The sequence below is a fragment of the Trachypithecus francoisi genome, unplaced genomic scaffold (assembly GCF_009764315.1).
Source record: "Trachypithecus francoisi isolate TF-2019V2 unplaced genomic scaffold, Tfra_2.0 Lachesis_group16, whole genome shotgun sequence".
NCBI lineage: Eukaryota > Metazoa > Chordata > Mammalia > Primates > Cercopithecidae > Trachypithecus > Trachypithecus francoisi.
Genome location: NW_022681461.1, coordinates 35,841,836 through 35,913,924, shown reverse-complemented (window position 1 = coordinate 35,913,924; position 72,089 = coordinate 35,841,836). Strand labels below are relative to the sequence as shown.

General features: G+C 38.4%; 1 protein-coding gene across 6 annotated transcripts; it reads right to left on the bottom strand.

Annotated features, from left to right (window-relative positions):
* Positions 1-14,616: 14,616 nt before the first annotated feature.
* Positions 14,617-63,761, bottom strand: IL33 (interleukin 33). 6 transcript variants are annotated; one of them, XM_033237297.1, is made up of 8 exons: positions 63,708-63,761; positions 32,050-32,151; positions 21,982-22,107; positions 21,318-21,443; positions 19,625-19,750; positions 19,009-19,059; positions 18,061-18,152; positions 14,617-16,630 (listed from the first exon to the last, which is right to left on the bottom strand). In XM_033237297.1, exons 2-8 carry the CDS (start codon positions 32,138-32,140, stop codon positions 16,430-16,432), a joined length of 813 nt encoding a protein of 270 aa, XP_033093188.1. In that variant the 5' UTR covers positions 32,141-32,151; positions 63,708-63,761; the 3' UTR covers positions 14,617-16,429. The 6 variants fall into 6 exon arrangements, with proteins under 6 accessions (XP_033093188.1, XP_033093190.1, XP_033093186.1 ...); XM_033237299.1 differs by having other exon boundaries at positions 19,625-19,732; XM_033237295.1 differs by lacking the exon at positions 63,708-63,761 and adding an exon at positions 63,076-63,158.
* Positions 63,762-72,089: the final 8,328 nt, after the last annotated feature.

Here is a 72,089-nt window from a genome sequence, read left to right as displayed (position 1 = left end):
TATGGAGCGTTTGCATATGCATCTCAAGGCACAGCATTTTCCTTTAAACTTATTCATGTTACAGGGATTTTTGTTCATATGTCTTATTGCTGATTTCCTCCCTACAATGATCCTATTGTCCAGCCACTCCCTTATCTTTAAGATGGGAAACATAATTATCAATAAATACTGAGGGAACTCAGAGACCAGGGCTGGGGTGGGTCCTCTGTAAGCTGAGCGCCGGTCCCCTGGGCCCCGCTTTTCTTTCTCTATACTTTGTTTCTGTGTCTTATTTCTTTTCTCAAGTCTCTCGTTCCACCTAATGAAAAAAACCCGCAAGTGTGGAGGGGCAGGCCACCCCTTCACTGGTTGAGAGAGTTCTTCTTTTTTTTTAATTTAATTTTTTTTTTTTTTTTGAGACAGAGTCTCTGTCTCCCAGGCTGGAGTGCAGTGGTGTAATCTTAGCTCACTGCAAGCTCCGCCTCCCGGGTTCACGCCATTCTGCCGCCTCAGCCTCCTGAGTAGCTGGGACTACAGGCGCCCGCCACCACGCCCGGCTAGTTTTTTGTATTTTTTGGTAGAGATGGGGTTTCACCGTGTTAGCCAGGATGGTCTCGATCTCCTGACCTCATGATCCGCCCGTCTCAGCCTCCCAAAGTGCTGGGATTACAGGCTTGAGCCACCGCGCCCGGCCTTTAGAGCAGTTTTAGGCGTATAGAAAAATTGAGTGGAAAGTAGAGAGAATTCCCACGTATACTGCTTCCCACCTCCCGACAGCTTCCTTTATAATTAGCATCTTGCATTGGTGTGTTACATTTGTTGTAATTGATGAATCAATATTGGTACATTGTTGCTAACTAAAGTCTGTAGTTATCAATAATGATAATAAAGAAACTATTGTGCTTGTTTATGTATCTACCATACTAGGCTTTTTATTATTTTAGTGTGTTCTTTCTATTTGTTTTTTTAAGGGTAACTGTGAAACAGTCTCAGGCAGATTTTTCCAGGTATTCCAGAAAAAGACATCATTATCATAGAAGGTGACAGTTCTATGTGTGTTATTGCCCCTGAAGAACTTCCAGTGGGAAAAGATGTGGAGGTGGAAGACAGTAATATTGATGATCCTGACTCTGTGTAGGCCTAGGCTAAGATGTGTGTGTCTTAGTTTTTAACAAAAAAGTTTAAAAAGTAAAAAAATTAAAAAATGTAAAAAATAGAAAAAAGCTTATAGATAAGGATATAAATAAAATATTTTTATACAGCTGTACAATGTTTGTGTATGTACATAAAAAAAGTTATGTACATAATTGCATGTACTATGGTTTTATATGCCTGGCAATGCAGTAGGTTTGTTTATACCAGGATCATCACAAACATGAGGAATGTGTTGTGCTAGGATGTTATGATTATGTCATAAGTAGGTAATAGGAATTTTTCAGCTCCATTATAATCCTCTGTGATACAGTGATATATGTGGTCCATCGTTGACTGAAATGTCATTGTGTGGTACATGACTGTAGTTGGGATCAGAGTATGTAGCCTTTCAGACTAGCTTCTTTCACTTAGCAAGGTAGGGATCCTCCATATTTTTTTTTGTGACGTAATAGCTCATTCCTTTTACTGCTGAATAGTATTTCACTGTCTGGATTGCCCATTCATCTATTGAAGGGCATTTTGGTTGCTTTTAATTTGGGGCAATTATGAATAAACCTGCTATAAATGTTCACGTGCAGGTTTTTATGTGGATTTAAGTTTTTAACTCAAGTATTTGACTAGAATTTAACTAAGTATTTGAGTAATTATTTGGGAGCAAAACTGCTGGATTATATGGTAAGACTATGTTTCCTTTTGTAAGAAACTGTCAAATTGTCTTCCAAAGTGGCTGTATCATTTTGCTCCCACCAGCAATGAATAAGAATTCCTGCTGCACCACATCCTTGCCAGCATTTGGTATTATTAGTGTTTTGGATTTTGGCCATTTGAATAGGTATGTAGTTGTATCTCATTTTAATCATGTTTTCTTTTTAACCATTATATTCTACCACCTCTCACTATAAGCAGCAGTTCATCTTCCTGTTATTCTAGGCAAAACCAAATTCCAATCCCACTGCGGAATTTAGCATTGTACCAGACTTCAAGCTGGTTAATAACAAACAAACAAAGAGACCCTATAAAAACCATTGTACTTTCAGTCCTCTCTAAAAATGTCAAAAGGTTTCACTCACAGGCTAGTACATAAATTCCACACTGCATGGCATCAGTCTGACTGCCATTCTACTTTACTTTTTAGTCAGGTTTATTGAATGATAATTTTAATACAGTAAAACTCATCATTTTAAAGTATATAGTTTGATGAGTTTTAGCAATATACAGATGTATAACCACCACCACAATCAAGATATAGGACATTTCCATCACTGCAAAAGGTTGTCCTTTTGTAATCCATCCCTGCCCTAGGCAGCCACTACTGTCTATATAGTGTTTGGCTTTTTAGAATGCTATATAAATAGAATCATAGAGTGTGCACTCTTTTTAAATAATTTTGTTTCATACTAGTTTTTCTAGGGGTTCCAGTTTCACTTCTCAGTAGATTTTACATATTTCTCATATGCCTCTGTGCTTATTAGTTCATCTAGTTCTGAAAGGTTATTCAGTGTGATCTTGATCCACCTACCATCTTCATAACAAGATTTGTTGACAAGTCCTGGATTTTCTGCAAGAGCTTCATTAATTTCAGTAACTTCTTCTAATATAGCAGAGTAAAGTTCAGTAGCAGCTTTCACACTTTCCAAAGCACTGAACTAGTCTTGTTTGTTCAATTTTGTCCCAATTTCAGGCAGACTACCGTAAACATCTCCCACAAAGCTTCCTGTGCAAAATTGCTGATTCCCACTGTTCCAATACCATTTTCTCTTATCCATTCATTATTATTATTATTATTATTCATTTATTTATTTATTTATTTTTGGTGAATTTATGCAACAAGGGCTGAACCTGGCCATGGCAGCGTCAGTAGTGCCTGCCCTCAGCCCTCAAGGTGGCCATGGGTTCCTAGGCCCTGTGCAAGGTGCAGGCCATGTCCCACACTCGGCTGCTCAGTGTCAGGTGCCAATTTTTTTCCTGTGTTTTCTTAGGGAAGTTTTATAGTTTTAGCTCTTATATTTAGGTCTGTGTCTTTTTAAATTAATTTTTGTGTATAACGTGAAATAAAGACAGATGTTCATTTTTTCCTTTGCTTCTTTACCTTTTCTTCTTTCCTCTCCTTCCCTTCCCTCTCTCCATGCTTTTGTCCTGCTTCCCTCCCTATCTCCCTCCCTCTTCTTTCTTACAGATGTCCTTACGGATTCTTACAGATGTCTTCTTTCGTACATATTTTTTTCCTGCATTTTCTTAGGGAGATTTTATAGTTTTAGTTCTTATATTTAGGTCTGTGTCTTTTAAAATTAATTTTTGTAATATTTTATAGTTTTTGTGGTATAGGCCTTGAAATATTTTGTTAAGTATATTCCTATATATTTTTTGTTTTGATTCTATTGTATATATTTTTTCACATGTTAGTTTATAATTATTTTTGATAGTATATAAGAAATGTATACTGAACACATTTTTGTATATTGGCCCTATGTCTTGTGACCTTACTAAATTTACTTGTAAGTTCTAATCGCTTTTTTTCGTTGCTTCTTTAGAATTTTCAATATATAGGATCATGTCATCTGCAAACAAAGATAGTTTTGCTTTTTCCTGATCTATTGCCTTTTATTTCTTCTTCTTGCCTGATTGTGCTGGTTAGTATCTCCAGTACAATATTAAGGTAGACGTGGTGAGAACAGACATCCTTGCTGATTGCTATAGAAGGAAAGCGTTCAGCCTTTCAGAATTGAAGATGAGGTTAAATTTATGTTTTGTGTAGATGATTTTTATCATGTTGAGGAAGTTCCCTTTTCTCTCTAGTTTGCTAATAGTTTCTAATCCCAAATGGATATTGAATTTTGCAAATCTTTTTCTGTATCTATTAAGATATCATTTTGGTTTTGAATTTGTTGATATGATAAATTTGATTGTGATTGATTTTCAGATGTGGAACCAACCCTGCATACCTGGAATAAATCACATTTAATGATGTATTATGTTTTATATATTACTGGTTTCAATTTATCAATATTTTGTTAAATATTTTTGAGTTGGTATTCAGGAAGGATATTGGTTGTTCTGTTTTAGTTTCTTGAAACATATTTGGTTTTGCTATTGGGGATAATGCTGTCATCATAAAATGAGTTGGTGTTTCCCTCCTTTCTATTTTTCTGGAAAAGTTTGTGTAAAATTGGTATAATTTCTTCCTTAATTGTTGGCTAGAATTCACCTGTGAACTGATTTAGGCCTGGAGTTCACTTTGTGGCAAAGTTTTAACTATGATTTCAATTTCTTTCATAAACATGGCTATTCAAGTTATCTATTTCTTCTTCAGTGAGTGTAGTAATGATTTCAAGGAATTTGTCCATTTCATCTAAGCTTTCAAGTACATTAACAAAAATATTTTAAAAGTATTCTATTATTATTCGATGGGATTGATGGTGATGCCTCTTCTTTCATTCCTGATATTGATAATTTACATCTTTTTGTTGTTGTTGGTCAGTCTAGTGGCAGGTTTGTCAGTTTTTCTGAGCTATCCAAAGAACCAGGGTTTCTTTATTTTTTGTTTGTTTGTTTGTTTTCTATTTCACTGATTTCTCCCATTTATTATATCTTTTCTTCTTGCTTTGGGCTTAATTTGCTTTTCTTTTGCTAGTTTTTAAGGTGGAGGTTTATAGCATTGACTTGAGACTTTGCTAAAATAAGCATTTAATATTGTAAATTTCCCTTTAAGCATTACTGTAGCTGTGCCCCACTCATTTTGTCATATTATATTTATTTTCATTTAAATAAAATATTTACTAATTTTTGTTAGAAAATTAGTTATGGAAAAGTATTGTTTGATTTCCAAATACTTGGGGATTTTCCAAATATCTTTCTCTTATTGACTTCTAATTTAATTCCAACGTGGTCAGATAATTTTTTTTTTTTTGGACAGAAACTTACTCTGTTGCCCAGGCTGGAGTGCAGTGGCATGATGTCGGCTCACTGCAACCCCTGCCTCCCAGGATCAAGAGATTCTTGTGCCTCAGCCTCCCGAGTAGCTACGACTACAGTCGTGGGGACCACCATGCCCAGCTATTTTTTCTGTATTTTAGTAGAGTTGGAGTTTAGCCATGTTGGCCAGGTTGGTCTTGTACTCCTGGCCTCAAGCGATCCACCCACTTCAGCCTCCCGAAGTGCTGGGATTACAGGTGTGAGCCACCGCCCCTGGCCTGAGAACATACTTAATATGATTTTAGTTGTTTTGTGTTTCTTGGTGAATGTTCTAGGTGCCTTGAAAATAATGGATATTGTTAGGTAGAATTTTCTGTATATGTCCTACTAGGTCAATTTAGTTGATAGTGTTGTCAGTCTTCTCTCTCCCTAATGATTTTTTTTTAGTATAATTATTCTGTCAAATACTGAAAGAACAGCCTTATAAAGTTTCTCAAACTGTTATTGTGACCATTGCATATTCTTTCCTAAACATGCCTTCCCTGGCTCAGTAGTACTTGGGCAGGGCCTGTAGAAGAGCAGGCACCAGCCAAGTAATCAAATATTTGTGTCCTTTGGCTGGTTCCCCAAATTTAGCCATATTTTATGATTTTATGGGAAATGTTCACTTTTGGTTTCCAAGAAATAAAGGGAAGGGAATTTTTTTTCTCTTTACAAACTTGGTGTTCCTCAAAAAGATGACTTTTTGGCCAGATGCAGTGGCTTACACCTGTAATCCCAGGAATTTGGGAGGGCAAGTGGGGAGGATCACTTGAGGCCAGAAGTTCAAGACTAGCCTGGGCAACATAGTGAGACCTCATTTCTACAAAAAATAAGAAAAAAATTAATCAGGCGTGGTGGCACATACCTGTAGTGACAGCAACTCAGGAGGTTGAGGCAGAAGGATCATTTAATAAGGTGGGAGGTTGAGGCAGCAGTGAGCCACGATTGCCTCTCTGCACTCCAGCCTAGGCAACAGAGCGAGACCCTGTTTCAAAAAAAAAAAGTAACATGACTTTTCTGTCACCTCCTAGTGCTCTTTTATACAGAAGGGGAAGGATGTGTCAAAGGAGAGATTGCTGCCTCAAACAGCTGAATTTCAAATATTGGATACTTTATTGTTTCCAGCAATAGGGTCTTAGTGATAGTTCCAGGGAAAAATAGGAAAAATTCTATTAAATAAGTTGTAGTTGCATAAAACTGAATTACTAAATCAGTTTATCCTGTTCTCCTTAAAATGCTTTACCATAATTACTTAAGATTTCTCACTGAGTAGACACTGTTTAGGCCAAACTGGCAGTGTCCCAGCTAAGGCTCATTCCAAAATTCCAAACTATTTGTGTAATGTCATAGAATAAAATAATTCTTTTCACAGAAGCAAAGGCCAGTATTACACAATATCATATTATCAACACCAACAAATAGAAACATACTTAGCTCTCTTGGCTGTGTTTAACTTAAAAAATACTCTGTTTGAGGACTCATACAGCTGCAACGTTCTGACCTAAGGGAACATCTGGCCAGTTCCTCTGAGCCTAAGGAACAGGAAACTTAGCCATTTTTGTTTGTTTTCCTTAAGTGTGACTCTTTGATAAGTAGGCCTCTTTTGAGGGGAAAGGAAAAGGCTGGTGGGTTTTAAATTATAAATGAATGCAGAGGAGGAGAAATAGGATTAACATTGGTTGACCTAATATACGCTAGGCTTTGTGATAAGTGCTTATGGCCATGTCCTTATCCCATCTTCTCAAGATCTCTGTTTAAGTGAAATATTAGCCCCATTTTATAGGCAAAGAGACTGAGGTTCGGAGTGGAATGAAGTCCCATAGCTGGAAGAATTTGAAATTAGAACCAGGATCTCTCTAGTACCAAAGTTCATACTCTTTGTTGTCCATCATGCTTCTACTAATATGGAGGCCCAACACAAAAGTAACCCACAATCCATGGCTGATTTATTGATTAGTTCTGTGGTTTCTGGAATGGTCCTGCTCAAATGTGACTGGCAGTTGAGTCCATAAAAATGCCACATTTCTCTTTAGGTTCAGTGTGTTAGGGAAGCTTTGATCATGTCATGTAACTTAAGCAGAACCTGAGTATTTTTGTCTTAGATAAATTTGACATTGTACAATACTGACATCTCTTTGGACTCCAGCTTTTGCAAATATTAGGCTCAATGTCAGGATTGAACAGTGAGCAGCAGCTTAGGGCCTCAGCCTAGGCAAGAAGGGAGGACTAGGAAAGTCCAAAGATTGACAAAGAGCAAGCTTACAGGCAGGCAGGCAACTCCAGGTGTCAGAATTCAGGATAAAACAAATCCTTTTGGGTCTCAGATATTATAGACCCAAAAGGTTGTGCTATGAGAGAGAAGATCATGCAAAGAAGTAACCTAAAGTCCAGGTGATCAGTGACCATGCATCATATCTAAATGATGCTGTCCCATAGGCAATTGGAAGCACCATTGACTTGCAACTCAGGAAAGATATCTGGTCTGGAGAGTTATCAGTAAATAAAAGGGCAGCTAAAACCCTGGGAGCTGATGATCTTGGGCAGGGGAGTGTGGAAGGCAATGTGGAATGAGTAATGAAGAGGGTTGGAGTCTAAGAGTCCTTGATGTCTGTTAATTACTCCTTCCTCAACCGGCAGCAGGCTTCCAGCTGTTCTGAACACTTCCTATCCACTCTTTTAGTTAAGGGAAGGGAGGACCTTGAGATGGCTGAACACACAACAGCCAACACCGGTCAGATGAGATTGGCAGTGGTTTATTAGTCACATGTACACACAGGGTGGGGAAAGAGCACCCCCACATGCCATCAGGGGCCACATAGAGCAAAGTGAACCAGCAGAGGCTTTGGGAGGCTAAATTGAGTTCAGAGGTTTGTCTGTTCATGGACCTGGACATTCTAATTATTGAATTGAGGCTGTATTTGCAACTTAATATGACAACAGGACTGTCTACTACTTAAGAATGAATGGAAAACTGTAAGAGGGAGGAGTTGAATAAAGGGATGGTGGAAGATAACTAATGTTTTGATTACCAACTGTGCTTCAAGATTTTCAAATGTACCAATTATATTTCCAACTGTATTTCCATTTAATAATCCCATTGTCAGTTCACCCTCAACCTGTCCCAACAAACTCATTATCTTCCTTCATACTTATTTGTTTCCCACCTCCTCACTTCTGTTTCTGACAGTGTCATTTTCTCAAGCGATACTCCTGCCTCAGCCTCCCGAAATTCTGGGATAATAGGTGTGAGCCACCATGCCTGGCTGCTAAAAATTTTTATGGAATTCTGTAGAATTCTTGTGTCTATGTTGATGAAAAACATTGGTCTGTAGTTTTCTTGTATTGTTTGTTTTTGATATCAGTGTATTTTGCCTCATAGAAAAATTCAATAAAACTTCCTCCTCTTCAGTTTTCCTGAAAGAATTTGTGTAGATTTCATATTATTTCTTCCTTAAATGTTTGGAAGAATTCACTAATGAAGGGTGAAGTTTTCTTATGAGACTTTGAACTTTACATTTAATTTCCTTAATGGATAGAGGGCTATTAATGTTTCCTGTTTCTTCTTGAGTGAATCTTGGTAGTCTGTGCCTCTCAAGGAATTTGTCTGTTTTCATTAGGGTTGTCAAATTTATTGATGTAGTGATGCCTATAATATTTCCATCTTATTCTTTTTAATATATTTAGAATCTCTACTCATGTCAACTCTGTTATTATTGATAATGGTAATTTGTGTCCTCTTTCTTTTTTTTTTCCTGATCAGTCTGGACAAAGGTTTACCAATTTTATTGATTTTTCTTCAATATACAGCTTTTGATTTCTCTATTTTTTCTGACCTATTTAATATTAATACATTATTATATAAATTTTTAGTTATCCAATTCCTGTATCTTGGAACATCTGCACTTTTGTCCAATGATCTTTTGAAGGACTATCAGTCTTTCATTTTTACTATTAAATTTTCTTATATTTATAATGTTATATTCGATGCATATTGTTATGGTCTGAATGGTTGTGTCCCCCCGTGTGTTGAAATCCTAACCCACGAGGTGATGGTATTGGGAGGTGAGACTTTTGGGAAGTTATTAGGTCATGAAGGTGGAGCTCTCATGAGTAGGATTTGTGCCTTATAAAGGAGACCCCAGAGAGTTAGGTGGCCTCACTCTGGCCGTGTGAGGTTATAACCAAAAGACGCTGTCTAGGGAAAAGGCCCTCACGAGACAATGAATCTGCCAGTGCCTTGATCTTGGTTTTCCCAGCCTCCAGAACTGTGAGAAATAAGTTGCTGTTGTTTTTAAGATACTCAGTTAGTTTTGTTATCGTGGCCTGAATGAGCTAAGACATATATGACAGAATTTATGTAACCTATTTGTAGGTTGAGAAGTATAAATAAATACCTATTTGTTTCATAGATTTGTTTTGTAGATTAATACCTGGCAGATTTCATCTTCTAATTTCTGCCTCCTACTTTATCTCTCAGAAAATAAGTTCTCTTAAAGTTATGGAGTCATTTGATTGTCTTTCTGTGTTCTAATTGTACCTAAGAAAAGTCGTTATCCTTATCAGTCAGGTTGGTTTGTTTTTCTAAGCTAACTTTCACTAAGTGCTTGCTGTGTTGCAGGAAATTCTTATCAGTGGCCTAAGGAGCAGGTGTTAACATCATGTCTTCTATGGGTAAATTTTGCTTTAAGGCATATTCAGCAGAAAGCCCAACACTAGTTTAAGCAGACATGGGTTTATTTTTCTCTCTCAACATAAAGTTTGCAGTTAGTACTAGAATATTGATGTGGCAGCTCTCCAATGTCACCTGTGACCTGGTATCTTACATTAGGTTCCCCAGGAGCAGATCCTGAGTTAAGGATTATGATAATGTGACTTACTAAGGAAGTATTCCTGAGAAATATTGATAAGGCAGTCAGGGCAGGACAGGGCAAGACAGGGCAGGAATGAACAGGAATCTAAGAATGTGATCTCATGCTAAAGTGCAGCACAGGGCAGATTCAGCATGAGCCCCATAGGAGAATTTTTGAGTGAAATTTAAGACAGAGGTATTCCACCCAAGAACTGGGAAGCTGGGCTTTCAAAAGCTTTGTGAGGCTGGTGGGAGTGATGCACACTCGTAGACATTTTCATCTCTCTGTGCAAGGGGGCAAAGCAGCATCACTACAACAAAGGCAATCCTTGTAAGAGCTGCAAGTGCTGGATATTAAAAGAACATGGAAGATGGTGGTGGTATGGGTGTGTGGCACATATGGTAATGGTATCAAATAATCCAATATAAAGAAATTCAAGGGGATTTGGGCAGAGCACCAATATCATCTACTACACCAGGATTCCTTTATCTTTCCCTCTATCTTTCCCTTTATCTTGCCTTTTTTTTTTTCCCTAATTTTTTTGAGATATACTCTTGCTTTGTCACCCAGGCTAGAGTGCAGTGGCATTATCTCAGCTCACTGCATCCTCTGCCTCCCAGGTTGAATCGATTCTCCTGCCTCAGCCTCCCAAGTAGCCGGGATTACAGGAGTGCACCACCACACCCAGCTAAGTTTTGTATTTTTAGTAGAGATGGGGTTTCTCCGTGTTGGCCAGGCTGGTCTCAAACTCCTGACCTCAAGTGATCTGCCTGCCTTGGCCTCCCAAAGTGCTGGGATTATAGGCGTGAGCCTGGTCCAGCCCCTCCTGCCACTTCTTCTAATGTGGAGGCCTTTGTCTTCATGCTCATCACCTTGTGGTCAGAAGTTGGCTGCTCTGCATTCAGCATCCTATCTATGGCTCAGGCAGGAAGAGAAGAAGGAGTAAAAGACTGAAAAAGGGCATGCCAGTCAAATATGTCTTTTTAAAAGAAGTTTTTCTTAAACTATTATCCTGCTTATATTTTATTGTCCAGAACTATGCCAAATGGTTACCCCATCTAGCTGCATAGGAATCTGGGAAAGAGTGTATTTTTAGTTATGTGCACTGTTATCTGATAAAAAAAAAAAAGAGGGTCTATTGGTAAAGCAGTAAGGGTGGTGGTTGTGGATATTAGGTAGACAATTACAATATTTGGTGCTCCCTATTTACAGAGGAGAAATAGATATTGAGAGAGGTTACTTACCTTGCCAAAGTTGCACAGCCTATAAGCAGCAAACCAACCCTGTTCTTAATCCACTGGACACTGATTCACATAATCTCTTTGTGGGAGCATCCTCTGTGCTAGGGACTGTAATTAAGCCTCGATGAATGTTTCATCTTTGTATTAGGGTTCTCCAAAGGGACAAAACCAGTAGGAGATATATATATATATATATATATATATGTGGACATATACACGCACACATACACACAATGTATATATACACTCTATATCTATCTATCTATCTATCTATCTATCTATCTATCTATCTATCTATCTGAGTTTATTAAGGATAATTGGCTCACACAATTACAAGGTAAAGTCCCAAAATAGGCCCTCTACAAGTTGGGGAAAAAAGAGAAGCTGGTAGAGTGGTTTAGTCCAAGACCGAAAGTCTCAAATCCAGGGAGGCTGAAAGTGTGGCCCTCAGTCTGAGGCCGAAGGCCCAAGAGCCCCTAGGAGGCCACTAGTGCAAATCTCAGAGTCCAAAAACTGAAGAACCTAGAGTCTGATGTCCAAGGATAAGAGGAGAGGAAGCAAGTACCTGGCAAGGGAAGAGAGAATGAGAAGACTAAGTAAGCAAGTTTATCACCCTTCTTCCACCTGGTTTGTTCTAGTTGTGCTGGTGACTGATTGAAAGTCAATCTTGGCAGGATGCTGTGGCTCAGCCTGTAATCCCAGCATTTGGAAGGCTGAGGCAGGCGAATTGCTTGAGCCCAGGAGTTTGAGACCAGCCTGGACAACATAGTGAAACCATGGCTCTACAAAAAAATACAAATATTAGGTGGATGTGGTGGCACACGCCTGTAGTCCCAGCTACCCAGGAGGCTGAGGTGGGAGGATTGCTTGAGCTGGGAGGCCGAGGTTGCAGTGAGCTGAGATTGCTCTACTGTACTCCAGCCTAGGTGACAGAGTGAGACCCTGTCTCAAAAATAAACAAACAAACAAAAATGTCAGTCTCCTTTGGCAGCACCTTCACAGACACACCCGGAAACAATACTTTACCAGCCATGTAGGCATCCCTCAATCCAGTGAAGTTGACACCTAATATTAACCATCACAGTCATCCTGGCACTTCAGCAGGAAATAATTCATCAATTTTCTCTCTACCAACTTGCATTCACTTTCATCTCTTGATGTATTTCCTCAGATTCCTAAGTCCCCATACCAAATCCTGACCTCTAAAGGGGTTAAAACAACTGAATTTACCCCTTTTACCTAAGACCTGCATGAGGAACCTGCTTAACAAGACCTTGAGAATGGATATAATAGATCGGGGTGGGTTTTAGGGTATGGGGCTAACGCCTGTAATCCCAGCACTTTGGGAGGCCAAGGCAAGCGGATCCCAAGATCAGGAGTTCAAGACCAGCCTGGCCAATATGGTGAAACCCTGTCTCTACTTAAAAAATACAAAAATTAGGCCGGGCGCGGTGGCTCAAGCCTGTAATCCCAGCACTTTGGGAGGCCGAGACGGGCGGATCACGAGGTCAGGAGATCGAGACCATCCTGGCTAACACGGTGAAACCCCGTCTCTACTAAAAAATACAAAAAACTAGCCGGGCGAGGTGGCGGGCGCCTGTAGTCCCAGCTACTTGGGAGGCTGAGGCAGGAGAATGGCTGGAACCCGGGAGGTGGAGCTTGCAGTGAGCTGAGATCCAGCCACTGCACTCCAGCCTGGGCGACAGAGGGAGACTCTGTCTCAAAAAAAAAAAAAAAAAATACAAAAATTAGCTGGGCGTGGTGGTGGGCACCTGTAGTCCCAGCTACTCGGGAGGCTGAGGCAGGAGAATCGCTTGAACCCAGGAGGCGGAGGTTGCAGTGAGCTGAGATCATGCCACTGTACTCCAGCCTGGGTGACAGAGTGAGACTCTGTTTAAAAAGAATAATAATACTACATATTTTATATGTTTTAATTTCCATGTGAACAAGGAGCATGGCTTAGGTTTCTTTAGTGCTGTCATGGTGCCTAGCAAAGTCCAGTACATACGGCGCCTATTTGATGTATAACTGCTAGAAGATGAGATTTCAGGGCTGTACAGGCTTATACTTGAAGGGAGAAGGAGTTTTGGGACAAGCCTACTGCTCCAACTCCCACTGGAGTACCACATCTGAAGATTTCTTTTTAAGTTACTTAATTTTTAAAAAAATTTTATTATAGGTTTGAGGGTACTTGTGAAGATTTGTTACATAGGTAAAGTCATGTCATGGGAGTTTGTTGTGCAGATTATTTCATCACCCAGGAATTAAGCCCAGTACCCAATAGTTATTTTTTCTGTTCATCTCCCTCCTCCCACCCTCCACCCTCAAGTAGACCCCAGTCTACTTGTCTTTATAAGTTCATAATGACCTCCAGCTCCATCCATAATCCCACAAAAGACATGATCTTGTTCTTCTTTATGACTGCATAGTATTCTGGTATGTATATGTACCACACTTTCTTTATCCAGTCCATCACTGATGGACATTTAGGTTAATTCTGTGTCTTTGCTGTTGTGAATAGTGCTGCAATGAACATTTGTGTACATGTATTTTCATGGTAGAATGATTTATATTCCTATTCTTCTGGGTATATACCCAGCAATGGGATTGCAGCTGAAGATTTCTATCCATCATGAAATTTTTCAGCATGAGGCACAAAGATTGAAATTATTTTTTGGCTTATTTTGTTCTGCAAAGTGGGGATTATGAATAAATTGTTTTAGTCTTAAATTAAGCTGCTGTTTTCTAATTAGATTGGCAATTTTCTTTCCAAATTCCACCTAAATCTCAACTCTTACCTATTATTTCCCAATTCTAAGTCATTTTACTCATTCAGATAAAATTTTCTTGACAATATTTCAAGATATTCAGTAAATACATAAAAACCTAAAGAACACAAATAAAATGAGGAAAAAGTAAGTTTTGACACAATTATCCTTTCTGATACAATTAAATGAACAAATTATTTCCAGTAATGTGTATTTGGACCATCAAAACACATACAGGTAAGTGACAAAAATGCCACCCCACATTTGAATATTTTGATCAAATTGTACTGACTATAATGATGGTGGAATTTTTTTTTCTTAAAAAAAGGAAAATTAAACGCAGAAAATAAGTGTGCTGAGTTGAAAGTTATCTACATAAGGAGTCAGAATAATAAGATCAAGGTTCTGGTGCAGGACCTGTTGGCTGTTTGATCCTGAGTAAAAGTCACTGAACACCTTTGTGTCACCCACCAGTATGGGCACTGACAGTACACAGGTGAAAAAGACACAATCTCTTCTCTTGAAAATGTTACTTAGTTTTGAATCACCAAAATTATCAGGTAATGACCTACTCCGGATATCAACATTGGTAGGTTGGAATATGCTTACTTTCACTTAAGAATTTCAGAATATTGAGTCATCGTATGATAAAATCATTATAGTCTCACATACTCTTGGAAAATATATTTTATTCTATAATATAAACAATGTAGTAGATACATTTGGTTATTTAATAATCATTTTAAGTTTATCGTACAGATGCACACGTCAATAATTAGTGTTTTTCAGAAGGGATGATATACATTCTGCTTTTATTTTTATCTCTTGGTAACAATTATTGACAAAACAATGAAACAAAGATATATTGTTTTACAATTGTAATACACTGGTATAGTAATTCTCAGCCTCTTTTATCTTATATTCTACCAGCACTTACATCTAATAGGTTTCAATAAAGTAGAAATTTAAAAGTACATACTTTCAGAAAAGGTCATATTTCATATTCTGTTACTATGTTTGTCATTTATCATAAGCATTAAGTTTAAGAAAAATTGCAAAAGAAATTGCTAAGACTTTTAAAACTATTCCTTTAGTAGTTAAAAAATGTTATATCGTTGAGTATAAATTTTATTGCCCTAGTGACAGTAAAAAACAAAGATGTTTAGCAAAAAATATTGCCATTAATAGGTTTATCTAAAATTCTACAATAGAAAAAGCAGAATAAAGGTGTTGGCATCCAGAGGTCAGGTGATATAGAAATGAAATTCAGGGGGTGCAAAAGATATATCAAGGACATGGTAGTTAAAAGAAATGAAAAGAGACAGATGTCAAATGAATATTCCACAGTAAGCAGGGTTTTCAGGAAGCTGGACAACAAAAAGACTTGAGCACATGGGAAGCAAGGATTAAAAGCAACTTCACCCAGTGTGACTGCGAGTATATCAAAAGACATAGGTCCGTGGAAGCCAGGGTCAGAAGGGATGGTAGGCCACGAACATGAGGGACAGTCAGTTACTGAAATGTTAATGTTAATTCGGTGTCTCATCTAGGCTCTGGTAGGTTAGAGGACTTCTGGCCTTACCATGGTAGTTGGATTATATGGTACCCGAATGCTCTAAAACATGTTGTGGCTTAGTACTTAAAAAAAAAAAAAAAAAGTTTTAGCATGTTACATATTCCCAATAAATGAAATTTTATGTCTGAACTAAAATTTACTTCACTTCCTGATGTAAGAATGCCTTGCTTAAAGTAAACTCAATATATAAAAACCAGAATTTTAAAAATTAAACAATTAGAAATGAAGTCATTCACTTTATAAGTACTGGATTTATTTGTCTTAATTTTTCAATTATCTTTACTTTTTCACACATTTATGTTACCTGGCTTGCCATGTGGGCCTTTGAAGTTTCGTATCCCCTGACAGTAAGGGACAGCTGCTCTGAGTGGTGCCTAAGACATCTACAAACAAACCTGGTGTTTTATTCCAGTTGAAAAAATGATAACTCTGTGAAGCATCTGCTCTTGTTTTTACTAGCAGCTCTAGTGTTTGAGCCTATTGTTTGGAGCGGGGGAAAATTATTTCTCTAAGTAGCTCTTTAAAATGGATCCTTGTCTACAGAGAGACAAGCTATGGCTCTGTCTCTCCTCAGTGGCCTTAGCTCTAAATGTGAAGTTCTTTCTGGACTGAAACTAGAGAAAAGTGAAGGTCAGACTGTATCTCTTTAGAATGTTGACAGTTTCTTTACCAATACCCTGTTTAATATACTGATACTTGCTTTGAATATGCAGTTATACAGAGGGAAATAAAAAAAAGAACTGAAACATTAGAAAAAATATTTTTATGTATAATAAGGAAAACATTCCACAGCATGCTAAGCGCTCTTCATTTCCCTTAGATGTCACCATCTCTTTCTTTATCTTTCATTCCTTCTCCAGTGGTAGCATTTGGGTACTCAACCCAAGACCCACAAGTTTCCATCAACTAAATTTCAGAGAGCTTAAACAAGATATTCTCACTACACAAATTCTCAGAAGAGTCTACTTTAATCAGAGCAAGATGATTATCCTTTACACCTATAAACACTCCAGGATCAGTCTTGCATTCAAATGAAACACAGTTGAAGGGCTTATTATGAAGGACAAAGAAGGCCTGGTCTGGCAGTGGTTTTTCACACTTATGGAGCTGAGGAAACAAGAGAGAAAGCAATCCATATGTGAATGGGAAGTTCAGAGTCAACGTTACCTGCCTGTATTGGAAACTAAAGGGGAATACTTATGTATGACTTGATATTTCTAACAAGCTTGCTTAGTGAGTAGCGGAGGGGAGACGGGGAGAAGTGAGTACAGGGCCAGAGGGATGGAGGGTGGATTTGATTTGATTCACTGATAGTCAATATAGTTAGAGAGGCAGTATGGATTGGGGTGATTGGATCTGGATGCAGCAGTTCTGGATTTGTGCCCTTTTTTTGACATGTACTATCTCTGAGACCTTGGACATGTTGCTTTATCTCTCAAGCCTCATTTTTTTAGTCTAACTAGTTTTCTAGATCAGTCAATCCTCAAAATACCTACAGAATATGAATAAATATAAATGATTATTATTTTGGGGCACTGAGTTTTGGGATGGTTTGTTGCATAGCAACAGTTGACCAATACAACAACTCCATTGTAGAGTTACTGTGAGTATTAAATAAGATAATATTTGTAAAACATTTAGCACAGTGCTTGCTATATAATAGAGCTCAGTCTAAGTAGCTCTATTATTGAGTAGTTATACATTCCAAACACTAGATTATATATGTTTAGGAATGTTTTATTAGGAAGATACTGGTTACTATCCACTGTTTATGTTAATAAGGCCTTACATGGCTGTGTTAGTTAGCTTTATAATTTTGTGTATTTATATAATTTATCTTCTATATTATGCTCTTCTGTTTTCTTCCATGCCTCTACCTTTCACTTGTTTGTCAAAATAGTTACAATTACACATCATGACCAATATAATAATACCATTTACCAACTAAAGAAGAATATGCAATGAATCCTATGTTCAGAATGTAGATGTTAGGTTATTTATAAATCTTGGCACATGGAAACACTTATGACCCTCCCTTAAGCAGGCTCAGAATGGAAAATTATTTTTTCATATTTGTTTAAGAAAACGATATTATACAAAGAAATGTTTCTTAGAGGAACATAGTAGTTCCTAAAGCCAAATAGCAAGGATTTGAGATCATTCTATATAACAGTGCTTCTCAAACTTTAAGGCACATATGAATTTCCTGGAGATTTGTTAAAATATGCTGATTCCGATTTATTTCTGGGAGGCTTGGAATCTTGTATCTCTAACAAGCTCTCAGGTGATGCTGTGCTGCTGGCAGAGAGCAGACTTTCAGTAGCAAAGTCATACATGCCACTTTCCTGCCTTCCTTACTCTAGAAGAAAGTCATTTGTAGTAAGTGATTGTGCTTTATATACAATAGCACAAAAAAAATCCTTCTGCAAAATACCCCAACACCCAAATCTACACAAGTTGGTGGCGTCATGCATGACAGTTATGTAATCATATATATATGTATAAGTTTTTTCTTTTTTTTTTTCTTTGTTTTTTACCTCCACAGAGTGCTCCTTGTTGTTGGCTTGCAACCAGAAGTCTTTTGTAGGACTCAGGGTTACCATTAACATCTTACCATCAACACCATCACCTTACAATTAAGAAAGTATAAATGATAAAGTTAAGAACTGTAACTCATCTTTATTTAAATGAATTCAGCACCCAGGAAAAGACTCTAAGACATTACATTAAAATAATTACTTCATTCACTAACAGGTAACTTAGAAGTATTTGTACTCAAATTCAAGAGGGACTGATAAGTAGAGGGTGCTTATAAACCAGAGAGAAATTAGTTTTCTTATATGCTTTTTTAACTGGAGAGTTGTGACCCTAATGGGTACTTCTCTGGGCATCAGATTTCCTGTCTGCATGTAAAGCCACTCATAGTGTCCCCCAATATTCATGCCTCTTTTGGGATGGTAATACAACATTCCCCAGCTTGCCTTCTTAGGGCTAAGTGTAGTAATACAACTGAGTTCTGACCAATGTGAGATGAGAGGAAGTGTTATATGCAACTTCTAGGTTGTACCCTTAAAGGGAAATAGAATGCATGCATCTGTTTTTCTCTGTCCTGTTGACCGGGCATTGTCATGCTCCCAAGTACTCTTGAACCACGTAGATGTTGGCAGAACCACAAGATGGAAGGAGATGGGTTCCCTGGACAACTTGTTGAGCCATTCCAGCCCTGGCTGAGACAGAAAGTTTTATCTAGCATAAGCCACTCTTGTTTTGGATCTCTATTAAGTGTAGCCAAAACTTTATCCCAACGATTAAGCTGTAAAATGGATGAGAATGCATCCTCTGAGAATCTAAGGTTTTACCATGAGCTTGGGTTGGAGATAACCTTCTGAGACTATCTTTTTTCCTATGGGGCAAAAAGGATTTTATTTATCTTTACCCCATACTTAAGAATTCAAGCATTATAGCTACCCAGCCCTCCAAATTACCTGATTCACTTGAGGGGTGTTGAGACTCATAGTAACTCAGTAACACCTTATCTGAAAGAGAATACAGAAAATCCCTCTGGTGAGACACATTTTCTTAAGTTTTCAGTTCCAACACATATATAACATCAGAAAATATCCTCCCGTTTTATTATATATCAATAAAAGCAAAACTTTTGTGGTTTTGAGAAAGGTCTCAAAAATGCATGAATATGCTCTGATGAATTTTCCAATATAGTTGTTATTAAATTATTTAAAATATTTTTCATAGCATTGACAAAGAGGTTGTACTTTGGTGATACTAATAAGGCTAGAAAGATCTACTGGATAATTTAGAGATAGCAAATACCTGTGGTCCCTCTTTCCATCTTTCACAACAGATACTACATTTCAATGTCAGCATTCTTCTCTGATGAACCTGACAAAACTTCTGAATCCATCTTAACATAGAAGTGGATTCAGGCATCCACTGCCAATGCATTAGAGTTAGCATACAGCATGACTTGTTTGCCATGTCTAAGTTAATCCATTGTTTAAAGTTTGGTAGATTTGGTTTTATTAAAACATTTTACTTTTATTAGTCATTATTACATCATTATAGAAAAAGAAAATAATCTACCTTTCTTTTTATCTTTTTTCAAGTCTTCAACATATATCTCATAACTTTCATCCTCCAAAGCAAAAGTAATGGATTGATCATTGTATGTGCTTAGAGAAGCAAGAGATTCTGTAATAGGTGAAATTCCTGTTGTTAAGAATTCAAAAACTTGTCAGGTACAATTCTTTTGGCAACCTTTTTAAAAAATGCTCTCTCAAAAAACATTTTTGCAATTTGAGTTGCATTTTGTATGTCACCGTTGGCCAGATGAAAGCCTTTGGCACAAGTTTTACATAGCTCAAAGGCTGAGATGTGACCCTTGAATGGGATTAAAGGTGCTAGTGTCCTGCACAAAGGCCCTGGGAGGCCATGTGAGTGTGCTTATGGGAGAGTTTGGTGGGGAAAAAGAAAATGGAAACCAACAGACATTGCTTGAGGAAACCTTCACTTCATGACACCACATGGTCTGGGGACTGTGGTAAAGAAGGAACTGTATTTTGATAGACATGGATAAATAAATGTTCATCTATAAAGTATGGAGTTACCCAGAAGTTTCTGACAGTCCTGGAGAATGTGGGTATGAGCTCTGTTCTCTCCTCTGGCTAAATAAAGGGGACACTTAGTGCAGTGCTCTTAACTTTTAAAAAGTGTCAAAATACACATAGAAAATGATAATATTTTTATAGGCTGCTGAGGTAAACTGGAGCAGATTTAGGGACTACCTATATGGGACCTGGAAAAAAATAGTATACAAAATATTAAGGAGAATGTTAAATACTGAATTTGTACATGAACTTCTAAAGTAAATGATTTAGAAATATTGAATGAGAAACTTCAGTGTTTCTAAACTTCAGTGGGAATTTAGGACATTTATAGCAGGAATAATGCTTGAAATGGCAACTGCAATTCCAGGAAAAGTTTTTTTTTGTTTTTTTTTTCTGAGACAGCTGCTCTTGTTGCCCAGGCAAGAGTGCCCTGGCATGATCTCGGCTCACTGCAACCTCTGTCAGGGTTCAAGCGATTCTTGTGCCTCAGCCTCACAAGTAGCTGGGATTATGGGTGCACACCACCACAACTGACTAATTTTTCTAGTTTTAGTAAAGACAGGGTTTCGCCATGTTGGCCAGGCTGGTGTTGAACTCCTAACCTCAGGTGATCCGTCAACCTCTCAGCTTCCCAAAGTGCTGGGATTACAGGTATAAGCCACCACGCCTGGCCAAGTTTTTTTTTTTTTTAATGATGATCTCTTCACTTCCTGATAGTCATCATCAACTTGGAACCTTGTACAAGGATGTGATAAAATTTAAAACCATTGTAACTACTACTTAAAATGTATAAAGTGTTAGAATTACGTTTAAAAATACAATAGCTTTTTTCTTTAATGGTCAAAATGTTGAAATTTGGGGGGGAAATGTGTTTTTTCCCCAAAAGATAACATATTTTCACCAAAACTAATGACCATGGGATTCCAATCCATAGCAAGTATTTCAAAATAATGATGGTGTGCTAACTAGAGAATGCCTGTGCATTATTAGAACAGCTACCTTGTGCCACTTTGGATACTATTAGATGAGTACATCAGCTACAAATGGGCAGAAGTTTCTGGTACACATTAAAGACACAGACTTGGGACTGCTACCTGGAGTAGCACTTTCCACGGTCCTGTGTCACAGCTCCCTCCTCACTCCCACATCACTCCTGTAACCAGTCATACCTGTGATACTTGAATCATGAAGTGCTCTAGTATATTTCGGGACCCCTGATATATCAAAGGCAAAGCACTCCACAGTAGACTGCTGTTGACAGGCAGCGAGTACCAGATGTCCTTTGTGCTTTCTACCTGCAGACCAGATGGGATTAGGGATGGACCATCAATCCCCACTCTGCACAAACACCCCTTTGAGAATTCCCAGTGAAGGTTTCTTGCTGAGAGTAGTGCTTGACTCCAGGGCTTTGGCCACTCCATGGACCAAAGGGATTGATAGCTCCTGGCACACTTATACCCCAGTAGAAGCACATTCATTAGAGATCAGGAGGAAGAAAACTAGTCACCCACAATCTCAGCACCCAAAAGTTAAGCACTATTAACACTTAAACCTACTTCCTTTAAATTAAAAAAATTCACTTAAAAATATTGTAAACATATTTACACATAGTTGTGTATCTTTAGTTTTCACTTAACACTATAACATAATCATTTCTCTCATGCTATTGAAAATTTTTTGCCCTTTTTAAAATAGCTAAAAACCAGTTTGTCATCCTTAATATTTTCTAAAAGGAACCTTGGAGTGAGGAAAAATAATTGCATATTTAGATGTGGTAAGCAAAGGCAAATAGATCCCTATCACTATTGCCAGAGAATGTATGGTTCCCCTTACCTCTTTTCAGTGAAGGCCTTTTGGTGGTTTCTCTCCTAAAGTAACAGGCCTCCTTTTTTATCGTAAGGCCAGAGCGGAGCTTCATAAAGTACACGTGGCAAACTTCTTTGGCCTTCTGTTGGGATTCTAAACAATTGAAAAACTTGTGAGACTGTTTCATTCCATTCATCTTTATCCTTTTACAAATCCTGAGTGTAGCAGACCCAGAAAGCAAGTACTAGTTCACAGTATCTTATCAGAAACCCTTAGGTCAGCTGTGTTTCAAAATTCATAATTTTTTAGGTTTTAGGGTTGTAATAGAGAGCATATACTGTATATATGTAGCACCCCAGAAGAGAGGGGGGCAGCACCCCATAATCAAAATTAGTTAATTTTATGTTGAAACATAGGAAAATTTACACAAAGTGAAATAAAGACCTCATGTTAGTTCATATCAGGAGTTAACTAAGAAATGAGGTTAGGTCATATTTTGCTGTCAAATAAGTTCTGAAAAACTTTAGGTCTTTAGAAAAAAATTTTGGTTTTCAGAATTCCATATGAGGGAGTGTGAACCTATATCCAACATATATCAACCTTTGCCTAATTGAGGGGGATCTTTTACTCATATGAAATGTGCGGCCGGGCGCGGTGGCTCAAGCCTGTAATCCCAGCACTTTGGGAGGCCGAGACGGGCGGATCACGAGGTCAGGAGATCGAGACCATCCTGGCGAACACAGTGAAACCCCGTCTCTACTAAAAATACAAAAAACTAGCCGGGCGAGGTGGCGGGCGCCTGTAGTCCCAGCTTCTCGGGAGGCTGAGGCAGGAGAATGGCGTAAACCCGGGAGGCGGAGCTTGCAGTGAGCTGAGATCCGGCCACTGCACTCCAGCCTGGGCGACAGAGCGAGACTCCGTCTCAACAAAAAAAAAAAAAAAAAAAAAAAAAAAAAAAAAAAAAAGAAATGTGCAATCTTTTCTCCTTATCTAGAATACACTTTTAATAATTTTGGGGGGGGCCGGGCGCGGTGGCTCAAGCCTGTAATCCCAGCACTTTGGGAGGCCGAGACGGGCGGATCACGAGGTCAGGAGATCGAGACCATCCTGGCTAACACGGTGAAACCCCGTCTCTACTAAAAAAATACAAAAAAATTAGCCGGGCGAGGTGGCGGGCGCCTGTAGTCCCAGCTGCTCGGGAGGCTGAGACAGGAGAATGGCGTAAACCCGGGAGGCGGAGCTTGCAGTGAGCTGAGATCCGGCCACAGCACTCCAGCTTGGGCGGCAGAGCGAGACTCCGTCTCAAAAAAAAAAAAAAAAAAAAAAAAAAAAATAATAATAATAATAATTTTGGGGGGATTGCTGAAGTCTACGAAGGTTATTGATATTAAAATAACTACTGTTTACTAAGTGTCTACAGTGAGCCAAACACCATGCTAATGATTTTACATATGTCTCCATTTAATTCTTCATAATAATCTTGCAAGGTAGGCATTATTGACCCCATTTTACAGATGATAATCTGAGGCTCTCAGGAGTCAGTCATGACACTTGCCCAAGATTACAGGGCTGGCGAGAAGTTGTGATTGAATTGTGTCTAAAATCAAACCTATTCTTTCCATTACCATCCACTTACCGTCATCTAAGAAAATGCTACACTACAATTTGAGGGACTAACAAAATGCAAATTCAAATTAAATCAGTGGAAGTAAAAAAGTTAATTGATTATTCAGTAATTATTTCATTTTGCTAAAGAAAAATCTAAGTCTCAAAAGGAAAATTGAATTTGCTACTTGGAAAATCATAAAAAATCTTTCAGAATCAAGTAGAAAAGAAAATTATAACACATGAGTCACAGGACCTCAATTTTTAACATTATATAGTAAATGAATTATCAAGCAATTTACACAGTAAAGTCAAATTTCAATTAGTCACAGTAATTCAGAAAATAAAATAATTATTTGTGACTTTGGGAATCATTTTATGAATTAAAAAAATTATCCAGAGGATTTGCCTTCCTAAAATAATGCTTTTCAAAGATAAGTGGAAAAGCTTTTATTAGTTGTTATTTTGAATTAATCCACATCTTGCCTCCAATTCAGAGTAGGTACCTTTAACTATCTTCAACTGATTTAACAAGGGAAGACCACTGAATTATATTCACACCCACTCTGGAACTCTTTGCCATTGATTCTCAATTCAGAAATATCAACTGTGGTATCTTGTATTTATATTTTAGTGCTTTTACACTTACAAAGATAATTTATAAAGAAAACTAGTGCTAGAGCCAGCATTGTACTTATTCTCCTAGCAAGTAATTTAATGCAGTACTTTACTGACCCTTGTATTAATTCGTTTTCTGCTACTATCACAGAATACCATAAACTTGGTAATTTATAAAGGAAAAAAATTTGTTGGCCAGGTGCTGTGACTCACACCTGTAATCTCAGCAATTTGGGAGGCTGAGGCGAGAAAATCGCTTGAGACTAGGTGTTCAAGACCAGCCTGGGCAACACAGTAAGACCCTGTCTCTACAAAAAATTAAAAAAAAAAATAGCTGGGCATGGTGGCCTGCTTCTGTAGTCTCAGCAACTTGGGAGGCTGAGACCAAAAGATTGCTTGAGCCTGGGAGTTTGAGGCTGTAGTGAGCTATAATCATGCGATGGCACTCCAGCCTGGGTGACAGAGTGCAACCCTGTCTCTAAAAAGAGAAAAAACAGAGAGAAAATTATTTATTACACTTCTGGAGGCAGGCAAATCCAAGAATATTGTACAGGCATCTGGTGAGGATCATCTGATGGTGGAAGGCAGCAGTGAGTACATGAGTCAGAGAGGAAATCCGGCGAACTCACTTTTATAACAAACCCAGTCTCTTGATAACCAAACCACTCCCATGATAACAGCAGTAATCTGTTCATGATAGTGGAGTTCTCATGACCTAATTACATCTTAAAGATCCGATCTCTCCAGAGGTTGCAGTGAGCCGAGATAGTACCACTGCACTCCAGACTGGCGACAGAATGAGACTCTGTCTCAAAAAAAAAAAAAAAAGAAAAGAAAAGAAAAAAAGATCTGACCTCTCAACATTGTTACAATGGTGATTAAATTTTAACATGAGTTTTGGTGGAAACATGCAAACCATAGCAACTATACCACATTGTCTTTTCAAAGCTAAAAGGCATAATATGATAACTGAAAGAATGCTCACTCCTTATATTCTTTATATTTTAGTCAGCATCACATGGGAACATGATAGGCATGCCTAATACTGAGTGTGGGCTCTGGGGGAACAGGATATCAGTCTGGGTAGTTAAAAGTGAGGATCACAATACTGAGGAAGTACTGAAGATGTAGAAGACTTTAGGAGATAAGAAGAGAGTTAAAGATACAGGTGTGAGGGCTAGCATCTATTGGACAAGCACTGCTTACAGTTCAAGGATGGGGGTTACTACATTTGAAGTATTGAAAACACTTTGCATCAGGAGAATTTTGAAGAACATATGCTTTGGTGTTTTGGGAAGCTGAAAGTGTGAGGTTTGTGTTCTGGAGAGGAAAGTGTAAAGCTGGCATAGACATGTGGACTTTGCAGGAAAGAGCATTCCACTGGGGTCAAAGAGCCAGCTCTAATGTATATAAGGGCTGTTACCACTTTCTATGTTTCTATCCTGCCTGCTCCCTGAGGGCAATAGCTTAGTATGAATTTTAAGAAAATTCCCATAGCTAATTTCATCATAACAGCAGCATAAATCCCTCAGGAATTTCTGGTGAGTAAATAGGAAGGATCCTGGAAATCTTTCTATAATTCTGCCACTCAGAGAACAAGACTATGGCTGATAGAAACCACAGAGGTGAAGCACTCCATCTTTCATTTCTTCCCCAAGCACGGATTTTACCAAGGTGTCTTCTTACTGCTTACTACCCTTTACCTGTCTGTGGCAATGGACTCTCGGGACTACTTATTTCTTTGAACCCCTCTTTCCTTATGCCATGTCACCAGTTTCCCTCGGTTCTTCTTGTTTCTCTCTGACTAGTGCACCTTGTCTCTTTGTTAGTTATCCCTCTTCTGTCTGCTCATAAATGTTGGTGTTTCTCAGGGTTTTGACTTTTTCTTCTTCTCTCACTCTAAACTTTCCTCCTGGGAAATCATGCTTGCTTCAATGACTTCAATCACCTTTTTAGAGGCTGATGACTCCCCAGACTGTAACTCTATCTTTGGTCTTTTTCCTGAGCTTTCTATCTGTTGTTCTTTCTCCACAAGTCATTTTGACCCAGCTACTTTAAAGCATCGCTGTCTCTTTCTGTGTATATCTTCTGAATTCTGGATATCTCTACCTGGGTGACCTACAGCTACCTTAAACTAAGATTCACTGGTCTTAGTCTCTTTTCTGCTGCCATAACAGAATACCATGGACTGAGTAATTTATAAAGAAAAGAGTTTTATTTGGTGTCTGGTTCTGGACATTGGGAAGTCCAAGATTGAGGGACTGTAGCTGATGAGGTCCTTCTTGCTGTGTCGTCACATAGTGGAAGGCATCACATGGTGAGAGTGCACTTGAGGCAAAGAAAGGATGGGGACTGAACTTCATCATTTTTATCAGAAACCCAATCCTGCAGTAACTAACCCATTCCCGTGACAATGGCATTAATCCATTAATGAAGGCAAAGCCCTTATAATCTAATCACCTCTTAAAGGTCCCACCTGTCTTCTTCTCCTTTTTTAATTTTTTTTGTTTTTATTTTTTGAGATGGAACCTTGCTCTGCTGACAGACTGGAGTACAGTGGTGCAATCTTGGCTCACTGCAACCTCTGCCTCCTAGGTTCCAGCGATTCTCCTGCCTCAGCCTCCCGAGTAGCTGGGACTACAGGGGTGTGCCACCATGCCCAGCTAATTTTTATATTTTTAGTAGAGACGGGGTTTCATCATGTTGGCAAGGATGGTCTCAACCTCTTGACCTTGTGATCCACCCGCTTTGGCCTCCCAAAGTGCTGGGATTACAGGCATAAACCACCGCACCCGGCCGGTTCCACCTCTTAATACTATCACAATGGTAATTAAATTTCTACATGAGTTTTGGAGGGGACATTCAAACCATGGCAGTATTTACAATAAAAAATTTCTTTTTCTTTTTCTACCCCCAATATATTTCTCCTGAATTGCCTATCTTGAGAAATAGTAGAGCTATCTATCATTATCCACCCATTTCTTTCTTCTTTTTTTTTTTTGGAGATGGAGTCTCGCTCTGTCGCCCAGACTGGAGTGCAGTGGCACGATCTCGGCTCACTGCAAGCTCCTTCCTCCCGAGTAGCTGGGACTACAGGCACCTGCCACCCTGCCTGGCTAATTTTTTGTATTTTTAGTAGAGACGCTGTTTCACCGTGTTAGCCAGGATCGTCTCGATCTCCTGACTTTGTGATCCGCCTGCCTTGGCCTCTCAAAGTGCTGGGATTATAGGCGTGAGCCACCACGCCTGGCCTCTACCTAATTCTTTAATAAAAAAAGCTGAGGATCATTTATTTTTCCTTCTTTCCATTCTTACAATTCATTCAATCTGTCATTAAGTCTTTTTGATTTCACCTTCTGAATATATCTGAAATCTAATCTGTCCTCTCTATTCTGTTGTCTTAGGTCACGCCTTCATCATTAGTCCCTTAGATTAATGCAGTAGACCTCTAACCAGTTTCTGTTTCTACTCTTGCCTCCTCACTTTATCATCACACTTCACCAATGTGATATCTGTAAAGTAAAAATATTTTATCATTCCTCAGTTCAACATTTTCAATGATTCCCTACTGTCTACAGGATAAAGTCAAATCTCCTTTACTGTAACAGAAGATCTTCTATGGATAGACTCAAACTAAAGAGGTTGGTCTCAGTTCTAGCTAACTATTGCCATACAACATATGGACCCAGTGTTTCTAGATCTTTGGATTTTTTAGAGAAACTATACACATTTAGATTTTCATTAAAAATATCCTATTTTTAAAAAATTGACTCAATTAGAAAATATCAGTAACACTGTTCAGTCCTAATAAAATACTCCTCCTGGATGGATCTATCCCAAGGCTCCCATATTGTGACCTCTGGCTAGATCCATGAATGAAGACGGCTGGATTTTTAGGGAAGAGAAAGTGTTGACAGATGTGGGGGAGAGAAAGTAGGAGAAGAGAAAAACCTGACCCTGGAAAGTAGCTTCCTGGAAACTGGGAAGGGAAGGGTTGTGAGAGAGGCTTTCCTCCAGGCCACGAAGTCCTGTACCCTGTTGACATTAGAGGCAAAATGCCGTGGGGGTGACCATAATGTGGGACTGATTGTGGGGACACCTGCAGTGGTTGGCTACTAAGTTTTGTGGCATTGTGAACTGTGACTTGTGTCAGATCCTGGTAGCTAAAGAGAAGAGAAGGAATTAAATGTGCTTTCTTGCCTTGTTTCTTGGGATCTTAGAGAAGAAGCTTATTTAGAAAAACAAGGTATGACATATCTTGCATTTTGAGTTGAGAAGCAGTTTACACCTGTCACATACCCCAGGGATATCTGTCAGATTTTTCACCAGGATTGTTTAAACAATCACAGTTTTAGTGCAGTAGCTCTATCCCACTTGCCCCCATCTGTGAGTTTACTTTCCATGATTTCAGTTGCCTACAGTGAAATACAGTAAGATATTTTGAGAGAGAGAGAGAGAGAGCACAGACATTCACATTGTTTTCATTATGGTATGTTGTTCTAATTGCTCTACTTTTTTATTAGTTATTGTTAATTTCTTATTGTGCCTAACTTATAAATTAAACATTATCATGGGTATGTATCTGTAGGAAAAAACATAGTATATGTAGGGTTAGGTACTATCCATTGTTTAGGTATCTGTTGGGTGTCTTGGTACATATTCCCTGCAATCCAAAATTGGTTGGTAGAAGTACCTACTGTCAGTACCATCAGTAGATTTACTTATCACATGGTAAGTGGAATGTCACTCAGGGCACAGGTAAATTATTTGTAGGACTTTTCTTATCAAAGATCATTAAAATTTAGGCCTAAATGAAAGCCTTGCTCCAAAGACATTCCAAAAAGATCAAAAGGCACAAAAGTTTTAGTTTGGGAAGAATGTGTGGCCAATAGTGTGGTGATATTACAAAACAATGAATTCGAAACTATTATAGATTGGGCATCTCGAGGTCAATCCCACCACAATTGCACGGACAAACTCAATCGTGTCCCAGTGCACAAGTGAGTCCAGCTATTGATAGTGACTTAACAGAAAGTTTAAATGAACATAAGCACAAAAAATTAGTCTTTTTACCCTTGGGAATGGGGAGAAAAAGGAATCTCTACTCCAAGACCAAAAATAATAAGTCCTGTTTCTGGCCCTGAACATCCAGAATTATGGAGGCGTACTATGGCCTCATACCGCATTAGAATTTGGTCTGGAAATCAAGCTGTAGAAACAAGAGATCAAGAGATCGTAAGCCATTTTATACTATCGACCTAAATTCCAGTCTAACTGTTCCTTTGCAAAGTTGTATAAAGCCCCCTTATATTCTAGTTCTAGGAAATATAGTTATTAAACCAGACTTCCAAACTACAACCTGTGAAAATTGCAGATTGTTTACTTGCATTGATTCCACTTTCAATTGGCAACACTGTATTCTGCTAATTAGAGCAAGAGAAGGCATTGGCAACACTGTATTCTGCTAATGAGAGCAAGAGAAGGCATGTGGATTCCTGTGTCCATGGACCAACCGTGGGAGGCCTTGACATCCATCCATATTTTACTGAAGTATTGAAAGCCATTTTAAATAGATCCAAAAGAATCATTTTTACTTTAATTTCAATGATTATGGGATTAATTGCAGCCACAGCTACGGCCACTGTGGCAGGAGTTGCATTGCACTCTTCTGTTAAGACAGTAAACTTTGTTAATGACTGGCAAAAGAATTCTACAAGATTGTGGAATTCACAATCTGGTATTGATCAAAAATTGGCAAATCAAATTAATGATCTTAGATAAACTGCCATTTGGATGGGAGATAGGCTCATGAGCTTAGAACATCATTTCCAGTTACAGTGTGACTGGAATATGTCAGATTTTTGTATTACACCCCGAGTTTATAATGAGTCTGAGCATTACTGGGACATGGTTAGATGCCATCTACAGAGAAGAGAACAAATTTTTGAAGCATCAAAAGCCCATTTAAATTTGGTACCAGGAACTGAGACAATCGCGGGAGTTGCTGATGGCCTCTCAAATCTTAACCCTGTCACTTGGGTTAAGACCATCGAAAGTACTACTATTATAAATTTCATATTAATCCTTGTGTGCCTGTTCTGTCTGTTGTTAGTCTGCAGGTGTACTTAGCAGCTCCGAAGAGACAGCAACCATCAAGAATGGGCCATGATGACGATAGCGGTTTTGTCGAAAAGAAAAGGGGGAAATGTGGGGAAAAGAAAGAGATATCAGACTGTTACTGTGTCTATGTAGAAAGAAGTAGACATAAAAGACTCCATTTTGTTCTGTACTAAGAGAAATTCTTCTGCCTTGAGATGCTGTTAATCTGTAACCCTAGCCCCAACCCTGTGCTGGCAGAGACATGTGCTGTGTTGACTCAAGGTTTAATGGATTTAGGGCTGTGCAGGATGTGCTTTGTTAAAACAGTGCTTGAAGGCAGTATGCTTGGCAAAAGTCATCAGGCCGCAGGGACCTCTGCCTAGGAAAGCCATGTATTGTCCAAGGTTTCTCCCCATGTGATAGCCTGAGATATGGCCTCATGGGAAGGGAAAGACCTGACCATCCCCCAGCCCGACACCCGTAAAGGGTCTGTGCTGAGGAGGATGAGTGAAAGAGGAAAGCCGCTTTGCAGTTGAGAGAAGAGGAAGGCATCTGTCTCCTGCTTGTCCCTGGGAATGGAATGTCTCGGTGTAAAACCTGATTGTACATTTTATTTATTGAGATAAGAGAAAACCGCCTTATGGCTAGTGGTAAGACATGCTGGTGGCAATACTGCTCTTTAATACACCGAGATGTTTGTGTAAAGTCAAACATAAATCTGGCCTACCTGCACATCAAGGCATAGCACCTATTCTTAAACTTATTTATGACAGAGAGATCTTTGCTCACATGTTTTCCTGCTGACCCTTTCCCCACCATTACCCTATAGTCCTGCCACATTCCCCTCTGTGAGATGGTAGAGATAGTGATCAATAAATACTGAGGGAACTCAGAGACCAGTGCTGGCACGGGTCCTCTGTATGCTGAGCGCTGGTCCCCTGGGCCCACTGTTCTTTCTCCATACTTTGTCTCCGTGTCTTATTTCTTTTCTCAGTCTCTTGTCCCACCTGATGAAAAATACCCACAGGTGTGGAGGGGCTGGCTCCCTTCATGTTTCATTTGGTGAATCTCATTTCATCTGAAATAGACAATGCTGATGGTAGTTCTGTTTAGAAATAACTCCAAGAACAGTTTTTATATTCTGGTTTTGCATTGAAAATCAGATTTGCTTCTGCCTCAAAGAGATGTTTATGTAAAATTAAATAAGGACTGGCAGCAAGCTGCACTTTTTTTTTCTAAATGGGAAAAGGGTTAAATTACCCAGGTTCAGGTATATTTTTATGGCAACACAAATTGACCAAGATCATTATTCAAATATCTTCATCTGTTATTCTCTTCTTCATCAGTAGTTGCAACTTAAGACCACATGCCTGATACCACCAAAGGTCTTAATGAATATTTGTTGAATAAAAGTGGACCTGCTTAAAATTTTTCTAGTTTATCAAGGAAAAGGTTTTGGGGGTTTGGCGGCAGGACGTGTGTGGAGCAAGAAATGGTTGATATAAAAGGCTATAACTAAGTGTATCACTATTCACAGGTTCAGATTATCTCAGCTATTCCTGCCCGATGATGATGTATCAAATATGCCAAAGTTGGCTATATATGGTCTGTTCAAAACCAGTCTGCTGTATTATATCCTTATGTGCCTTTTTATTTCAGTTCTTCTATTCTTAGTAGATTTTGATAAGATAGCATGTATAAACATTGGAGTAGTAAATATTTGATAACAGATAAAAATGTGTGTGAAACATTCAGAGACACTTAAGTGCTTACTTCCCAGCTTGAAACACAAGGCTTTGCTTGCTGTGTTCTTCTGCTTTGTTGTGGAAATTTTGTTGGTTGAGTACTTCATTTTTGGCTTCATTTTTCAGGCTTCTATTGGATTAAAATATAATATTAGTTCATTTGTCTCAACTTAAAAACAAATAGGAACAACTGTGGCTAGCTTACTACCAAATTGGTAACATAACCATATAGAGGAAATAATTATTTCAGTAAAGGTTGAACATAGTATTCTAACTATGCATTCATACTAGGATAAGGTACTCTGCACTGTATAATGACGCTTTGGTCAATGGACTGCATATACAGTGGTGGTCTCACAAGATTATAATGGAGCTGATAAATTCTTATCACCTAGTGGTGTTGTAGTCATTGTAACATCCTAGAACAATTCATTACTTGCGTGTTTGTGGTGATGGTGATGTAAACAAACCCACTGCACTGCCAGTTGTATAAAAGTGTAGCACGTACAATCATGCGTAGTATATAATACTTGATAACAAATGACTATGTTACGGGTTTATGTATTTGCTATACTATACTTTTTATCATTATTGTAGATTGTGTTCCTTCTACTTATAAAAAAATAAATTAATTGTAAAGCAGCCTCCTGCAGGTCTGTCAAAAAGGTATTCCAGAGGAAGACATTGTTATAGGAAATGACAGCTCCATGCATGTTATTGCCCCTGAAGAACTTCCAGTAGGACAAGATATGGAAGCGAAAGACAGTGATATTAATGATCCTGACCCTGTGTAGACCTAGACTAGGGTGTGTGTGTTTGTGTCTTAGATTTTAAGGAAAAAGCATAAAAAGTAAAAAATTAAAATTAAAAATTTCAAAAATGGAAAAAAGCCTATAGAAGAAGGGTATAAAGGAAGACATTTTTGTACAGCTGTACAATGTGTTTTAAGCTAAGTGTTATTATAAGAGTCAAAACATTAAAAAAATTAAAAGTTTATAAAGTAAAAAAGTTGTAGTAAGCAAGATTAATTTATTATGGAAAAAAGGAAACAATTTCAAATAAATTTAGCTTAACCTAAGTGTACAGTGGTCATAAAGTTGATAGTCGTGCTCAGTAATGACCTAGGCCTTCACATTGACTCACTACTTACTCATTGACTCACCTAGACTAATTTTCCATCCTGCAAGCTCCATTCATGGTTAAGTGCCCAATACAAGTGTACCATGTTTTAATCTTCATACCATATTTTTACTTTACTTTTTCTGTGTTTAAATATGTTTAGATACACAAATACTGCTGTGTTAGAATTGACATTTTATAATCTATTCTCCCTGAAGCCTGCAACCTGAAGGCGTCCTCTGCAAATAAGAACTTTGGTTTCCACAATCCTTTATTTTAACCCAGACATTCCTTTTTATTGATCCCAGTTGACTGTAGCCTTTTATCCCTTACCCATCTCCCAGCTGAACCCCTCCATCCCCTGCTTCAAGTTATCCCACCTTTCTGGACCAAATGAATGTATTTCTTAAATGTATTTGATTGAAGTCTCATGTCTCCCTAAAATGCATAAAACCAAGCTGCACACCGACCACTTTGAGTACATGTTCTCAGGATCTCCTGAGGGCTTTGTCACAGGCCATGGTCATTCATATTTGGCTCAGAATAAATCTCTTCAAATATTTTACAAAGTTTGACTCTTTTTGTAGACAGTGGAAATATTGGTACTGCAATTCTGAGACTGTTTTGTTATACTTTAGTATAGAGGAAATAAGTAGATATATTATGTTACATGGTTTTGACTGTAGGGGAAAGGAGATACAAACATAAAAGAAGTCATGAGAAAACCTATGGAATGTTAAATTTGAGTCAGCAATATCAGTGTGCCCATGTCTTAGTTTCTTAATACTTTCTGCACTGAAAGGAACAGCGGCTCCAGATCTGGAGCTGTAAAATAGTGGTGAACATGGAACATCTTGTTGTGCCACAAAGCAGGGTCACTAAAAAACTAGTGAGGTTGTGTCAGAAGCATATACACAAACCACCAGGAAAAATCTCCTGCTGGCCAAACTTGATACAATTTAAGGATCAAAAAGAATAATGGTGGTAATTGACCATAAAGCATTTAAAGAAACCCAGAAGTTCATAGCATTTCTCAGGAACTGAATGAATAGGGAGGGGTCTAGTCATTACAGAAGGAATGATAGCATTGAAACTGGCCTCATTGTCTGGGGTGCCACCCGGAGTTCTTGGTCTCATGACTGAGGAAATCAAGGAAGGTGGACACACCAAGGGTGGGATTAGAGCATAAGTTTAATAAACGAAAGAAGGAGACAAAGCTCTCTGCTGCGGAGAGGGGTCCTGAGTAAGGGTTGCTGTTCTATAGTGGAATACAACGGTTTTTATAAACGAACTAGTGGGGAAGGGGTGCTTTATTTACATAAGGTGTGAAAAACTGGTTAGGTCTAGGTGTGTCATTTGCAGAAGGCATGAATTCCTGACAACAACCCCCACCCTGTCCTTCCAGTGTGTATGTGGGCTCGTAGCCTAAGTTACTTCATGTTGTTTAACTTTCCTTACTTCACATGTGTTGGGGGTAGAATCCTCCATTGTGGACATGCCTAGCTCAGTGTAACTCCTCTTCTCTGTGTAGCTACAGGCATGTTCCAAGCATGCCCTCCTGAGCAAGCTTCCTTTTTTGAATATATCCAAAGAAGGAAAGGAATGTGTTCACTGAGGCCAACTGAATATATATGAAATTACACAGAAGGTACTCTTTTGTACTGGAGCTTGCTTCCTTATCTATGTTTGTGGCTTGATCTATTTGCCTAGCTGGTTTCTTCTTTCTTTCTGTCTCAGAATCAGACAAATCACCATCTTGCAACCTCCAATTTAATACTTGATTCAAGCAAGGGACATCAATTGATATGAAACCTTGATGATCAAGCTGGGTCACTGTATCATACTGAAAAAATATGGAGTTCTGTATCATAAATTGAAGAAAACTCCATATTCTCAGTATGGTTCTGCAATCTGGCTTCAGCATTAGGGTATGACACTGTGCTGTGGTTTGTGGAGGGAGCAGGACTTCTTCTCCAGTCTTAAACTCTCTGACATTGCCTGCAATTCTATCAATAATTATTGCTTCTTCTTTTTAAGTATTGGCCTCTTGTTTTGCTACACTACAAACCAAACAAACAAACCAAATTATGCCAGCAGTGGTTACAACGTAAATCCCTTACAAACTTCATATGAACAATCTCTTCTAGCAGTTAAAAGAAGAGCATTGAGTTCTTGGGTTAGAGGACTCATTAGAAGGTAAACTTTATGCACCCTTGTTTTGTTCCTGGACAAACTTGTGGAGGCTGAAACTCCAAATGATCTTGTCTAGGTAGAACTGCTATAACCTTATGTGCATGCTACCTATTTACATCCAGTCCCATGGGCAAAATCCTCGATCGTCAGCCAGTTAAAGACTACCTATTCTGCCCCTCAGTCTTGCCATGGGAGTAAGTGTTGTGCTCACACAGCTTGAAGACTTCACATCAAACCTTATTTTCTTCCTCTGATTCTCCCACCTTTGTTGGTCAAGAATGCTTAGAAACAGAGGATCTTACATATCATTTTACTGAGCCCCTAACTTTACAGATGAGTAGACTGAAACTCTAAAGATTAAGTGCCTTGCCCAGGATTATGAAACAGAACCAGGAACAGAATCTAGCCTCCTGACTTCCATCTTGATGCCAGTACTTCCCCATCCTGTCTGCCTCTGTTCTTTCTCCCTTTCCTCCTCAAAATAGGAAGAAAATAATCAGAACTGGGAATTTAACTCTAAACACTCAGCCTTTCTTATACACAAAGCAGTTGTCCAACTTCTTGGAAATAATAAGTTTCTGAATATGGTTGTTAATTTGTAATCACACATTTGGAATAATAAGATAGGGAATCCAATTGTAGTTACATTTTAAGTTGTACATAAAATAATTTAAATAGTAACCTGCACACAGTAGATAATGAAGTAACACTTTACTAACATAAAAACTGCATTGCCATGATGTTGTTTGTTTTCTCTTCTACCCAAGGATACTTACATCCGAGAAAAAACAATTCCTGGTCATTAAAGAAAGTTACTTTTTCTTTTGTTATAATCTTAGAATATTTTAATAAAAATAAGTTACATTTTCTGGCTGGGTGCGGTGGCTCAAGCCTGTAATCCTAGCACTTGGGGAGGCTGAGATGGGCGGATCACGAGGTCAGGAGATCGAGACCATCCTGGCTAACATGGTGAAACCCTGTCTCTACTAAAAAAAATACAAAAAAACTAGCTGGGCGAGGTGGCAGGCGCCTGTAGTCCCAGCTACTCGGGAGGCTGAGGCAGGAGAATGGTGTAAACCCGGGAGGCGGAGCTTGCAGTGAGCTGAGATCTGGCCACTGCACTCCAGCCTGGGCGACAGAGCAAGACTCCATCTCAAAAAAAAAAAAAAAATTAAAAATAAAAATGTTACATTTTCAAATAAATATGGGAAACATTCCAATCTACGTTCTATCTCTAGGAGAGTCAGACTCATGTTAGCATAGAAAAGGTGTTGATAGTCCTTTATTGAAGAATCATGGGTACCTTTGTTTAACTATTGTTTTCAGTAGTTATTTGATCTCATAACCTTTTTCTCCCCTCTAATCACCGTCATGGACTAGTTTGAGAGAATGCACTTGGAAGAACTTTGCCATAAACCAGTATTGGCTTGCATAATTGAGCAAGATAGAGAAGCTGAAAATACTACATTTACAATGGAGTCATTGACACAGAGAAAGTCAACACCCTTTATAGAACCGCATGATAAGTCAAAAGCATAGTATTTTCAAATCCTATTCTGAAAAAGTATTTTCTTCAAATAACCTGCAAATTCTTTGCCTTGATCACTGTTTTCACCATTTTTTTCCAGACTAAAATTTACTCATTACTCTTCTATTTTTATGACAGAAATATTTTAGAACATATGGAAATGGAAACATCACTGGTTCTTTTTTGCTGCTATTCCCAGTGATATACAGCAAATATCCCTGCACACTGATTATGATACTCACCTAAGTTATAAAGTGCTTGTCTCAGATGATGTGGTTTCCTGTAGTCAGCAATTGTAGTATTTAAGGCAGTTACATCCCAGTACTACTTATATAGACACACACATGGATTAAGCAACATTGGATGACAGCATTTGATGTATGAGGCAATGCAGATGGAGTTACTTAAATGCATTAGAACATGTGGGAGCTTATCTTTTTCCTACCATCAGATCCTAAACAGAGATTATTTTAGCTGCAGCACTTTCATTTTATTTTATTTTATTTTTGAGACAGAGTCTCGTTCTGCTGCCCAGGCTGGAAATGTGTAAATGAGAGGAAAGTGTATGTGTGGTAGACCCTGACATTCTTTTTTCTGTGTAAAAAATTAGGGGGACAGTTCCAAGATGGCCAAATAGGAACAGCTCTAGGCTACAGTTCCCAGCATGAGCAATGCAGAAGATGAGTGATTTCTGCATTTCCAACTGAGGTACCAGGTTCATCTCACTGGGGTGTGTCGGACAGTGTGTGCCAGACAGTGGGTGCAGCCCACCAAGCGAGAGCCAAAGCAGGGCAAGGCATCGCCTCACCCGGGAAGTGCAAGCAGTAAGGGAATTACCTTTCCTAGTCAAGGGAAACCATAACACACAGCACCTGGAAAATTGGGTCACTCACACCCTAATACTGTGCTTTTCCAAGGGTTTTAGCAAATGGCACACCAGGAGATTATATCCCGCGCCTGGCTCAGAAGGTCCCACGCCCACGGGGCCTCCCTCATTGCTAGCACAGCAGTCTGAGATCTAACTGCAAGGCTGCAGTGAGGCAGGGGGAGGGGTGCCCGCCATTGCTGAGGCTTGAGTAGATAAAGCCACCAGGAAGCTCCAACTGTGTGGAGCCCACTGCAGCTCAAGGAGGCCTGTCTGCCTCTGTAGACTCCACCTCTGGGGTCAGGGCATAGCCAAACAAAAAGCAGCAGAAACCTCTGCAGATTTAAATGTCCTTGTCTGACAGCTTTGAAGAGAGTAGTGGTTCTCCCAGCACGGAGTTTGAGATCTGAGAACGGACAGACTGTCTCTTCAAGTGGGTCCCTGACCCCCAAGTAGCCTAACAGGGAGGCACCCACCAGTAGGGGCAGGCTGACACCTGACACGGCCAGGTACCCCTCTGAGACAAAGCTTCCAGAGGAACCATCAGGCAGCAACAATTGCTGTTCAGCAATATTCACTCTTCTGCAACCTCCACTGCTGATACCCAGGCAAACAGGGTCTGAGTGGACCTCCAGCAAACTCCAGAAGACCTGCAGCTGAGGGTTCTGACTGTTAGAAGGAAAACTAACAAACAGAAAGGACATCCACACCAAAACCCCACCTGTACATCACCATCATCAAAGACCAAAGGTAGATAAAACCACAAAGATGGGGAAAAAACAGAGCAGAAAAGCTGAAAATTCTAAAATTCAGAGTGCCTCTTTGCCTCCAAAGGAATGCAGCTCCTTGCCAGCAGTGGAACAAAGCTGGACAGAGAATGACTTTGATGAGTTGAGAGAAGAAGGCTTCAGACGATCAAACTTCTCCGAGCTAAAAGAGGAAGTTCAAACCCATCGCAGAGAAGCTAAAAACCTTGAAAACAGATTAGATGAATGGCTGACTAGAATAACCAATGTAGACAAGTCCTTAAATGACCCGATAGAGCTGAAAACCATGGCACGAGAACTACATGACAAATGCACAAGCTTCAGTAACTGATTCGATCAACTGGAAGAAAGGATATCAGTGATTGGAGATCAAATGAATGAAATGAAGCAGAAGAGAAGTTTTGAGAAAAAAGAGTAAAAAGAAATGAACAAAGGCTTCAAGAAATATGGCACTATGTGAAAAAATCTGCATCTGATCGGTGTACCTGAAAGTGACAAGGAGAATGGAACCAAGTCAGAAAACACTCTGCAGGATATTATCCAGAAGAACTTCTGCAACCTAGCAAGGCAGGCTAACATTCAACTTCAGGAAATACAGAGAATGCCACAAAGATACTCATCGAGAAGAGCAACTCCAAGATACATAATTGTCAGATTCACCAAAGTTGAAATGAAGGAAAAAATGTTAAGGGTAGCCAGAGAGAAAGATCGGGTTACCCACAAAGGGAAGCACATCAGACTAACAGCAGATCTCTCGGCAGAAACTCTACAAGCCAGAAGAGAGTGGGGGCCAATATTCAACATTCTTAAAGAAAAGAATTTTCAACCCAAAATTTCATATCCAGCCAAACTAAGCTTGATAAGTGAAGGAGAAATAAAATCCTTTACAGACAAGCAAATGCTGAGAGATTTTGTCACTACCAGGCCTGCCCTACAAGAACTCCTGAAGGAAGCACTAAACATGGAAAGGAACAACCGGTACCACCCACTGCAAAAACATGCCAAAATGTAAAGACCATCAATGCTAGGAAGAAACTGCATCAACTAACGAGCAAAATAACCAGCTAACATCATAATGACAGGCTCAAATTCACACTTAACAATATTAACCTTAAATGTAAATGGGCTAAATGCTCCAATTAAAAGACACAGACTGGCAAATGGAATAAAGAATCAAGACCCATCAGTGTGCTGTATTCAGGAGACCAGTGAGAACAAAGATGCAACGTACCAAAATCTCTGGGACACATTTAAAACAGTGTGTAGAGGGAGATGTATAGCACTAAATGCCCACAAGAGAAAGCAGGAAATACCTAAAATTGACACCCTAACATCATAATAAAAGAACTAGAGTAGCAAGAGCAAACACATTCAAAAACTAGCAGAAAGCAAGAAATAACTAAGATCAGAGCAGAACTGAAGGAGATAGAAACACAAAAGACCCTCCAAAAAATCAATGAATCCAGGAGCTGGTTTTTTGAAAAGATCAACAAAATTGATAGACTGCTAGCAAAACTAATAAAGAAGAAAAGAGAGAAGAATCAAATAGATGCAATAAAAGATGATAAAGGGGATATCACTACCAACCCCACAGAAATACAAACTACCATCAGAGAATACTATAAACACCTCTACGCAAATAAACTAGAAAACCTAGAAGAATGGATAAATTCCTGGACACATACACCCTCACAAGACTAAACCATGAAAAATTTGAATCTCTGAATAGACCAATAACAGGCTCTGAAATTGAAGGAACAATTAATGTCCTACCAACCAAAAAAAGTCCAGGACCAGACATATTCACAGCCGAATTCTACCAGAGGTGCAAAGATGAGCTGGTACCATTCCTTCTGAAGTTATTCCAATCAAAAAGAGGGAATCCTCCCTAACTCATTTTATGAGGCCAGCATCATCCTGAGACCTGATCCTGGCAGAGACACAACAAAAAAAGAGAATTTTAGACCAATATCCCTGATGAACATGGATGCAAAAATCCTCAATAAAATATTGGCAAACCAAATCTAGCAGCACATCAAAAAGCTTACCCACCATGATCAAGTTAGCTTCATCCCTGGGATGCAAGGCTGGTTCAACATACACAAATCAATAAATGTCATCCAGCATATAAACAGAACCAAAGACAAAAACCACATGATTATCTCAATAGATGCCGAAAAGGCCTTTGACAAAATTCAACAGCCCTTCATGCTAAACACTCTCAATAAATTCGGTATTGATGGAACGTACCTCAAAATAATAAGAGCTATATATGACAACCCACAGCCAATATCATACCAAACAGGCAAAAACTGGAAGCATTCCCTTTGAAAACTGGCACAAGATAGGGATGCCCTATCTCACCACTCCTATTCAACATAGTGTTGGAAGTTCTGGCCAGGGCAATCAGGCAAGAGAAAGAAATAAAGGGTATTCGATTAGGAAAAGAGGAAGTCAAATTGTCCCTGTTTGCAGATGACATGATTGTATATTTAGAAAACCCCATCATCTCAGCCCAAAATCTCCTTAAGCTGATAAAGAACTTCAGCAAAGTCTCAGGACACAAAATCAATGTACAAAAATTGCAAGCATTCTTACACACCAATAACAGACAAACAGAGTGCCAAATCATGACTGAACTCCCATTCACAATTGCTTCAAAGAGAATAAGATACCTAGGAGTCCAACTTACAAGGGATGTGAAGGACCTCTTCAAGAACTACAAACCACTGCCCCCAAAAATAAAAGAGGACACAAACAAATGGAAGAACATTCCTTGCCCATGGATAGGAAGAATCAATATTGTGAAAATGGCCATACTGCCCAAGGTAATTTATAGATTCAATGCCATCCCCATTAAGCTACCAATGACTTTTTCACAGAATTGGAAAAAACTACTTTAAAGTTCATATGGAACCAAAAAAAGAGCCCGCATTGCCAAGACAATCCTAAGCAAAAAGAACAAAGCTGGACGCATCATGCTACCTGAATTCAAACTCTACTACAAGGCTACAGTAACCAAAACAGCATGGTACTAGTATCAAAACGGAGATATAGACCAATGGAACAGAACAGAGCCCTCAGAAACAATACCACACATCTACAACCATCTGATCTTTGACAAATCTGTCAAAAACAAGAAATGGGGAAAGGATTCCTTATTTAATAAATGGTGCTGGGAAAACTGGCTAGCCATATGTAGAAAGCTGAAACTGGATCCCTTCCTTACACCTTATACAAAAATTAATTCAAGATGGATTAAAGACTTAAATGTTAGACCTAAAACCACAAAAACCCTAGAAGAAAACCTAGGCAATACCATTCAGGACATAGGCATGGGCAAGGACTTCATGTCTAAAACACCAAAAGCAATGGCAAAAAAGCCAAAATTGACAAATGGGATCTAATTAAACTAAAGAGCTTCTGCACAGCAAAAGAAACTACCTTCAGAGTGAACAGGTAACCTACAGAATGGGAGAAAATTTTTGCAATCTACTCATCTGACAAAGGGCTAATATCCAGAACCTACAGAGAACTCAAACAAATTTACAAGAAAAAAACAACCCGGTAAAAAAGTGGGTGAAGGATATAAACAGACACTTCTCAAAAGAAGACATTTATGCAGCCAGTAGACACATGAAAAAATGCTCATCATCACTCGCCATCAGAGAAATGCAAATCAAAACCACAATGAGATACCATCTCACACCAGTTAGAATGGCAATCATTAAAAAGTCAGGAAACAACAGGTGCTGGAGAGGAGGTGGAGAAATGGGAACACTTTTACACTGTTAGTGGGACTGTAAACTAGTTAAACCATTGTGGAAGACAGTGTGGCAATTACTCAAGGATCTAGAACTAGAAATACCATTTGACTGAGCCATACCATTACTTGGTGTATACCCAAAGGATTATAAATCATGCTGCTGTAAAGACACATGCACACGTATGTTTATTGCAGCACTATTCACAATAGCAAAGACTTGGAACCAACCCAAATGTTCATCAGTGACAGACTGGATTAAGAAAATGTGGCACATATACACCATGGAATACTGTGCAGCCATAAAAAAGGATGAGTTCATGTCCTTTGTAGGGACGTGGATGCAGCTGGAAACCATCATTCTCAGCAAACTATCGCAAGAACAGAAAACCAAACACCGCATGTTCTCACTCATAGGTGGGAATTGAACAATGAGAACACTTGGACACAGGAAGGGGAACATCACACACTGGGGCCTGTCGTGGGGTGGAGAGAAGGGGAAGGGATAGCATTAGGAGATATACCTAATGTAAATGACAAGTTAATGGGTGCAGCCCACCAACGTGGCACATGTATACATATGTAGCAAACCTGCACGTTGTACACGTGTACCCTAGAACTTGAAGTATAATTATAAAATAAAATGATAGGAGAAAAAAATTATACACATCTCTTTTGTTTAAAAAATAGAATCATACTGCAAATATATTATAAGCTGTTTTTTCCATTTTTCAATTGATACTATATCATAAATATTTTCACATATTAGAAACATTCTTTTACAAGTAACATTATACATATTCAATCATAGAAATAGATCTTAACCAGTCTTTTATTGATTAATTGTTTTTGTTATCTAATATTGTTTCCAGATTTTGTTTTTGTTTTCTAATATTGCCAGTGTTGCAACTGAGAGTTGTGTGTGTGTGTGTGTGTGTGTGTGTGTGTGTGTATGGGTTTATGGGTGTGAGTGGGTAGGTGTTGTGATTCTTTGAAAATATTTATAAGTTCATTGGTAGCATAAACTCCTAGTAGTGGAATTGCTGAATCAGAGAGTACATGTATCTTATAGCTTGACAGATACTAATTAGTTGACTTCCAAAAGCTTGTGTTTACAGTTTTGTCAACAATCCTGGGGAGTGCCCTTTTCTCCATCCTTCTAGAAACAATGAGTGTCATTACCTTTGAAATGTTTGACTTTCTAAATAGTGTAAAATATCTTATAGTTTTGAATTTTATTCCTTTATTTTGTAAGATTATCTTTAAAAAAAGTGTATTGTCAATTTCTATAAATTATTGATTTTTAAGGACTCTATCTAAACTAAGAAATTAGACCCTTGTCTGTGATATGTGTTACAACTTTTTCCCCTGTGTCATTTATGTTTAGATTTTGGTAGTGGCATTTTTTGGTCATATGTAAGTTTTCAAATATTATGTGGTAAAATATAACCAGTATTTTCTTTGAGAACTTCTGGTTTTGTGTTCTGCTTCAAAATACCTTTACTCTTCCAAGATTATAAATAAATTTACTTATGATATTATCTAAAACTTTATTGTTTAATACTTTATACATAAATCTTTGATTGACTCACTATTACTTTTGGTATAAAGAATAAGTTAGGGCTGGGTGTGTGTCTCATGCCTGTAATCTCAGTGCATTGGGAGGCCTAAGCAGGAGGACCACTTGAGACCAGGAGTTCAAGACCAGCCTAGGCAACATAAAGAGACCCTGTCTCTACAGAAAAAAATATTTAAAAAATTAGCTGGACTTGGTGGTGTGCATGTGCAGTCTTAGCTACTTGGGAGACTGAGGTGGGAAGATTACCTGAGCCCAGGAGTTTAAAGTTGTAGTGAGCTCTGATAGCACTATACTCCAGTCTGGACCACAGAGTGAGACTCTTATCTCCAAAAATGAAAAAAATAAAGATAATGAAAAAAGAATACGTTTGGGATTTTTTTTCCTTCCAAATACATACCCCAACTACATTTGAAATTCAATTCAGACAAAGTGAAGTTTCACATGTTATTTTGGGACCAGTATGCAGAGGGCTATGAATGCTACAATAAGGAGTTTGAATTTTATCCTACGGGCAACACGAATCTTTTGAAAGTCTCTAAAGCAAATGAGAAACATCATCTAGAGAGTGTTTTATGAATATAATTTTATGTCTGTGTGAAGCACCATCTGAAGGAAGGAAAGAAGGGAGAGGGAGGCGAAATGAATGAATAGTTAGGAGGCCAATTAAAATATCCCAGGCAAAAAGCAGTGAGGACCTAGTGAGGGCAATGTTAATGGGACTAACGAGGAGGGGATGGAATGATGAGTGCTACATATACTTCATAGAGTCCTTGCAGGTTGGTGTGAGTAAGAGCCCCAGAGATTTCTGTTCTAGTTCCACTAAGTCATGCAGTTACCGGGTGGCTGAGTCAGGATTAAAACCCAAGTCTCACTCCCATTTTAGGGGCATATCTGCCACAATACTTCTTCAGCTCTTTCTGGATGTGGGTGTACCTGCTCTGGACTGGGGAAGAGGGGAAACAGGGTGGTGAAGGGAAGTGAACATAATTCTAGCGGTTAATAATGGGAAACTCAGGTGGGGAGTTCAGTGACAGGGATGGTGAATGAGTTTGGTGTGGGGCAGATGGAGTTTGAGATACTTGAGGAACAGTTATATGGAGATTTCAGCAGGGAGTTGGAACTAGGTGGCCAGAGGCCAAAATTAGCCGTGTGGATTTGGTCTTCATTTGTGAAGGCATGATAGTTGATTGTGTGGGAGTGAATGAGGTTGTCTTGGCTGAGTGTGGAGCAGGAAGAGAAAGCTCTGGGAAGATAAAACTCTGGGATGTCTAACATGTAAGGGGAAAGAGGAGAAACGAAGTTAGTAAGAAGACCAGGCAGAGAAGCAGAAAAAACAAGAGTTCATGTTATGAAGGCTAAGAGAGAACACTGTCTCAAAAAGCAGGAACAGTTGGTAATGAGTACTATAGAGACTTGGTTGGAGATTAAGAGACATTGGAGGAGTCATTTAAGTATGGTGAGATTCTCAAAACAACTGCACTGGACTGCACAGAGCGGAGAAGGAGGAAGTACGAGATTTCCAAGAGGTATAATACAGTAATGAAAGGGAACAAGGAAAGAAAGAATGGTATCTTTACATAGTAGTGTGGAGAAGGGAAGACGCTACTTACTAGCTAGGTGACTTTGGGCAAGTTACTTGATGTCTCTGAAGCCTCAGTTTCTTAATAATAATGATAATTTTCATAATAATAACTGTTATATTACCCATAATAATTTCATAATAATTTTAACTCATTAGGTTGTTGTGAGAATTAAATGAGAAGATATATTTTCAGCACTTAGCACAGTAGCTGGTACACAGTAGAAACTCAATCTGTTTATTATTATTATTGTCATTAATATTGAGGTTTATATTGGGATGTGATAGACTCTTGAGTATGCTTCAATGCAGAAAGAAAGTAGCCAATGAAAAGAGGAAAATTTATATAATATTTCCAGAGGAGACAGAGAAGAGAGGGGGAAAGAACACGAGTGGAAGGATCAGCTTGGAAAGGAAGAGGCACACTTCTTCCTGCAGGAGAGGAGGAACTAGTGAGAGAATGAGAGAAGATGTGAGGTTTTAAGGTCTAGGGACATGAACTTAAGGGTCTTATAAAATGGCTTCAATCTTTGTAATGTAGGTTCTGAAAGAGTTACAGAGATTAACAGAAATAAGCTTTGGTTTGAAGTTTTAAGGATAAGTGGGAAAAATCTGAAACAGATCCTTAGAGAATATAAAATAGAATTAACTTTGGAATGTGGTATTATTGTTCAGTGAGCATTGAAAATTTCAGTTTTGGAAGATAAAAAAGTATTCTGGAGATGGAGGGTGGTGATGGTTGTACAACAGTGTGAATGCCACTGAACTCTACGCTTAAAAAATGGTCAAAATGGTAAATTGTATATTATGTATGTTTTACCACAATTTTAAAAAATGGTTCAAAAAAGAGTTTTTTAAATGGGAGTGTAAGAAGTAGAAAGATGGGAGTTTGTTCATAAATGGAAGAATTCCAGTGTTCCTTGTCTTAGAGAGAAAGATGTTCTGATGATGATGGTGGTCAGAATGAGATTTTTTGGGTGAACTGCTGAGGAATATTAAAGAGTCAAAGCAATGACTGAGAGTGACAACAGCAATGAAGTTGCCAAGGGTGACAACAGCAGAGGCAACAGTGAACAGAAAAGGAGGTCAGGGTCCCTAGTGACCGCAAAGGAAAGACATTAGTATAAGTAGTTGGGCCCAGGGTTGGGGATGGGGTTAGAAAGGCCTTCTCTACTAGCCCTGGGAAATGTGCACACAAGAAAATGGAGTGGGTTTTCAGAATATGGCATCACCAGGGGAAAGTCACATTTCAGATAATCATAGGAAATAGTGCTTTTGAAGGAAAAGGAGGGAGAGAGTAAGGAGTATGCATGTGGGTGGGTGGGGAACATTCCAGAGGAAATGACATACATTTAAATTAGGGAAACAACGTGAAAGATTTTAACCTGTCAAGAAATGATAATTACATAAAATAATTTAAATAGAAATTTATTAGTTGGTCATTCACCTCTGAACAACAACAACAATGAGAAATATATGAGGTATTGTCTTTTTCAAAGTTGCAAATTCACATAGTTGTCTTTTTGGCTGAAGAAATCTTCCAGAAACTTACATTCAAGAAATATTGAGCACCCTTTACATGCCAGGGACTATGTATTCCACCAGCATTAACTCATGAGGTGCTGCATGAATATTTTCATTTCACATTGTCATATTATCTACATCTGATCAGCTGGAAAATCATTTATTGAATCACTAACCTCTTATATGTTGGACAATGCTCTTTGATTAGCAATTTTCCACTTTTAAATGCGAATACATTTAAGAATGTTAAGTTGGCTGTTGGCCTTTCCTCTTTTATTCTGAATTTTACTTTCAAAATAAATTCATTTAATCAGATGATTTGCTGTGATGAGTCTTGTTACAATGCAGAGTTTATGAGAAATTCTTACTAAAAATACATACTCATGGAAAATTTAGATAATACAGAAAAGAGAAAGTTTGACCTTTGATGTCCTAGAGAGTAGTTAAATTATCTGAAAAGAGACACAACTGGGAATCATTGTAAGGAAATCCTAACCTCCCCGAGATCCTGAGGCCACAAATGATGCTGGATTTGCATCTGTTTGTACTACAGCATGGAGTACTGCCTAAAAACATTAATAAATAAAATACTACTTCTAGCACTGGGCTAGGTGCTGGGGATACAGTACTAAACAAAGCAAACTGTCTTGCCCTCCTGGAGTTTACTTTCTATTGGGGAGATAGAAGTTGCTCACATAGTTGTACAAATATGTTATTAATGAACAGTGATAAATAAGGATTGGACTGGTAAAGAAGATAAAGTAGAATGGTACTAAGGTAGTGTAGTCAGAGAAGGTGACATTTAAACTGCACCCTAAAGGGTACGAGGAACATATGAAAGGGAAGAGACACAGGGAAGAGAGAACCTCAGGGGCAAAGGCCTTGAGATGGACAGAAGCCGCAGTGCTCAGTAAACAGAGAGTGCTAGTGTGGCTGGAGCAGAATGGGCAATGGGGAGAGTATAATGTGAAGGGGTTGGAGACAGAAGGGGACAGAAGCTCGGTTGGGCTGGGCCCTGGAGGCCAGAGGAAGAAGCTTGGATTTTATTCAGAGTGTTTTGAGAAGCCATAGACGAGTTTTGAGTAACATGGGATGTGATTTGATTTTTATTTTTAAATTAGTGCTGTGACTATCATGTGAGAAACAGACGGAGGGCAATAAGAGGGAAGGGATGAGACCAGCCAGGAGTCTGCATTAATTCAGATGCTTAATAATGGTGGTTGTGGTGATGATGATGATGATAGTACTAGCTACAGTGTTTGGCGTCTTCTGTAAGACTGATGCTCTACATATATTATCTCTAATGTCACTGTGATTCTGGAGTTTGGGTATGATTGTCTCCCTTTTAGAAGTGAAGAAATAGTGGCTCTTGCAAAAGGTCACATAGGTAAGAAGTAGCAAAGCCAGAATCTGATATTAGGGCTATCTGGCTCTTTCTCTTAGTTCATGGAGAACATAGGTAGAATGGGGCATAATTGAATCCCAGGACCTTATATTTCATTCACCTCTTTGTCAAGCTTGCTTTTCCTTGAATGGGAATAGGATCTATGGGGATATAGTGGGATGAATGAACATATTGCTGGGTACTGGAAGCAATACCAGTGGAACCAGTGGAAGAAGACTGGTCCTGGCTGATAGGGAGAGGAAATGGGGATTATGATTAAGTTTGCCAACACAATATGACTTCATTCTGGGAGATTTTGCAAAGGGGCAGAAGTGGAGAAGAAGCAGGGGGTGGCAGCACAGAGGAGGATGTCACACCAATCCTGTACTCCCTTGGGTGTAGCAGTTTCACTTCTTTCTTAAGGGAGATTAGAATACGTGATATGGAAGAAGGGAAGATTGAAGTTTGGGGAACAATGAGATAGCACCCTCCTGACCCAAACTGGATCACTTCCAGTCCCCTACCCTCCACCACTCTGAAAGTTTCCATCTGCTACTTTCCTGGACCCTGGGGAGAACACTTCTCCTAGGGAAAGGAAATACTCTATAAAGATATCTAGTTGATCAATCTATGAGTCAAGCCAAACTCCTTGTGAGAAGAGGGAGGGATGGTGTGAGATTTTAGGGAAGCTTTCTTTTATGTCTTTAAGGTAAACAGTACTTATCATTTGTAAAGCACGTCTATGCTTTACCTTGGTTTTCCTGGATGCGGTCTTATCCAGTCATTTTTATACATTGGCACTACCTGGCCCATCAACCTTTCCAACCTTACTTACCCTTTCCTCCATACTCTCTACATTTAGACCGATTAGACTGTTTACTGTTCCTCAATTCACCATGCACTTACACCTCCATAGCTTTGCTCAAACTATTCCTCTTGCTAGTGCTACCTCTTCCCTTGATCTGGGAAACTTCTGTTTAAACGTTGGAGCCCAATTCAAATGTTTTGATCTCCCTGACAACCCACAATCAAGCTGACTTTATTGTTTCCTCTCTCCCTTCCTCATATATTATATACATAATATATCCAACTCTGTTTTCCTACCTCCTCCACTGCTGGGTCCTTGGGAACAAGGGTTGTGCTTTAATCATCTTTATTTCCCCAGAAATTATCCACAGCAGGCACTCAGTAAATGTTCTGTAATTTGGATCAGTCCTTACGGAAACACTATAAACTAAGTAAGGCAGGCATCATCCACTAGGCAGATGTGGGAATCCTACCCAAATCCCAAAGATCTGCAGAGCAGTGGAGCTAGACTCCCTGGTTGAGCTGTTATAAGGTTGGCACTACTTCACCATTTTTGACCTACAGAAATGACAGTCTTATATGCCTCAGTCTCCTAGGACTCACATCTTTTTGTTCTTGGGTCAGTGCTCTTTGTAAAGCATTTTCAAAAGCTGACTTTCCAGCTGGCCTGTGGCTCTGCAGTATTAGTGTGACTGAACATTTCAAATTATTCAGTTCAAGTTGTTTTAATCCCCTCCTGGGCCCCCGCCCATGCCTCACATACTTTGGGAGTCCCAGTGGATCAAGTCTGTAGTAATCTTTGAAGAAGCAAAGGTAGATTGGCCTCCCCTTCCCAAGCTTAGACCCAGGATTTTCTCCCTTCCCTCAAGTCCCTGCAGCTCTCCAGGTCTCAGTTTCCTTGTCTTCAAAACAAGGAGGGTATGCTAAAGCCAGCATTTTCCTCCCTGACTATTTCCTGTGTTCCTGTACAGGTTCCTCATTTAGCCCATTTTTTTCCTTCTCCCAGGGCCCCTTCTATCCTGGCAGCTCCACTAACACAAAGGGTGCCATCCTCAGAAAACATACAAATTCTGCCTCAGCCCTGTGATCTCCTCTTCTTTCTACTAACCTTACAGCAGGACAAAATTACAGTGAAAAGAAAAGTCAACAGAGTCTGCAGCATTTTTTTTTTGTTTTTATTTGTTTTTTTCTTTAGTACCCAAATATCTGAAAGCTGAATTTTTTTTTTTTTTTTTGAGTCAGTGTTTTGCTCTGTCACCTAGGCTGGAGGGCAGTGGCATGATCATAGCCTCACTGGACTCCTAGGATCAAGGGATCTTCCTGCCTCAGTCTTCCAAGTAGCTAGGAATACAGGCCTGTGCTACCACGCCCAGTTAATTTTTCATTTTTGTGGAGACAGGGTCTCGCTTTGTTACCCAGGTTGGTCTCAAACTCCTGGCCTCAAGTGATCCTTCCATCTTTGCTTCCCAGAGCACTGGGATTACAGGTGTGAGCCACCATGCCTGGCTGTTGTTTAATGGATTCAGAAAGCTCTCAGTGCTGGAAGAAAGCAATGTATGGAAAAAAAATCCAACATGGTGCATAGAGACCTTTGGTTTTAGTTTAAAGTTGGGATCAGTTTTTTCTTTTACTTTTTAAATGCATTTTACATAAAATTGGACAAGTAATGTAAAAATTCAAAGGAGTATGAAATATTTAGCAAGAGTATGTAGAGTTAAATAAAATTTCTCCTTTTTTTGTTGTTTTTGTTTTTTATTTTAGAGACAGAGTCTTGGTCTGTAACCCAGACTGAAGTGCATAGCTGATTGCAACCTTGAACTCCTGGCCTCAAGTGATCCTCCTGCCTTGGTCACCCAAAGTGCTGGGATTAGAGGCATGAGCCACCTAGCTCTCCTGTATTTTTTATAATTAACCCTTATATAGTGTTTACTATGTGCCAAGAACTGTAGTAACTGCTTCACATATTTAACTTATTCAATTATTACTGCAATCTTGTTAGGGTAGCATTATTATTATCCCTTTTTTATATATGAGGAAACTGAGGTACAGAGGAATCAAGTAAATGCCCAAGGCCTAATAGCTGAAACCCCAAGCAAACATTTTCAGAGTTCATGAGGTGCTTCAGGAAACAGTTGGAGGAATCCAAATCCATTGCATTCCAGATCTTCCTCCCTAGCCCCTGCATCCAGATCAGAAAACGCCTACCTGGAAAGTTTTCTAGGTAGAAGAGGTTTTACTGGTAAGAAAACAAAATTAAAACTTTGAAAATATGTCATTAGGCCCATGCTACCTGAATTATTTGACCCTATAAGGAGGATGATAGAGTGAGACCCAGTTCATATACCATCCGTGGTAGTCAAGCTAGAGAAGATTTAGTGGCATCATAAGGAGAAAGCATTACACTTAATGATTGGAAGAAGTTTGCAAAACTTTGTAAAGAGTAGAATCCTTTTCTGAAAAAAAAATATTGCATAGGAAGCCAAATAGATAAGACAAAATCATTAATTTATTAATATAAATATGCTTCATAATTTTACATTTATATTTACTCATTATAAAGTTATTTAATGAAATATACTGTTTCCAGCATAATAATGGATTAATTGCCATGAACAGCCCTCCTGATAAAACAACTCAAATGCTGCAAGAAGTATTTTAAAATATATTTTCAAACAACGTTGAGGGGGCATGAATGGGAGGCTAGCAACCTTGGCTTTTTTCTAAAGTTGTCTACTATATCCTAGAGACAAAGAGGAAGAATTATATAAAGAACCAAGACCAGGAGATAAAGCTCAGGATATGTCTAAGATGGGGAGTCTAACAGGAAACTGCTGCATAAACCTGGACTCTCAAAGGGCCACATTCACAATAGAAGGGTGATCAAGATAAATAAACTCCACAGAAGGGAATAGCCGGAAACCTTGTCTGTCTCAACTCCAGCCCTTGCTGGAAGGAAACACATATCTCTAAGAATTTATCTTCTCAGGACAAGTTAGCCCCTACATGGGTTTGTAGTCTGAAATCATACTAGTTGTGTGCTTCTGAAAGCCTGAAATAGAGAATTAAGTATAACATAGTTTTAGGCTGGCAGTGCCCCAAGGCAAATACAAATCTTATCTTGAAGAACTCAGCTGCTACACAAACCACCAAGCATTCCCACAGAAAAGCCTTCAGGACAAATGAGTAGTCTGCAGTCAAAATTTGCAAAGCAAACAAGAATACTAGACACCATGGTGAGAACCCACAAAAGGAACAGGTAGCAGAAACCAGTCACAAAGCCTTTGTATATTAGAACAAGCAGAAATAACATATAAAATAACTGATTTTAATATTGTTAGATAGTATTCTAAAAGATTGAAAATACAAACAATAAACATGTATATTTGTAAAAGATCAAAATAGAATATCTAGACATAAAAGATGTATTATTGACATTAAAACTCAATGGTTCAATTAAACAGAAGATTAAACACAAGTGAAAAGAGTCAGTGACCTAGAGAACATGTCTGAAGTATTCCATAGAATACAATCCAGAGATACTTGGAGGTGGAAAATATGAAAAGAGGGCAAAAGACTTGGAAGAAAAATGAGACAGTTTTATGTCTATTTTGAATGGTAGAAGGAGGTGCTAGGACAGAGATGGAACAATATCTGAAGAAATAATGGCTGACAACATTTCAGAATTGTTGAAAGATCCTAATCCTCAGATCTAAGAATTTCAATGAATCCCAAGCAGATAGAGAGAAAGAAAGGACTGGGGGTGGTGGCTCAAGCCTTGTAGTCCCAGCGCTTTTGGAAGCTGAGGTGGGATGATCTCATGAGGCCAGGAGTCTTAAGACCAGACTGGGCAACATGGTAAGACCCCATCTCTACAAAAAAAAAAATTAAAAAAATTAGCCAGCTGGTAGGGAGGCTGAGGTGGGAGGATTGCTTAAGCCCAGGAGTTTGAGGCTGCAGTAAGTTAAGATTATGTCACTACACTCCAGCCTGGGTTACAGAGCAAGACCTTGTCTCTAAAAAGAGAGAGAGAGAAAAGAAAAATCCACATCTTGATATATTAGTTTTGCAATTGCAGATTATTAAAGAAAAAAAGACCAGCCAGAGCACCATAATGAGCCCCCATCTCTATAAAACATAAAAAAGAAAAATTAGCTGTGCATGGTGGTATGTGCCTGTGGTCCCAGTTACTCAGGTGAATGAGGTAGGAGGGTCGCTTGAGCTAGACAAGTCCAGGCTATAGTTAGCTGTGATCACATCACTGCACTCTAGCCCCTGGGTGACAGAGTGAGACCTTGTTTCAAAAGAAAAAAGAAAAGAGAAGATTGTAATGTCAGTCATTGAGGACAATAAAACTATTTGGAGGAGGAAAAAAATCACCCATCCATATGGATGGAAGTTTACAGTCTTATAGAGTAGCCCTAGAACTTGTGAAATAAACATTTGATATTTGCAGAACCAAGGTGCATCTTGTAGTCAACTGAGCATTATTAAAAACTGCAGAGGTGGCCTAAAACTCCTTATTTTACAGATGAGGAAAGTGCCACTCAGAGCAGGCGAAGGGTCTTCTCCAAGGTCACACAGCTAGTGAATGGGTATGTGGTGGAGCCAGGACCAGAATTCAGGTCTCTCAACTCACAGAGCAATAGTTGTGACTGCTCTTCCCTCCATCCTGCTGCCATTTCTTTGTTCAACAACAAAGAAAAACAAAATGTGAAGAAAAGTAGAGTTTCAGTTTACATTGGAACTTTTTGGTGATTCCTTATGTTTTATGTATAGAATTTAATAACTGAATACATTCTTACACAGTGCAATATCCCATTGCCAGGAACCAATGAAACTGCTCACATTTTTGGATGGGGGTAAGGGGATGCAGTCTTGATTTGTTTCCTTATAGCTTATAACATAGTATGAGGGGAGTGTAAGAAAGTTTTAGAAAATGTGATTAAATCTGAGTCATGGAAATCAGTTATGGCACAGCATTCTGTAGAAGGTGGTGAGGGTAACAAGAGGTGGGTGCAAATCTCAGCACATGCGAAGACTTTGCTGAGAAATACATAGGGGAAAGGCAGGTGCCAAGCCACAGCATGTATTATATATACCTGAGTCAGTAGGTCAAATAAATTCACAAAACTGTAAAATAAAAGAATCTATTCTGCCTGAGTTCACTGCTTTGGACCTGGCTTGGTTTGCTTTCTGAAAAGTTCGTACCTTAGATCCACAAAGGAAAATAATTTGCAAGGGTAGGTAACGCCGATATATCAAAATGTATCACCCTGTTTATTCATGAAAAGATACTATTGCATGTATGTGCATGCATGCATGAAAAATTATTTCTGTACATAGTTTATCACAGATACATGCCAAAAAGTAGGAGAGCATTTGTAATTGGCAACAGTACGATCAAACAAATTGCTTAACCAAGGATGAGAACTTGCCTATTAAGTCACTTTTGATTCTGGGAATAGTACCCAGATTCTAAAGCCTAAAGTGGTTTGCATGACTTAATTACAAAAGCTAACAAGAATAGTTCTTTGGGCAGTACTCTAAATCCTATCAGCTGATTTGCTGTCTGTTTTGAAAGAGAAGCATGAGATTTGCAGATGGCAAAGCTTTGGATTTTGATACCCATCTTCGAAACAGAATGCAATATATATTTTTAAATTAGTTTCTTTGTAGGAAAGCAGGCTAATTTGGGTGTGGCACATTTTTCAAACACATAAAACATTAATAAGATATTTATTCCAGATTTTACCGTTATATAGTTAGAGCCAGTGAAAGTGTGCCTAAGTTCTATTCCCACTACATAGAGATGCCACTAGATGCTTCTGGAATTGATTCTGGGAGACTTCATCTGAAGGCAGCTTTAGGAAATAACAAGGAATAACAAGAAGGGTTTCTGAAAGGATGAATTAGGTGCTTATAGAAATACGGAAAGAAGGACTTTAGTCTCTAAAACTTAGGACCAAGAGAAGGGGTTGGCCTGGGACTTCTGGGAACATTTTTCTCCTTGAAATAAGGGGCATGTGAGGAGTAAGTGCTTCTTGGCCTCTACTCCTTTGGCTCCTCTGAGTGTCTGATGCTCAGAGCTGGGCCAACCATCTATTCCCATGAAGAGAGATTGTAGATGCTCTGAGGATGGTAGAGTAGAAGGGTGGGAAAACCCTAAGTCCTTGATGATATGCTTGATTTTTGACACCAGCTCTGAGACTGCCCGACTAAACTTCTGATTAAGTGAGCAAAAAGTGTCCTTATGTTTTAAGCCTCATTCAGTTTTGTGTTCCCCAGTTGCAGCTAAAAGTATATCAAGTGATATAAATTCTCTTTATTTTTTGTGTAAGTGTAATCTGCGTTGACTTTTTCTAAATCCTAAAAAGAAATGGCAAATAACTAATGTATTCTGGACATTGCTTTAATAATGTCTTTATTTTAGTTGAATTGTTTAAACATTTTAATGTTTAAATAATGTTATGTTTTAAAGAAAATTTTAGTGTAACATGGATATGTAAATTCATGTGCTAAAAATCAGGAAAATAATATTAAATATGATAGAAAAGCATGATATATCAAAAAATAGAAAAAAATAAACTGAAAATCTGTTGTCTCAGAATAAGATTTTAAAAACTTATAAGTAACTCTTTGAGGTACTCTTTAAAAAAAAAAAAGACACTGCACTCCAGCCTGGGCGACAGAGCAAGACTCCGTCTCAAAAAAAAAAAAAAAAAAAAAAAAAACAAGTGCAGATTACCCGTAATAGTACTGTTATTACTATTTTATTTTTGCAAAACAGTAAAACATCAGTTATATTTGTTTACAAAACATTTAGTGTATATAAAGTTGTCTATAAAATGATTATGAATATCGTATACATGTAAGTCATGCCTTAAGTCATCGTGGGACAAATAGTGACAAAATGAAATGACTTGCCAAGACTTTGAAAATCAAACTTCATAAAATCCTAAAGCAAAGGAAGGAATAATAAACACAAATTCTTGATTGTTACGTCTGGGGGAAACCAAAGGAGATGCAATTAGGTAGTGACACAGAGGAGCCTTCAAAGGTATAAGGAATATTCTATTTTTTAAACTGCATGATAAATACACAGGTATTTATTTCCTTATTTTTCTCCAGAACTTACACTTACATATACATTCCATATATTAGTTTATGTGTATGATATATTTCTTAATTAAAAAGCTTGAAAGAAAGAAAATCAATCTTCAGTTAACATTCTACTCATAAAGTCAACTGTTAAGCAGACTCCCTATCCTCCAGGAACAAATGTAGCTACCAAGTGAAAAAAAAAAAAAAAATCAGTTAATACGACATCAACACTTTCAAAATTAAAAAGAAATTGCTGCCTGACAGCAGGAATGCATTATTTAAAATTCTGTGGTTATATTTTAAAAGAACAAGTGAGCTAGTATAAAGGGGATTCCGTGTGCTAAATGGTGACAATTTGACTAAAACAAAAAAATATGTGAAAGTTTTTCCTTGTGCCAAGACTAAAGTTACAGATAGCATAACTTTTGAACTTTTGCAGGCTTTTCTTTTTGTGTTTGAGGTATGCTTTTTGAATAGTGACAGAAATAGCTGATATTATAGCACAAGTTATTAAAAGTTTTGTAAAGCATGTAATATATTCCACAACACTTTCACTGCCACACCATCCAACTTATTTGGCATAGTCAAAAGCCAAAATGAGAGTCCCTCCCAATGCTGGTATTTAGCTGGTATGCTGCAAGGCTGGTTCCTTTCTTATTTGTCTTTGCTAATGCCATGCCAGCTATTAAATATTTTGAATATCACCTGGGTAGAAAGTATGAGATTTTCTTGTACAACCAATTGGCTGCTTGCTAACACACAACATTGTTAGATGAAATTAAATGTGATTATTACAAGCCATTTAAAACTTAAGAGTATAGAGGCCTTCTTCTCATAGATATGAAACTTCCTGGCCATTTATCTGAATAAAATAAGCCACAATCTACACCCTGGATATTTCATTTCCATAAAGTTTTAACAGAACTGCCTTGTGTGGTGATCTGAAAATGCAACTCAAAGGTCTGAAAGCTTGACCACCATGGTATGACAAGCTTTTCACTTTGCCTCCTTCATGGGCTGCTCCAGCTATTCCCCAAATTGCTGACTTCATTATTTCTCTGTGGAATTCTTAGTTGGCTCAGCCTTACTTACCTGGTAGCTGGGCTTAGTGGGAAATCTACTAAAGTGAAAAGACTCTGTTAAACACCTCTCTTCTCCCCGAAGATAAGACTAAATTATTTTCCCACTGTGGACAGATGACTTCTTCTTGAGTGTACCCACTGATGTACAGATAAATAAATATAACTGGTAGCCTTTCCTTTGCCAAGAGACTTTTCATAAAATAGGTACAGTGAACTGCCATTCTAGAGGTTACTAGTTGCTGCATGGTTCCACCTAGATAGTAGAGAGAACCAATGGGTCTAAACCCAGATGCCCTTTTACCAGCTTTTGCCATAAATACCTAGAAAAAAATTGAATGCTGACAAAATATTAGACTTCTGTCTAAGATACTTTTATGAATTAAGAAATATAAAGACTTAAAAATATTTTTTTCTGTCACATCACAGTGCAAATGACTTTAAATGCTTCTAAATGTTGAATCTGCTTTCATGGGCCTTATAGCACTGAGCAGAAATTCTTCCACTTGACATAATGAAAAGTAATAATAATTGGACAGCCAGATGTAAGCATTACCTGTCACATCCTAGGCATGGTATCCTCCAAACATTTTTTGTAAAACAGCTTATACTCCTTTGACTTAATAGCATCTAATTTATAATATTAAATGACCACTACATACTGACAATTATGATTAAGGTTCCACATACCATATGGCTCTTGAATAAGTCAGTGAAGAAAAAATAATGCCGCCATACATTCAGGTAATATGGACCTTTTTTCTTATAGGGGAAAAAACAGGAAGCTGGAGATAGTCATTAAATTACATAAGAATGAATATTGGTACTTATTTCTGTGCCTGAAACTTGTTCAAAAGCTTAGGATGAAGTATTACTAAAGGAAACTTTAAAATTATGAATCAGGCACAGTGGCTCACACCAGTAATCCCAGCACTTGGAGAGGCTGAGGCAGGAGGGTCACTTAAGCCCAGGAGTTTGAGATCATCCTGGGCAACATAGTGAGACCTCATTTCTACAAAACGTAAAAAAACTAGCCAGGTGAGGCAGCATAGGCCTATGGTCTCAGCTACTTAGGAGGCTGAGGTGGGAGGATAGCCTGAGCCCAGGATGTGAAGGCTGCAGTGAGTTGTGATTGAGCTACTACTCTCCAGCTAGGGTGACAGATTCTGTATCAAAAATAAATAATAATAATTATTATTATTTACCAATATGAAGTAGTTATGCTGACTACTGATCAAGTATTGTTAAACAGGATTGTTAAAGAATGTGGACAAATAATGTATATGTATAAGAGATAATGGAAAAATAAAATTTAGGGGGGAAAAACTTTGAAACTAGTAAATTCAGATTTGAGGAAGTTCATGTTTGGGTCTAATAATTCTCCAAAGAAAAGAACAAGTGGAGAAAAGCATGTAGTCCTCTAAAAAGAAATTATAAACAACTTAAATAGCATTTCTTAAACAATTGCCATTAATAAGTCAGCAGGCTAAGAAGTTAGAGTGGCTGGGATTTGAGCACAACAGACACACAAAACTATGAAGTTCTGTGAAACTTTTTAAGGAAATATTGAATATTTGCTAGGAACTACGTGGGAAATAACGAGCAAAACATTCTTACCATTGCAAAAGGTCTCAGATGCACTAATATGGCTAGGGAAAATTATGACAATCTAATTTATGGAGTGTTCAAAGTGGAGGGGAATTAGATGTAAACTGGGTGCTGATTAAAAGTAAAGCACTCTGCCAAGTTTGTAAGTGAACTTCTCCTTTGTTCTGAAAATAGCAATGGGAATGGCAAAAAAAAAAAAGTTACAGAAGAGAATGATGGCTGGCAGGAACTCTTTCCCTCAGGCAACAGTGAATGTAGCCCTGAAGGAAATAGATAGAAAGTTTTAATGTCACCTCATTAATATTTTCATATTTGAAAATGATGGAAACTTTGAGTAAAAAAATAGCTTCACGAAGAGGATTAGAGATGCACTAAATGAAGTAGTTTGGAATTGTTCTTTAGTTCTTTTTTCTTAATGGGACCTGACCCTGGACTTTAATCTCTGGTCTGAAATTTACTGACTATGATTTTGGGTTAGTACTATAATCTTTTCAAATCCCACTGTCTCAATTTCATAAACGGAGATAGTATTTACCTCACAGAGGTGCTGTGAAGGATAATGTGGAAGATAAAAGTCTCACTTTTAGTAAATGGTCAGTGATTAATAAACTACATTTGATGACTGCTTCTAACTTGTTTTACCCATCACAACACCTGTCTTGAGTGGGATTTTGTTGCTTGTTTGTTTCAGATTTTACACAGGAGAAAAAAATTCAGGCTCAGGAAAGTTAAGTAAGATCCAGAATTACACAGCTGATCAATGATGGATGATGGACTGGAGGCCTGACTGCCTCTAAAAATTTGTGTTTTTACTGTTATGCTATATTGCACTCTTCACTTAAAAAAATACAAAACAAAAATAAATACCTTCATAGGTATAGTGTAATCTACCAATAATAACATGAGCAGCATGTGCCAGGAGTCTGCTATAGGCAGGAAGCACCCCCAATTCCTCACTTCCCCTTACCAATCCCTGCATACTGAACTTTGCCTGAACTTTTTGAGGCCCACTAAGGTTGTGTCCCCTTAAAAGTTACTTTTGCTTGCAGATGTCAGCACCAGAGAACCTACAGGAAACTGAAGAGATTAGAGGTTCTACCATGATTTCCTGAAGTTCTTGAACCTAACCCAATCATTTTGTTGTTGATACAATTAAGGTACCTTTCTTTCTGCTGTTCCAGGAGTTTATATTTGGTCTTAATGTTTCTAAATGTTCCTGCTACAAACTGAGATACAAAGAAGGTGAATTCCAATAATCCTCTTGATTTCCACCATGTTTGCCAAAATTTCAACTTGAATGAAAGATACATTGATTTTGGCACAGTCTGACTCACATCTCCAGAAAAACCCTTATGGTATCAGATTTACTGACATATGTATTTTCTGATGTAGACATATATATACACACACATATATATGGAGAATATCTATATATATGGATATATATATATCTCTATCTATCTATCTATCTATCTATCTATCTATCTTCTCCCAATTCTGACCCCTCTTCAGTATTTCTTTGTAATGATTTAATTCCCTGATGGAGCTTAACTTTTCACAATTGAATTTCATGCCTATTTCCCTGAAGTTAATTGTAAGCTCTATTTCCTTAATCCCTGGGAAACCCTGACCAAGAGTGACATTTCCTGTTTCTCAATCTCTTCCCTTATTTTCAGTTCTGGCTATTTCAAACCCTAAGTGAAAGTTTGCCTCAGGATTCTTTTCTCTCTATAAATGGGAAAGGGAAAGAGGTACTTTCTGGCTGTAGATACTGTAAGCTAAACAGTGATGGGAAGGAGATGAACATCTAGGTTGCTTAGGAAATCAATTATGAAGTAACCAAAGATTGGTAGAAGGTCCAGGATCCTTTCAGAGAAGAATGGAGAAAATGTGAAATTTGAGCTGAGGGAAGTGTGATGCTTGTGCTAGAAGTTCTTAACTGTTTAAGACACTACCAAGTTGTGTGATTCAGTTCAAGCACCCTAAACTTTGGGACATAGAGGATTCTGAAATTTTCTGAACTCAGAGCAGTACATTTTCTGGGTGGAAATCAAAAGAGGAGCATTAAGTATTCAAAAAACAAATTTGAGAAGCAATAAGTAAGAATGTTGGAAACAGTATAGAACCCCAGTGTGGCACAGAAGGATGCTTCAGGTGGCAGAAGCACAGTGCAGAAGAGGAAGTACGGGTCTTTGCCCTAGACTCTTCACTCTCAAGTCTCGGACTTGTATACAGCCGCAGTACATACTTTTGGATTTGTGCTATTTTCTTAATTAAAATAGTATGGAGGCACATATTCATGTGTGGAAAGAAAAGGCAGAGAAAATTGTGAGGAGGCAGAGAGCAAGGAATAAAGAAAAGAAAACAATCTTCAAAGGAAAGTCTGTAAAGGAAGAATAGTAGCAAAACTGATGAGCTTTTGAATTTCTCCATTTAGGGTATCAATTCCTTATTTTTCCACAAAAGTTTATTTTTGAGGGGGTGGTACCTCTCAGTTCTTGTATTTGAAACTGACAGTGAGAAATAACAGTGAGAAAATTATGACAGTGAAAGAGATCTGACATAACCAACCCCCATCATGCTTTTAACCTCCAAATTGCTTGGTCATTCCTGGGCTTGGGCCAAGCTAACTTTGGGAGAAGTTTAGTGTATGGTTTAAATGATAATAACCCTTCCCCAAAAGTAAATCACCTTGGTAAAACTAATGAAAGACCACCAAGTTAGGAGTTAGAGAGGGGCCTGAATTCTGCCAAGATGTAGGCATAGAAAAATGATTACCAACCATTATTCTGGAGGTCACAAGATTTGCAACTTCCCCAGTGACTACTGTAAATAACATCACTATTGCATAAGCCAAGATTGACCTTTAGAGATGTCTGTTCAGGTTTTTGCATTTCGGATGACCAGTGACTCCTCTGTGGCCCCCACCCAGAAATAGACTCAGCGCACACACGAGGACTATTTTTCACATGTCTATGATTTTATTCCCAACCAATCAGCAGCACCTATTCCCCTAAGCCCTTTGCCTGTCGAACTAACCTTGAAAAACCCTAGCCTCCAAATTTTTAGGGAGATTTGAGTAATAACTTTAAATCCTCTTTGGCATGACTGGCCTTGGGTCAATTAAACTCTTCACTGCCATGCCTGGTTTCAGCGAATTGGTTTTGTCTGTGCAGTGGGCAGGAAGAGCCCATCGGGCAATTACATGTTTGTTCCTCTTTTACTTTTTTTTTTTTTTGAGACCAAATTTAGCTCTTGTTACCCAGGCTGGAGTGCAATGGCATGATCTTGGCTCACTGCAACCTCCACCTCCTGGGTTCAAGCAATTCTCCTGCCTCAGCCTCCCGAGTAGCTGGGATTACAGGCATCCACCACCACACCCAGCTAATGTGTGTGTGTGTGTGTGTGTGTGTGTGTGTATGTGTGTGTGTTTTCAGTAGAGATGGGGTTTCACCCTGTTGGCCAGGCTGATTGTGAACTCCTGACCCCAGGCGATCCACCGCCTCAGCCTCCCAAAGTGTTGGGATTACAGGCTTGAGCCACCACGCTTGGCGATGTCCCCGCTTTACTGAAAACCACTTGTAAACAATTGCAAGCATGTTTGTCTTAAGTAAGCATTAGGAGTTTGAAGTAGAATTATCAACTTGCTTTATAAAGTTTCCAGCCTGGCAACAAAGCAAAGACCCTATCTCTACATAAAATAAAAAAATTACCCAGGCACAGTGGTGTGTGCCTATAGTTCCAGCTACTTGGGAAGCTGAGACAGAATGATTGTTTGAACCCAGGAGTTGGAGGCTGTAGTGAGCTGGGGTTACACCACCGTGCTCCAGCCTGCACTATAGAGCAAGATCCTCTCTCTTAAAAAACATAAAATAAAATAAAATAAAGTTTCATGGAGGGGGCAGAATTTACTGTAAAAACCATTATAATCTCTTTTAGCAATTTATTAATTTTAGAAATCACCCAAAGGAAAGCAAATGGAATTATGTTAGTAACAGCTATTTCCATCGACTTTTACTGCTATTAGCAATAATAACAAATTGGCCTTATCATTTATTTTTCAGGAAAAAAAAAAAAAAAAACACACAGTTCTCCATGGTTCCCCAGGTTTTACTCTGCAAAATCTGACTAAATATCTCCCGGAATATTCAGTCTTACCTTGTGGTCTTGTTTTGATTTCTTCCCTGAAGAGCTGCAGCTCTGTGTTCAGAGGAGTCTAGATTCTTTTTATTAACCAAAGTTTGGCAGAGAACCAAATTGCCTTAGAAGGGAGATCTGGGCGGGTGAGATTTTAGCAGGCTTGAAATCTCATGTAAAGAGCCAACAGAGTTGCAATTCTGTCAACTTCTAAGGCTCATTACTTTCTGTGTCCTCCCTCCATCTTAATATTTTAAACCAGCAATTATGATTCTTCTGCCCCTAAACTTTATGTTTTGGCTCTCTTTGGAGTTAAACTAAACTTCAACTTCAGCACTGTTCATTTTGAAATTCTTTTGCCATTTATATTTTCACTTTTGGCCATTGGCTTCTTAATTTACAACCTTCATTAAGAGATCAGTTTATTCCAAATTCCTTTATAATAGAAATTTGTGACCCTCTTTGGCATATCAGTAATAAGCAGCTCGTCTGCAAATAAAAGCTGTCAGATACTCTGTATTCCAACATATCTGACGTGTCTTCCTGCTCCTGTTCATCTTTTCTTTCTATTCATCTCAAAAATCTCACAGAAGATAATACTTTATTACAAAAGCAAATCCTGTACTGTAGATCCCATGAGAAATTGTTCTTACCTCATGCGAAATTTTGCTCTTACTCATCCTCTCTCCATTTCGTTTGGCATCTGTAGCAGAAAATAAAGGGGTGAGGTGATGCTCTTTTAAGACTTGGACTGATTCTACATTCTAAGCTCACGCATTGGAAGGAAGACTGCTGCTGTACTTAGAAGGATATTGTGATGGACTGTTACCCTAGCAAGCCCTACAGCCATTCAGTCTACAAGATTAGAAGGGTGAGCTTGAAACAAAGGGACAGCAGAAAAAAGTTTACTGTAAAATGAATTAGGAATTTTTTAGTTTTTCTCATGGCATTTTGAGGGATAGAATGTTAGGGTTCTGGAATCCAGGGGAAAGAGAAAATGAGACAACAATAGATGGCTGACCAGGCTTGGAAAAATGTGACTGTGGTGGAGTCCCCTTTGGAAAAAACAACTAAGGAACTCTGTTATCTTGTTTAAAGTTGTTTCATTTTCTGTGCAGTAATCCCCTTTAATCATCCCCAAACCTGAGCAATCATCTGCTACAAGCAATAGTGTTGTGTTTGTGAGAAATGAAGAAAGATGGCTGTGTCCGCCCTTTGGATAAAGCAGTGAAGCAAGCAGACAGGATGCCAACATGACAAAAGTTAATCAGGAATTGAGCTGTGTGCGATAAATAGGAGGGAGGGGTGATAAGTAACAGCCCAGGGAATATTAGCATACTCTACTCTGGGAATTCTTGGAAATACTGAGGAAATTACAAAGGATGAATAATGTGTCTTTATGATATGTATGGAACCCTCCTTCATTGTTTCAAAAATTTCTCTTTTTATCTCTAGTTATGCTTCATGCCTTAAAGTCTGCTTTGTCCGTTTGTCTGCTTTCTCCATTAGCAGAGTTCTGCCAACATTCTTTTGGTTAGTATTCATATAGTGTTTCTCTTTTCATGTTTTTTTTTTCAAACTTTCTGTGTCCTTATATTTAAGATATGTCACATATATGAGGTATACAGTTTTTTGTTTGTTTGTTTTTTTACCAGTTTGACAATCATTTGTCTTTGAACTGGAACATCTGTTGTAATTATTGATAAATTTTAATTTGTTTCTACTATCTTGCTTTCTTTCCCCCTATTTCGTCCCCCTGTCTTATACTCTTTTTTTGATGAAACAATTTTTTTTTTGTTTGAGACGGAGTCATGCTCTGTCACCTAGGCTGGACTGCAGTGGTGCGATCTCAGTTCCCTGTAAGCTCTGCCTCCTGGGTTTACACCATTCTCCTGCCTCAGCCTCCTGAGTAGCTGGGACTACAGACACCCGCCACCACGCCCGGCTAAGTTTTTGTATGTTTTAGTAGAGACGGGGTTTCACCGTGTTAGCCAGGATGGTCTTGATCCCCTGACCTCGTGATCCACCCGCCTTGCCCTCCCAAAGTGCTGGGATTACAGGCGTGAGCCACCATGTCCGGCATGGATGAAACAATTTTTAAAAAATTATTCAGTTTTCTCCCAGCAGTCATGAACTATAACTCTAGTCTCTTTATGAAACAAGAACAAAAGCAAAAAGCCTGCCAAAACCACAGCTCTGCTTTTAAGAGGCTTTCTGATTTTTTTTTTGCCTTTACCCCCATGCAGCTGCATAATTCAGCTGGTGTTTTGAAGAGGAAACTCATTATATGTAGGTTGAGTTCTCCAGCCCTCTCTTCTTGCTGGGAGCTTGGCCCTTCCAATTTCCAATTTTGTCTCTTCATTCCCACAGCACCAATCAACAGTGATTTCTCTGTCTCCTGGCATTGACCTCCTACCTTGCTAAAATACAGATTCCCTGCCTTGGCAAATGCTCTTGTAACTGTTATGAAAAGTAGGCATAACTGTTAGCTAATCTCTCTATGGAATCTTAGCCCCTCATTCTTAGTGCTTCAGCAGCTCTCTCTCCTTATCTGCCTTTCTGGTTATTCTCAATGGTAACATTGGACTGCCACAAGTTACTCCATGCTACTCAAGTAGCTAGTTGAATGAAGATAAAAGCATGGCTCTAGAAGGCAGGATGACTATGGGTTAGGTCGTACAGACTTTATTCTAGTAACCATATAACTTGTTATCTGAATCATAAATTTTTGAGAATGAAAAGAATGTTGTTATTTGACCAGAATAGTAGGAAAACACTGAGATATGGTCACCCCAGGTTTTATGACTTTTATAGTTCCTCATCCCCGACCCTATTACTTCCCAAATCCCAAATCTGCCTTACTAACTTTCTCCTTTCAGGGTAGATGCAAGCTATATGGGTGACTGTCTAAAATTTTGCTGACCCATAGACATATACTTAATTTGGTGGCACTATTTTATTCCCAAAGAAAGAAAGTTCAAATTGATGTTTTGTGCCAATAGACCTTAAAAAAATGAAAATTTAAAGGATATACTTCACACAGAGGAAGGTGAACCTAAATGGTAGGTCTGAGATATAAGCAGAATTGAAGAATAAAAAGTATGATAAATATTGAGGTAATGCTAACCAATATTAGTGGTAAATACTGATGATAATATCTTGTAAGTTTAAGAAAAACAAACTAGAACCAAATACATTACAAAAAATAGCCTATACGTCTGGAAAGATGATGATAGGAATGAGAGTTCCCAAGTATATTGTATTGCTCAGGAAGAGGGTAAAAATATTCCTGAGTTTTGGGCTCTGTATTCATTTTTAAATTTCTAGAAAAAAATTCAGAATAATAGAAATTGGACATGTAACTAACTTCCAAATGATTAGAGGAGAAAAATAGAAAGAGAAGAAAATAGCAGTCTATCCAGCAGAAATCAAGAAAGAAGAGACAACAAAGCATAGGAAAGATAATACCAAGAGAAAAAACAAAACATGATAGATTTAACACAAATATATCAGTAATCTCATTACATGGACTAAAGGCACCAGTCAAAGAAACTAATAGACTTGAAAAGAAAAGATCCATGTAGTGCTGTTTTAAAGAGACATATACTAAAGATACAAAGAAGTTACTGGCCAGATGTGATGGTTAATAATGAGTGTCAACTTGATTGGATTGAAAGATACGAAGTATTAATCCTGGGTGTGTCTGGGTGTTACCAAAAGAGATGAACATTTGAGCCACTGGACTGGGGAAGGCAGATCTACCCTTAATTATGGTGGGCACAATCTAATCAGCTTCCAGCAAATATAAAGCTGGCAGAAAAATGAAAAAGAGAGACTAGCTTAACCTCTCAGCCTACATCTTTCTCCTGACCTGGATGCTTTCTGCCCTCGAATATCAGACTCCAAGTTCTTCAGTTTTGAGACTCAGACTGGCTCTCCTGCTCCTCAAGCTTGCAGACAGCCTATTGTAGGACCTTGTGATTGTGTAAGTTAATACCGAATAAACTCCTTTATATATCTATTCTATTAGTTCTGTCTCTCTAGAGAACCCTGACTAATATACCGGGCATGGTGGTTCCTTCCTGTAATCCCAGTGTTTTGGTAGGCTGGGGTGGGCAGATTGCTTGAGCCTAGGAGTTTGAGACCAGCCTGGGCAATATAGTAAGTCTTTGTCTCTACAAAAGAAAATTTTAAATTAGCTAGGCATGGAGGCACATGCCTGTAGTCCCAGCTACTTGGGAGGCTGAGGCGGTAGGAGTGCTTGAGACCAGGAGTTTAAGGCTTCAATGAGCTTTGAACATACCACTGCACTCTAGACTAGGCATAGACCAAGAGTGAAACACCATCTCATAAACAAAACAAAATAAAACAAAACAGGAGTTACTGAATAATGATAACATTAAATTCATTGGGAAGAAATAAATCCCCACTCACAAACACCTGTTAACATAGTCTTAACCACATAAAGTGAAAATAAAGGTAATTACAGGGAGAGATACAAATATCTATTATCCTAGAGGGAAATTTGTTGTGTCTTAGCAATGTTGCCAAGCAGGAAAAACATTAGGAAGAATATAGAAATTTTGGCTGACACAATGAGCTGGGATACATGGATATATAAACAATAATACAACAGGTGGGGAATACATACTCCTTTCAAGCACACATGGAACATTTTCAGTATTAAACATATTCTTATCTATCAAGTCAGTTGTAGAATTATTTCAACTGATGTCACCAAAAATGGCAGAATAAGGAACTTCTCCACAAAAGCAACTAATAAGCTGGCAAAAACTGTCAAAATCAACTTTCACAGAACTCTGCATATAGTCAAAAACTTATGACAGCCATGGAAAAGTTAATGAAGAAAGAAGAAGCTGATGCAGTGCAGAAGAGAGTGCTGTGGCATTTTAAATTGCCTACTTGCTATCCCTATCTGCCATCCCCCAGATCAATGGTAGTTATCAAGATGGTAGCCCATATTCCAGGTGCATGCTGCTAGTGCCAGAGGGACTAAATGGACGTTTTTCTCAAAGAATTGTGATTGTGTGTTTCAGCCTGTCTGGGGCTCCGTTAAGGACTAGTGTGATGAGTTGCCTTTTTTAAATCTGATTCAAAATGTTTCCAGGGCTGGCATGGTTTCTCGGGTGGCATTTGTCAAAAGCATTAAAAGGTAAAAATATTGGCTGCAGCAATCTGGGACAAGGGATAACAGTCAGAACAAGCAATAGACATATCAAAAAAGCCAGGAAAGGAAGAGGTTAGAAAAGGAGATACATGAGGGGGAATAAGGACTTTAAAAAGTTCCCACATGTACTGGGTAATCAAGAAGACAATACTCAGTGCTAGGAATGTACACATGTTCAGAAAAGTGCTGAGAAGACCCCAAGTTTTCACCTCTGGCTGACTTTCAGGCTACACGCATTCTGGAAGTGAAGACCAAAGCAGAGTTGTAAATGGCTTTGCTATGCATTGAAGGTGTGTCCCAACACAGAGCCAATCTGAAAAAACTAGGAGAGTAATTTTTTCTTTTTCTTTTCTTCAGCTTCTATTTTTGGCTCTAGTTTAAGGAAATCATTGTCATAACACTAGCTGACCTCTAAGCTAATGGAACACCAACTTCAGTAACCACACATAACAAAGAATACAGACTGTAGAAAAATACTTTAGAAAAGTCACTAAACAGACAGATAACAACAACCCACTACAAGCGGCAACAACAAACCATAGGGATGTGGAGAATTGAATTTCCTGAGTTGCTGTATTATAATGTGTAAAATGTCTACTTTTCAACACAAAATTATGAGACATTCCAAGAAACAATGAAGTATGGCCTTTAAAAAGTGACAGTAATCATTCTTGAGAAAGACCAGATATATGACTTATTAGGCAAAGTCTTTAAATCAAATGTCTTAAATATGTTTAAAGAGCTGAAGGAAACCATGAAAATGATGTCTTTGCAAATAGAGAATATCAATAATAGATAGAAAATATAAAAAGGAACCAAATATAAATTCTGAAGTTGAAAAGTAGAATAACTGAAGTAAAAAAATCACTGGAGGGGTTCTGTAGCAGATTTGAGCAGTCAGAAGCAAGAACCAGTGATAGGTCAATTGAAATGGTCCAGTCTGAGGAACAGAAAGCGAAAAGACTGGGGAAAAAATGAGCAGAGTCTAAAAGGCCCGTAGGATATCATCAAGCATACCAACATATGCACAATGAGAGTCCTATAGGGAAAGGAGAGAGAATGGAACAGAGAGAATATTTGGCAAAATGATGGTAAAAATGTTCCAAATTTGATGAGAAACCAAGATTCTAAACTTTCAAAATACTAAATGAACTCCAAGCAGGATAACTCAAAAGATTCACACTGAGATATACTATAACCAAATGGTTAAAAGCCAAAGACAAAAAGAAAATCTTGAAAGCAGTAACTGAGATGTTTCTCACCATGTATAAGGGATACTCATATATAAGATTACTAGCTAGTTTCTCTTCGGAATCCATGGAGGCTGGAAGACAGTGGGACAACATATTTAAAAGAATGAAAGAAAAACATTGTCAACCAACAATTCTATATCTGGAAAAACTATTCTCTAAAAATGAGAGAGAAAGACATTAAGAAATTAAGATGTTATCAGATAAAGAAAAACAGAGCAAAATAGGGAGTTCATCACTAGTAGACCTGCCCTATAAGAACTGCTGCATAAATCCAGCAACATTCTAAGAAGGTTCTATGTCATAACTAAGGAAAGTTAATACCAAAAATACAAGAGTGGTTCAACATATAAAAACCAATGTAATAAATCACATAAAATGAAGGAAAAAAAACCCCACCCACATAATTATCTCAATTGATGCAGAAAAAGCTCTTGACAAAATCTGTCACCCTTTATTTATTTATTTATTTATTTCATTTTTTTTTATTGAACATTAAATTCTAGGGTATATGGACACAACATGCAGATTTGTTACATATGTATACATGTGCCACGTTGGTGTGCTGCACCTGTTAACTCGTCATTTACGTAACATATATCTCGTAATGCTATCCCTCCCGTCTCCCTGCATCCCACGACAGGCCCTGGTGTGTGATGTTCCTCACCCTGTGTCCAAGTGTTTTCGTTGTTCAATTCCCATCTATGAGTGAGAACACACGGTGTTTGGTTTTCTGTTCTTGCGATAGTTTGCTCAGAATGATGGTTTCCAGCTTCATCAATGTCCCTACAAAGGACATGAACTTATCCTTTTTTATGGCTGCACAGTATTCCATGGTGTATATGTGCCACATTTTCTTAATCCAGTCTATCATTGATGGACATTTGGGTTGGTTCCAAGTCTTTGCTATTGTGAATAGTGCCACAGTAAACATGCGTGTGCATGTGTCTTTATAGCAGCATGATTTATAATCCTTTGGGTATACACCAAGTAATGGTATGGCTGGATCAAATGGTATTTCTAGTTCTAGATCCTTGAGGAATTGCCACACTGTCTTCCACAATGGTTGAACTAGTTTACAGTCCCACCAACAGTGTGAAGGTGTCCCTGTTTCTCCACATCCTCTCCAGCACCTGTTGTTTCCTGACTTTTTAATGATGGCCATTCTAACTGGTGTGAGATGGTATCTCATTGTGGTTTTGATTTGCATTTCTCTGATGGCGAGTGATGATGAGCATTTTTTCATGTGTCTGTTGGCTGCATAAATGTCTTCTTTTGAGAAGCGTCTGTTCATATCCTTCGCCCACTTTCTGATGGGGTTGTTTGATTTTTTCTTGTAAATTTGTTTAAGTTCTTTGTAGATTCTGGATATTAGCCCTTTGCCAGATGGGCAGATTGTAAAAATTTTCTCCCATTCTGTAGGTTGCCTATTCACTCTGATGATAGTTTCTTTTGCTGTGCAGAAGCTCTTTAGTTTAATTAGATCCTATTTGTCAATTTTGGCTTTTGTTGCCATTGCTTTTGGTGTTTTAGTCATGAAGTCCTTGCCCATGCCTATGTTCTGAATGGTATTGCCTAGGCTTTCTTCTAGGTTTTTTATGGTTTTAGGTCTAACATTTAAGTCTTTAATCCATCTTGGATTAATTTTTGTATAAGGTGTAAGGAAGGGATCCAGTTTCAGCTTTCTACATATGAGTAGCCAGTTTTCCCAGCACCATTTATTAAATAAGGAATCCTTTCCCCATTTCTTGTTTTTGACAGGCTTGTCAAAGATCAGATGGTTGTAGATGTGTGATATTGTTTCTGAGGGCTCTGTTCTGTTCCATCCGTCTGTATCTTTGTTTTGGTACCAGTACCATGCTGTTTTGGTTACTGTAGCCTTGTAGTATTGTTTGAATTCAGGTAGCATGATGCCTCAAGCTTTGTTCTTTTCGCTTAGGATTGTCTTGGCAATACAGGCTCTTTTTTGATTTAATATGAACTTTAAAGTAGTTTGTTCCAATTCTGTGAAGAAAGTCAATGGTAGCTTGACAGGGATGGCATTGAATCTATAAATTACCTTGGGCAGTATGGTCATTTTCACGATATTGATTCTTCCTATCCATGAGCATGGAATGTTCTTCCATTTGTTCGTGTCCTCTTTTATTTCATTGAGCAGTGGTTTGTAGTTCTCCTTGAAGAGGTCCTTCCCATCACTTTTAAGTTGTATTCCTAGGTATTTTATTGTCTTTGAAGCAATTGTGAACAGGAGTTTACTCATGTTTTGGCTCTCTATTTGTCTGTTATTGATGTATAGTAATGCTTGTGATTTTTGCACATTGATTTTGTATCCTGAGACTTTGCTGAAGTTTATCAGCCTAAGGAGGTTTTGGGCTGAGACGATGGGGTTTTCTAAATATACAATCATATCATCTACAAACAGGGACAATTTGACTTCCTCTTTTCCTAACTGAATACCCTTTATTTCTTTCTCTTGCCTGATTGCCCTGGCCAGAACTTCCAACACTATGTTGAGTAGGAGTGGTGAGATAGGGCATCCCTGTCTTGTGCCAGTTGTTGAAGGGAATGTTTCCAGGTTTTTCTCGTTCAGTATGATA

Coding starts and splice junctions, on each gene's coding strand:
- IL33 (XM_033237297.1), bottom strand. CDS start 32,140: ATGAAGCCAAAAATGAAGTACTCAACCAACAAAATTTCCACAACAAAG. Junction 22,108..32,049: donor CTTGTGTTTCAAGCTGGGAA/GTAAGCACTTAA, acceptor TCAATTGTTTAG/AATCCCAACAGAAGGCCAAA. Junction 16,631..18,060: donor ACAAGGAGCACTCTGTGGAG/GTAAAAAACAAA, acceptor TTGTTTCCTCAG/CTCCATAAGTGTGAAAAACC.